General features: G+C 43.5%; 1 protein-coding gene across 1 annotated transcript; it reads left to right on the forward strand.

Moving 5' to 3' along the window:
- The first annotated feature begins 1,823 nt into the window (after positions 1-1,823).
- LONRF2 (LON peptidase N-terminal domain and ring finger 2) lies at positions 1,824-34,091 on the forward strand. The gene is given in 14 exon segments (XM_060117450.1): positions 1,824-2,060; positions 2,063-2,504; positions 10,528-10,646; positions 17,033-17,155; positions 19,289-19,450; positions 19,964-20,165; positions 21,386-21,485; positions 21,738-21,852; positions 23,055-23,176; positions 24,336-24,494; positions 27,806-27,842; positions 29,628-29,756; positions 30,977-31,126; positions 33,843-34,091. Coding segments are annotated over 14 exon segments (2,292 nt in total). The 3' UTR covers positions 34,038-34,091.
- Positions 34,092-72,089: the final 37,998 nt, after the last annotated feature.

The raw sequence follows: 72,089 nt of genomic DNA on the forward strand, positions 1-72,089 counted from the left end.
AACAATTTTAACTACTCAAAAGCTGCCCTCCACCCCCAGGCAGCTTCCCGGTTGTTGTTGGTGAATTTGCTGGATAAGCAACCTTCAAATCCAAGTGAATTGTTACTACATAAAGAGAGTAGATGAAAACCCAAAGAGTGATGTAAAAGAGAGTTTGGACCCATTCAGTAATGAGGAACAGATCAAAACCTAGTTTGACTACAACCGTTATCAGTCAAAATAGAAAGCTGAGGAGAAAAATCATTCATGGAAAGGTGGGAGGTGGCAGATGGAGGGGGTGGCAGGGGGATTTGCTCTGCCTGTTTCTTTATCATGGGACTAGGAGGCTGGCCAAAGTTGTCTCCGTTTCCGTTTTACGAACTCATCTAAATTTTTCTCACCTCACTTAATGAGGCATTTCCCTTCTTCCAAGCCAGATTTGATGGGAGTATTTTATATTTTCTTTAGCCAGTTTTAGATGTAGAAAAACGTCACAAATTTAGAATGAAGACATTTCGACTTGAAATAATGAACAGTACGGATTTTCGAATACTATAATGCATTTTATTGCATTCAAATACATAGCATGAAACAGATGGCGGAGCACTAGGGAGAGAAGAGCAGGTTATGTGTAGTTTTTAACTCCATCCTTCCAGCAACTTCTCTCTGTATTACTGCACGGTAGGAGACAGTTTTAGAAATTCTATCTCTACTTTCCTATCAAGGACACAATACAATTTTCCATGTCTCAAATCCTTTCCAGTACTTAGTCTGGTATTTCCTCACATGCTGTGTTAGAGTTCTGTCTAAATTAGAGCACTAAAATATCTCCTAACATCTAGAGTTCCGTTAAGAGAAGCTTACTCGTGAGATCCGATCAGCGCCCACTTCAGGCTTCCGGGTCATTTAACACAATTTCCTAAGTCAAAGCTAGGGTTACAGTGATGTGCTGGGTAACGTTCCCTCAGTTCTGTCTCTTTCTCTTTCTCCAGTTATATTAAAAAATAATTGGCATACATCATTATATAGGTTTAAGGCATACAGCATGATGGTTTGATTTACATATATTGTTGAAATGTTTACAATAGGTTCAGCTACATTCCATCTCTTCATATAGATGCAAGAAAGAAAGGAAAAAAAGAAAGAACAAATTTTCTCCCTGGATGAGAACTCTTAGGATTTGCTCTCTTAACAACTTTCCCGTATATGGTACAGCAGTGTTAGCTATAGCCATCATGCTGCACCTTACATCCCTGGTACTTATTTATCAATTCTCTTTTTAACTACAACGCAGGTGGGCTTGGCCAGGCCTTGGAGCCAGGCTGGCACTCGGTGCGGGGAGAAGGGGGCACGGCGGGCCGAAGACATCTGCTCCAGGCGCGGGGGCGGCAGCGGACGGCCGAGGAGCTGCGCGGGGAGGGCAGAGAACGCGCGGGACGAGAGCGCGTGGAGACGAGCGCGCACGCAGACGCGCGCGCGGAGCCGCCCGGGGCGAGGAGGGAGAGGGTTTGCTGAGACGCCGAACGTGGAGGGGTAGACGCCTTCCCGCCTGCTGCCCGGCTGCCTAAGCCAGGGGAACTAGGAGGGCGTTCCCCGCGGGCCGGGGCTCGGCCGCGCCCACCGTGCCCGCCTCGCCCCTGGCCGCCCACGCCGCGTGGGAGACGCGGCCCCACCCTGCGTCCGCCCCCGGCGGTGGTCGCGCGGCCCGCCGCGCACCGCCCACCCATAGGCGCGCGTGGCTCTCGGCGAAGGCGGCGCCCGCGCTAAAGTCGCCCGGCCCGGGCAGTGAGCATCCTCCCTTCTCCGTTCTTCCCTCCGGCCCTAGTCGCCACAGCCCCGCGGTGATGAGCCCCGAGCTGGTCCCGCCGCCGCCCCCCTGTCGCGGCTGCGACTGCGGGGAGCCGCTCGCCCAGCGGGTGGAGAAGGGCGACGAGGCCTTCCGCGCGGGCGAGTACGAGACGGCGGCCGAGCTCTTCCGCTCCGCCCTGGCCGGCCTGGCGCGGCCCGACCGCGGCCTATGCCTGCGGCTGGGGGACGCGCTGGCCCGCGCCGGCCGCCTCCCCGAGGCCCTGGGCGCGTTTCGCGGCGCGGCGCCGCGCGGCTCGGGGAGTTGAGGCCCGACGAGCTGGGGGAGCTGGCGAGCGACCTGGCGTGCGTCCCAGGCCCGTGCGAGCGGCGGCCGCCAGTGGGGAAGCGGGACCGCGTCCCCGGGGAGGCGCCGAGCGGATGGCCGTCGGCCTCGATGCCCGCGGCACCTCGGGACCTGCTGGACTGACCGCGCTGCCAGCGGCTGCTGCACAAGCCGGTGACGCTGCCGTGCGGGCTCACGGTGTGCAGGCGCTGCGCTGAGCCGGGGCCGGGCCGGCCGCCGGTGCGCCGCGTCAACGTGGTGCTGAGCGGCCTGCTGGAGAAGTGCTTCCCGGCCGAGTGCCGGGCGCGCAGGCTGGCGGGCCAGGTGCGGAGCCTGCAGCGCCAGCAGCAGCCCGAGGCCGCGCTGCTCAGGTGCCACCAGGCCCTGGACCTCGGTAAGCGGGCGCGGGGGCTGGGCCGCCTACACGCTTGTCTCTTGAGGGGCAGGGCCGGTACGCGAGAGCTGGGTTCGGCCGGCGGGGCTCTTTTGCTGTCTGGAGGCGGTGAGGCGAAGAGTAGGGGCCAGTTGCACCTGCGGGCTGTCTTTTCCAGGACCTCCGTGGCCTTCCTGAGCCGCCCTGTGAGGCCAGCACTGCTTTTCACCCTATCCCAGCCGTATAGGAGTGAGGGGAGGGCCAAGGGTTTTCATTCGTCTTGCAGGGAAATGCAAATAGCTAACACCCTCGTGTGTTACAAGAAGGTAACACTCCCGAGCTGTCACAAGGAGATAGCCTTGTGATGGGGCAGGGTTTGCTTTGGGGATTCAGCTGGTGCATCCAGGAAGGATGCTCTTGCACGCCACTGTTTGGCTCTGACCTTCCTTCTCTCTGAAAGGCCGTTAGATGTCGTAATGGTGTGATTAGCTTTTTAGATGGTTATATACTAACTAGTAGTCTGGTTTATTTTATTTTATCTTTTAAACTAGCGTCTGTGACCAGCACCAGCTGCTTCCCGCCCAGCCACCACCTGTTAAGAATATATAAGTTAAAGGAAGCCCAAACTTCGGTCCTGGTCATTGCGTTTGACTCTGAATGAGTATGCTCTCTTGACAGTTGTTTGGGGTGGAGAATGTGTGGATGGAGGGTGATATTGACAGTTGTTTGGGGTGGAGAATGTGTGGATGGAGGGTGATTTGTTTTCTGAATTCGCTGGTTTTGAAACAGGGTTGTGTGTGCATGACTTAAATCTGTAGTCAAGAAGACTTGGTTTAATGTTTTGTTACTAAGAGTCTTCTTGTGTGCTCTAGTCAATATGCATTTTATTGTAAACTAGGGTTAAGGTTTTCTCTTTTAGAAGGCACACCTGTATCCAAATTGGGAGATTCTCTGCTGGAATAGAGCAGTTAAATTGCTTTATGTAACAAATAATCGGTACCATATTTGAAACCAACATATCCGTACTTCAACAGGCTGTGTATTTTTTAGTTTTCAGTTATTTATGTATCAGTATATATGGTGTAGAGCCACACTATTCGGTAGAAATATTGTGTAAGCCACATATGTTACTTTACGTTTTCTGTTAACCCATTTAAAAAAGGTGAAAAGTAGTAGGTGAAATTCATTTAAAAAATTTTTAATCCTATACCTTCAAAAGGTTATTTCAACATATCTTTAATGTAAAAAAATCCAGCTTTTACTTTCTCAGTAAATCTTCGAAATTCATTGTGTATTTTACATTTTCTACCCACCCCGATTTGGATACTAAATTTTCAACAGAAGTACTTCCTCTATGTTTAGATTTCTTAAAATTTAGAGTTGAAAAAGTGGATTCTCATGTTGGTGTCGTTCCAAATTAACTTAAAAGTTATCCTCTAACTGAAGAGTATCCGTTTTAAAAAGTTCTATTAATTAAAATAAAAAATAACTCAGTTCCTTTGTTGCACTAGACTCTCTCTTGTTTTCACTAGCCACATGTGTCCAACGGCTACTGTTGTAGACAGCACAAGTACAGAACCTTAAAAAACAATTGCTGGAAATGTAACAGATCACAATACCAACTCTTGGAGAAGACTTAGAAAATGAGAACTATTGTATGCTGCTGATGGGTCTGCATAGTTACACCCCGGTAGGTTGTTTGGCAGTATCTGAAAATGTTAATTATGATCTTTGGCCAAGCAGCTTCAATGAGGTACAAGCATATGTGCACTGAAAAAATGTATACAAGGGTGTACAAGAGCGTATATACATCATTAGATATAGCCCTAAAGTGGAACTCATGTCCAAAAAGAACAGAATGAATAAGTAAATATATTGTGATGTCTTTATGGAATACTACATAGAAAGAAAGTAAGCCAACTTCAGTATGGGAGGGACTTGAGTGGTGGTGGTAATGTTCTGTTCCTTGACCTAGAAGATGGATGCACAGGTGTGTTCACTTTGTGACAATTCATTGTATTTTCCATTTATATATTAGACCTCAGTTTAAAAGTTTTAAAAACATGGATTATTGCAGTCAATTCATCATGAGAACTTTTTTCAGTATATTCAGTATCCATTTTCCACTCAAAAAGAAAGCCAAGTTCCCCTAGTTTAAAAATTTATAGAAAAAATTTAACTTAATAATAAATTAGCTCCCAAGAGAGGTTTTGTTATAGTAAAAAGGTTAAAAATATTTGGATTTGGAAATGCCTGTGTTTAGACCCAGGTTGACCCTTAGTTATTTTGTGACCCTAGCCACGGGTGGTAATCATTAATGCTGTTCCCCAAATATTTGTGTCTTTATACCCTCTCCAAACAAGTACGATTGCATTCCTTGCCTGCTTGTGGTTGGGTAGGGCCATGTGACTAATTTTGGCCAATAAGTTGCGAGTGGAATTCAACAGAAATAAGCATGTGAATAGATAACTGTCTATTAAAAAGAACCAAATGGGTATTCTAGACCTGGAAAATACGGTATCTGAAGTTGAGAATTAGATGGATTCGAAAACAGGCTGGACACATCAGAAATCAGGATGGGAACACTCAGGAACAAGTCAATAGACAATATCCAAGCTGAATCACAGAGGAAAAAAACAGAGCATAAGAGAAATGGGGGACACAGAGAAAAGTTCTAAAATCTGTGGAATACGAGCCCCTGAAGAGGAGAGAGGGAGAAGGGGCAAGTGAAATATTTAAAGGAAAAATGGCTGAGAATTTTCTAGATCTGATGGGAAACTTTAAGTCACTGAACCAAGAGGCTCAGTAAGCCCAACAGGATAAACACAAGCATTCACTTCACACAACAAACAAAACGTATCTAAGTATCTTACAGTCCAGTTACTGAAAATCAAACATAAGGAGGCATTTAAAAGCACTTAGAGAAGGCAGGATGTATTTCCTTGAAAGGAGCCAGAATAAGACTGATAGCTGACTTTTCAACAAAATTATTAAAACTAGAAGATAATGGAGTAACATCTTGAAAGTGATGAAAGGGGGAAAAAAAACCTACCTGGCATTCTTTACCCGGATGAAAAATATCTGTCAGAAATGAAGGCAAAATTAAGATGCTTTAATCCAGGTAAATAATAGGAAGGAGTTTTATTGCCATCACAGTTGTGTGAAGTACTGAGGGGAATTCTTCAGGTTAAAGGAAAATGGTGTGGATGGTAGCATGGAACTAAAGGAAGGAATGAAGATCACTAGACAGAGTAAATACATGAATAAATACAAGAGAATATTGATTATTTCAAACTCCCTCTCCTCGGGACTTCCTGTTCTCTGACACATAACAATATTGAAATTAGGCCAATTAAGAACCCTACAATGGCCTCTAAGTGTTCAAGTGAAAGGAAGAGTCATGCATCTCATTTTAAATCAGAAGCTAGAAATATTTAAGCTTAATGAGTAAAGCATGTTGAAAGCTGAGACAGGGCAAAAGCTTGGCCTCTGTGCCAAACACCTAGCCAAGCTGTGAATGCAAAGGAAAAGTTCTTGAAGGATATTAAAAGAGCTACTTCAATGAACACATGAATGATAAAAAAAAAGTGAAACAGCCTTATTGGCTGATATGCAGAGTGTTATAGTGGTCTGGATAGAACACACCAGCCACAACATTGCCTAAAGCCAAAGCCTAATCCAGAGCAAGGCCCTAACTCTCTTTAGTTCTACGAAGACTGAGAGGTAAGGAAGCTGCAGAAGAAAACTCTGAAGCTAGCAGAGTTTGGTTCATGAAGTTTAAGGAAAGAAGCTGTCTCCAAAACATAAAAGTGCAAGGTGAAGTGTTGATGTAGAAGCTGCAGCAAGTTATCCAGAAGGTCTAGCCAAGATCATTAATGAAGGTGGCTACACTAAACAACAGATTTTCAATGTAGACGAAGTACCCTTCTATTAGAAGGAGATGCCATTTAGGACTTTCATAGCTAGAGAGGAGAAGTCAATGCCTGTCTTCAAAGCTTTAAAGGACTGGCTGCCTTTCTTGTTAAGGGCTAATGCAGCTGGTGATTTTAAGTTGAATCCAGTGCTCCTTTACCATTTTGAAAATCCTAGGGCCCTTAAGAATTATGCTACATTTACTCTGCCTGTGGTCTATAAGTGAAACAACAAACTCTGGATGACAACACATCTGTTTACAACATGGTTTACTGAATATTTTAAGCCCACTCTGGGTACCTGCTGCTCAGAAAAAAGATTCCTTTCAAAATATTACTGCTCATTGACAATGCACCTGATCACCCAAGAGCTCTGATGGAGATGTACAAAGAGATTAATGTTGTTTTCATGCCAGCTAACACAATACCCATTCTGCAGCCCAAGGATCAAGGAGTAATTTCAACTTTCAAGTCTTACTATTGAAGAAATACATTTCGTAAGGCTATAGCTGCCAGATAAAGTGACTCCTCTGATGGATCTGGGCAAAGGAAATTGAAAATCTTCTGGAAAGGACTCACGATTCTAGGTGCTGTTAAGAACATTCGTGATTCATGAGAAGAGGTACAAATGTCAACATTCACAGGAGTTTGGAAGAAATTGACTCCAACCCTCATGGATGACTTTGAGGGGTTCAAGACTTCATGGAGGAAGTAATTGCAGATGTGGTGGAAACAGCAAGAGAACTAGAATTAGAAGTGGAACCAGAAGATGTGACTGAATTGCGGCCATCTCAGGATAAAACTAGTAGATGAGTTGCTTCTTAAGGATGAGCAAAGAAGGTGATTTCTTGGGCTTCCCTGGTGGCGCAGTGGTTGAGTGTCCGCCTGCCGATGCAGGGGACGTGGGTTCGTGCCCCAGTCTGGGAAGATCCCACATGCCGCAGAGCGGCTGGGCCCGTGAGCCATGGCTGCTGAGCCTGTGCGTCCGGAGCCTGTGCTCCACAACGGGAGAGGCCACAACAGTGAGAGGCCTGCGTACTGCAAAACAAAGAAAAAAAAAAGAAAAAGAAGGTGATTTCTTGATATGGAGTCTACTCCTGGTGAAGATGCTGTGAAGATTGTTGAAACGGTAACAAAGGTCTTAGACTATTATGTAAACTTAGTTTATGAAGCAGCAGCAGGGTTTGAGAAGACTGATGCCAGTTTTGAAAGACATTCTGCTGTGGGTAAAATGCTGTCAAACAGCACTGCATGCTACTGAGAAATTGTTTATGAAAGGAGGAGTCAATCATTGTGGCATACTTCATTGTTGTTTTATTTTAAGAAATTGCCACAAACACCTCAACTTTCAGCAGCCACCACCCTCATCAGCCAGCAGCCATCAACATCAAGGCCAGACCCTCCACTAGCAAAAAGATGATGGCTTTCTTAAGGCTCAGTTGATGGTTAGCATGTTTTTTAACAGTAAAGTATTTTTTTTTCTGTAAAAGCAGCCTTTAGAATCTGAGGAGTGGAGGCTTAAACGCATTAGAAAAAGATTAAAAATAAATGTAAATGAAATGTGATTTTCACTCAGGAAACTCAACATCAATTGAGCTAACACAAAGTATAAGCAAAAAATAGTGGAAAAACAGAAAAATTAGTGAAACAGGAAAAATTGAGCTGGTTAACAAGCTGGTTAACAAGTGAGAAGCTGGTTTATTATAAAACTGGTAAAACAGACACGTTTGGCAAGTGCGATGAAGACAAATGCAAAGCACAAGTAGCCTCAGGAATGAAGAAAAGTATAACTGCAGATATAAATACAACAGATCTTCAAATCGATACGAAAAGAACAATTTTAAGGAAACTATAAATTATCAGAATTGATCCAGGAAGAAGTAAAATACTGATATTTTCAATTTCTGATATTTCAATTTCTGAAAATCCCTGATATTTTCAATTTCAATAAAAGAAATTGAACTTGGATTTTCTTCTGAACAGAGGCACTACAGTCAAGCAAGTTCTAACAAGCTTTCAAGGAAGATTAACTCCCATCTTATTTTATCGATAGCTCATAAAAAAATTTGGAAAAGATTTCCATCTCATTTTGTAGGGTTAGTGTATAATCTTGTTACTGTAATCAGGTAAAGCTTGCACTTATAGGCTGGTCTGACATATGTACATAGATGCGCAAACCTTAATTAAACTTGTTAGTAATATTTTGAATCCAGCAGTGTAATAAGAGTTAAGGTCAGGAAGGAAGACTTATCCAAGGAATGTAGGATAATTCAACATTAGACAAAATCTTTCAACGTGGTTCACTGTAATAACAGGAGATATAGTACATGTAATAGATGCTGAAAGAGCATTCTATGAAATATAATGCCCGCTTGTTTTAATGCCTTCGTAGGTATGTTTCCCAAGCTCAAACTGTACTTCCAACAGTGGTTTTGTTTTGTTTTGTTTGTTTTAGATTTCCAAAAGTCTCCAAAGAAGATTTCCGTATTTCACAATGCATCCAACCATGCAATTGAGGCGCTTTCATCTCATATTCAGTTGAAAATGATTAATCTGCAGTTATATTTAGTGTATATTGACATACTAAAGGGGCACATACCATGAGAAGAATCTAATAGAATTCTATACACACTTTCCAGGCAGTGAAATGCTCAATTTAAAATTATATGCGTGTGGATTGACATCCGTATTCCATAGTACCTGCGTGCCTTTTCAAAGGTGAATATGTAAAATCTCATTACAGATCAATAGGTGAACGTTTTCAATCCATTTTGATGACAGGGAACACTAACTTTGAACCTGAATTGAGGAAAATGTTGTCTTCTCTAAGAGAATTCCATTTTTCTAATTAGTAGACCTCTAGTACAAAAAAAAGAACTAAATTACTATATTTTGCAGTTTGCCAATAAAAAAGGTGTAAAAATTTGTTTTCTCTCTTGTTATACAAATACCTGCATAATGCCCTCAAGTTGACCTCTTTCCCTGCAAAGCCTAAAATATTTAATGTCTGGCCTTTTACAGAAAAAGTTGTTAATCTCTGCTCTAGCCAGTCAGTGTCTTTTTTAAAAATTCAGCTTTTTTTGTTTGGCTCCTCCATTCCTGCTGTTACTTTTCCCTTTTCCCACTTTTTTCCTTGTCATAACTTCTCTATATTATACATTTGTAGCAATAACATAATTCATACCTGCTCCCCATGCCTTGCCTGCACCTTTGACCAGTTAACTCTGTAAACAAAGAGGAGATGTGTTAGCCTTTGGAAAGTACCAAGTGGTTACTTTGAGAAAAAGGTCAAGATCAAGGATTTGGAGCAGGCCAAAAATGCATCTTAAGTGGAGAGATGAGAACACATTTTAGGCGCCCAGAATTTTATCGATGAACTAAAATGCACACTTCAGCCCTATTTCAAAGACCCTACAGTGAGTATGGGTAGAATGAACTCTGTCCAGCGGCCTAAAAACATGGCCATGATGGTTCTGCTTTCTTGAGCTCTGGCTTTGTCACGTCTCCATGGTACCCTGCCTAATCAACAGCTTCATACACTGTCATCACTTCATAGTGAGAGTGCTGTTAGCTTCTCTGTAAGCTGTACTTAGGTCCTTAGTAGCATATGAGTACTGTAACTCTCAAGATCTCTTCCGTCTGAAGAATATAGGGAAAAGGAAGATTTGTTTTCCCTTCTTTTCCCACTTACCTGAACATATTATGGGTACGAATCTGCATCCACTCAGTTGCATAGAAAAACAAATTATGTTTTACTTTTCTGTTTTTAAGCGTGAATTTCCTTGTGTACTTTCAAGAAAATTATTCTAAATCTTTTCTTTTTAAATACCTAGTTATAACATTAAGATGATTCAGCATCTACTCAGTAGAGATTATGTTGTAGCTAGTGTGTGTGTGTAGCAGTCTGTTTTTCCTGGTGCATTTTGAAATCTTACTCATTCTCTTTCTGATTTCCTGAGAAAAGCTATGTAAAATATACTTATCAAACTACTAAACTCTACATATGATTAGAGGAGGTGTTATTTATTTTACCTTTATGTTTGTTTTCTAATTTAATATTTTTAATTACTTAAAAGATCATTTTTTTAAAAATGCAGTCGGTTTTATTTATTTCCATTCCTCATGCCTTTCAGCTCCTGGTGATAATTTGTTATTGCTGCTGCGAGCAGAGTTGTATTTATCCATGAAGAACTATGAACAGGCTCTGCAGGATGCCAGTGCCGTTTGTCAGAATGAACCTCTCCTGCCTAAGGTATTTGTTTGTATAGGTTGGCTTTGGAGATAATAAATGTAAATTTATGGGATTTTTAAAAATTCTATTGAAGTATAGTTGATTTACAGCATTGTGGTAATTTCTGCCATCCAGCAAAGTGATTCAGTTATACGTATATACATTCTTTTTCATTTTCTTTTCCATTATGGTTTGTCACAGGATATTGAACATAGTTACCTGTGTATGGGATTTTCTGAAGAATGAAGTAAGATCATTGTAATTAGTACCTACAGACAGAGTACATTTCCCTCAAATTGTAGATAGTCTAGCCCATTTTATTGTAGATAGTCATAATAAACCAATTCAGTTTAAAAGACCAAGTTTCCAACTGGATCTGGATAGGAAACACTAATTTAGATTACTATTAGTAGATGATTACCTGAATAATATGCCTTAGGCACTGAACAAATATATAAACAAACTGATAGAATTTTATGAATTGGTGAATAAAGAGGAAATGTTTAAAATTACAGTTTAAGTAGGAAGATACTATATTATTATTATAATCATAATAATAGTGATTAGCAGTTGGGCCCTAATATGCATGGTGCATATAAATGGTGTTAGTAAAAGGGTGAATGTTTTGTATGTATTTATTTTGTAATAATTTTAATCTCTGTGTCTTGGTTGGAAAGGTCTAATATTACTTCCTTTAGTGACACGAAATAAGGTTTGCTAACCTAATAACAGTAGCTTAAGTTGTCCTTGAGGAAGATTAAGGAGCCAAAGAATAAAAGTTGTAACTTTTTTCATGAATTTTTGAATTTTAAACCCCTTAAGAGATTTTAAAGTTTTAAAGAACTTGTGATGAGATTAATGCCTATAGCATTCTCTATTATCTAATAAAAATATTTTTTCTCCTGCTGTATTGCTTTTTAATCATCTTTGTTTTAGAAACACTGAAGAAACATTAACCCAGGTTAATAGATAGTATGGATGTAGCTTGCTCTTCCTTTCTTCCTTCCATCCATCCATTCATCCAACCAGTCATCCTTTAAAACAAAATGTTTTCATATTAGATTGAGTATTAAGATGGGTGTGGGGCTGAGTCCAAGAATGGGAAGCCAGTGTTTGTTGGACCAAGCCCGGAAATTTATTTTGTTGCTTGTTTGCTTCACTAAATACATTTCCTACTCGTATTTCTGATACTTTTTCTCTAATCCCTGATCTTTTATTCTTCTGAGGTAATTTCTATCAGTAGTGATTGAGCCTTAAGGACTGTGAATTATAAGTCTAGTATTTCTGATTGACAGTAGACCTACGTTGCCCTTTGAAACTAGATTCTTCTCCACAGTATTGATCTTTGTGCTAACAACCAGGCAGTGTGTCTCTGACAAAAGACAGACTTAATTACTACAAAGTTACGTGTCAGGGAGGCAGCAAATGTATCTCTAGCCTTTGGGATTTTGGTTTTATTTTCAGGGTTTATTGTAAATCTGTGAATCTCAGTTCTTGATATATGTCTAGTGAAGAAGAGCTCCAGCAGAAGTGCAACCTTGATAATCACTTTAAGATAGTAAAGGACAAAAGTTTATTTCCAGGTTACCATTGCAACTAAAGGAAGTGCCATTGGAAGGTGAATTCACAGGACCGAAGGGAGGATGAAGTTGGCCAACTGTGGTTAAGATGAGATGGAAGCTTCAGTTGGGGCTGGTGCAGCAGGTGTTTTACCCAAGCAAAACCATCCTTTCAAGCAAGCAGCCATGGCTGATATCGAGTCCAAGCTTTTGGTGCAAATAGAGATGGGCCAGTACTAGCAAATGATTTGCCCATATTCAGAAATATAACCCAGCAAATGATAAGTTGATGCAGCTGAATCCAGGAAAGTTAACTGCCTACTAAAACAAAACCTGGTAATCCTCAGAAGAATACAACAAAATGCAGAGTTGATACAACATGTTATGTAAAATGTCTAGTGTTAACCAAAAATACTAGACATGCAAAGAAAGAGGAATTGTTGACTTTTACTCAGGATAAAAGATAGTCAATAAAAACTGTCTTCCTGTGGGCCCAGGAGTTGCATTTAGCAGAAAAAGACTTCAAAGCAGCTATTATAAGTAAGTTTAGAGAATTAAATGAAATTATGTCCAAAGAATTGAAGGAAAGTGTGGTGTCTTGGAATTAATAGACAATCCCAAGGGGGAAATAGAAACTATAAAAAATGGAAATACTAGAGCTGAAAAATACAAATGCTGAAATAAAAGATTGCTATATAAGCTCAATAGCACATTACACACGGCAAAAGAATATGTGAAATTGAGAATAGAGTAATAGAAATTACACAATCCAAAGAACAGAAACACAAAAGTTTAAAGAAAAATGAATCTTAGAAACATATGGCACAATATATGTATAATTGGAATCCCAGAAGGAGAAGCTAGAAAATGGCAGAAAAAATTTTGAAGAAATAAGGGCTGAAAGCTTTCCAAATTTAATAGAAAATATTCATTTCAGATCTGAGAAGCTTAATGACCCCAAAGCAAAATAAATACACTCCCTGACACATCATAATGACTGCCACTCAGTAATCCAAAGATAAAAAGAAATTCTTGAAAGCACCAAGAGAAAAATGACATGAAGTGAGAAAAATGACATACAGGAAAATAATAAGATTATTAATGACATATCATCAGAAACTGTGGAAGCCAGTTAACATTGGAATAGCATATTCAAAGTGCCAAAAGAAGAAACCTTTCAACCAAAGGTCTATATCCAGTAAAAATATATCTTTAAAATGAAGCTGAAGTAAAGACATTTTTAGGAAACATGTCTTTGTTGCCAGCAGATGTGTACTACAAGAAATGCTAAAGGAATTTTTCAAGTCTGAAGGAAAATAGTAAATTGTAACTCAAATATAAAGGAAGTGATGAAGTGTACCACAAATAGACCAAAGCAAGAACCAACTAACTACATGGTGTCTACCTACAGGAATCAATTTTAAATGCAAAGATACGACTTAAAAGTCTGTAGAAATATACCCTCAGAGGGATTTCACCCCATGGGGAAAGGAGAACAGGAGGACCTCAGCAATCCTTGTCACCACCATGGACCTCTGCAGCCTTTGCTTCCAAGGACGTTTACAGTCTTCACCAATCCTGAAGCCAGATGATGGAGCTGCCCAGGGTCCTTCCCCAGGGTCTCCTTCCCAGTGCTGGAGCTCTCACTGTGGTGAGACCTGCTTTCAGGAACCCAGGTTGCTGCTGTGCCCCACTCACGAGGATTACGGTGCCACAGGGCCTCACCACCTGTGGGAATCAGAGCTGCCTCTGTGCTGTGCCCTTACCCCTGGGGCCTAAGTGAGTTAGGGACTATGCATCTGCTACTCTGCCATCATGGGACCATGAAGCTGTTGCTCTGTGCCCCACTCCCTGGGTCCTCTGTTGGGACTTTGACTCTCTGTCACCAGACTGTGCAGCTATTGCTCTGTGCTCCATCCCTTCCTCCTCAATTGGGACACCTCTGTGCCCTGTTATCCCTGGGCTTTGCTGCTGCTGCATCTTGCCCCCTCTTGACCCCCTTAAATACAAATCACTGCAGGGAGACCCAGACCCCGGTTCCATGGGTGATGTGCACACACTTGCACCTCAGATACTGACTCCATCATCACAGCAAGTGAGCCTGTGTCCCAGGCCACAGGGGCCATGGTAGTTCTGCCTGCCACTGAGCTTGTGACTCCTGCTCTGTTGCTGCTCTGAATGCAAGTGCCTCAGGCCTGGTACCACAGAGGGATCCCCTCATCTGGAACATCCCCCCACACATAGAAAAGAAGAAGAGGAGGACCCCAGCGGCCCTAGCTGCCACTGCCATTGCAGATACCCATGGGATGCTGGCAGTCTCGGCTGCTGAGTGTCCCCACGGTCTTTGCCAGTGTTGAACTCAGCTGGCAGATCTGCATGGAGATGGTGCCAATGCACCCCTACCCAGTTGGTACCCTCACAGCCAACTTTAGCTGCAAGTGAGTTTAGATGATCCACTGAAGCAAGGTCATGCAGATGGAAAATCAATAAGGAAATAATGGACTTGAACTTGAATAAGGAATAATGGACTACTGGATCAAATGAGTCAGACATATACAGAATATTCCATCAAACAGCAGCAAAATATATGTTTTCAAGGGCACACAACATTCTCCACGATAGATCATATGCTAGGTCACAAAGCAAGTCTTAATAATTTTAAGATGATTGGAATTTTATCCAGTATCTTTTCCAGACACAATGGTATGAAACTAGAAATACATAATAGGAGGAAAGCTAGAAAAGTCACAAATACATAGGAATTAAACAACAGGCTTGTGAACAACCACTGAGTCAAAGAAGAAATCAAAAGGGAAATAAAAAAATATCCAGAGACAAACCAGAGTGGAAGCACAGCATACCAAAATGTATGGGATGCAGCAAAAGCAGTTCTAACAAGGAAGTTTTAGCAATAAACTTTTACATTAGAAAAAAGTAAGATCTAAAATAAACAATCTCAGGGACTTCCTTGGTGGCGCAGTGGTTAAGAATCCACCTGCAAATGCAGGGGACACGGGTTCGAGCCCTTGTCCGGGAAGATCCCACATGCCACAGAGCAACTAAACCCATGTGCCACGACTACTGACCCTGCACTCTAGAGCCTGAGAGCCACAACTACTGAGCCTGCTTGCCACAACTACTGAAACCCTCATGCCTAGAGCCCATGCTCCTCAACAAGAGAAGCCACTGCAATGAAGAGTAGCCCCCGCTCACTCAACTAGAGAAAGCCTGCATGCAGCAATGAAGACCCAACACAGCCCAAAATAAATAAATATAAATAAAGATACTAATGCTTAAAAAAAAAAAAAAAACAACAACCTTAAATCTCAAGAACCTAAAGAACAAACTAAGCAGAAGGAAGTAATAAAGATTAGAGCAGGAATAAATGAAATTGAGATGAGAAAGACAACATAAAAGATGAACAAAACTAAGATTTGGTTTCTTGAAAAGTTAAAATTGACAAACCCTTAGCTAGACTAGGGAAAAAAGAGATGACTCAAATAAATAAAATTATGAGTAAAAGAGAAGATATTTGATACCACAAAAATACAAAGGTTCAAAGTGACTACTTTGAACATTTATAAACCAACAAATTAGATAATTTTTAAGAAATAGGTAAATTCCTAGAAACATACAGCCTACCAAGCCTTGAATCAAGAAGTAATTAGAAAACCTGGACAGACCAATAACAATCAAGGGGATTGAACCAGTAATGAAAAATCTCCCAGAACAGAAAATCCCAGAAACCAGGTGGCTTCACTGATGAATTCTATCAATCATTTAAAGAAGAATTAATGCCAATCCTTACCAAACTCTTCCAAAAATTGAGGAGGATGGAACACTTCCAAGGTCGTTTTATGAGGTTAGCATTACCCTGATACTGAAGCTAGACAAGGCCACTGCAAGAGAAGAAAAGTATAGGCCAGTGATCTCTAATGAACGTAGATGCACAAATTCTCAGCAGAATACCAGCAAACCAAATTAAAGAGCACCCTGAAAGATCACTACACCATGATCAAGTGGGGTTTATCCGTAGGATGCAAGGATGGTTCAACCTATGCAAATCAGTCAGTGTGATGCCCCACATTAACAGAATGGAGGATAAAAATTATATGGTCACCTTAATAGATGCAGAAAAGGCATCTGACAAAATTCAGCCCCCTTTTATGATATAAACTCTCAACAAATTAAGTATAGAAGGAATGAACCTCAGCATAATAAAGGCTATAATGACAAGCTCACAGCCAAAATCATGTTCAGTGGTGAAAAGTTAAGAGCCTTTTCTCTGTGGTCAGGAGCAAGACAAGTATGCCTTCTCTTTTCTTAAATTAATTTATTTTTATTTTTGGCTGCATTGGGTCTTCATTGCCACATTGCATCCATAAAGCAAAACCAAAATGCTGTTGGAAAATATTGACCCATATTGCATTTTGTTCATTTTTGTTGTGGGACTTTGTATATTACACTTTGTGTTAGTTACGTCTGTCCTGTCTCTGTGCTCCCACAAGACTATATGCTCCTTGAAGACAGGAACATGGTAGTGACCTGTGATGACTGGGTGAGTGAAGGGTGGTAGACAGTTCTCTCTTAGCATGTCCCTTGGAACCACTTTGGGCTCACGTTCCAGGTATGGACTCCTGTGTTCTGATCGTGTGTGGCATTTCTGGGACATTCAGGTTTGCCCAGTTTCGAAGGCAGTAGAGCTAGAGCCATCCTCAGTGGGCTTGTGTTTATTCTACTTAATGTGCAAATAAAACAGTTCCAGTGATCTTTTTAATTTCAGGGTTGTCTGTACACCAGTATATCATCACACTGTTTTTTCAAATGTATATCTTTGGATGAATCCAGGGACATCACGTGAAAGCTCTGGCTCTTTCTGGACTGGGAAGAAGTAAGGAAGTGTTGAAGGAGTTTCTCTACTGCCTTGCTTTAAACCCTGAATGTAACTCAGTGAAGAAAGAAGTGCAGAAGGTGTGATTTCCTTTCAATGACTTTCTTCTTGAAGTCTTATTTTCAGCCTTTGTGTCCATGCTGAGTCGCCGCTACATGTACAATGAACAGGAAATGTAGTTCTGAATATTCACGACAGTGTGATTTAAAACACGCAGTGATAATGATGAGTTCATGCATTTGATAATGCAGCATGTTCATGAGACAGTGTATACATACCTCAATTCTGCTGAAATAATGACACGTATTAGTGAGGCAGGGTAGATGTGTGCAGCTGGGGAGGCGAAGGGATTTACCCTAGAGTTTGTAATTCAAGGACTGTAGTTTGTGCACAAGCCCTGTAAGAGACATCATGATATATGCAAAAGATATCAATTCAGCTACATAGGTTGACTTAAAATTTTCAACAAAGCTTCACCAACATGGAGCAGAAACACCTGCTCTTTTATGCAAATCTTTAACCCAGTCTTATTGGGGGTCATCGAGTCACACTTGATGTAGGGACCTGCCCAATAAAAAAGCCTGTATGGTACACAGTCTTAGCATTTCCGATGACAAGGCGTCCTTGTTTTTACATCAACGTTTCCATATTTTAACACTGTTTATTTTCAACTTGTACGGTATACTTACCCTGTAATTTCCACTCTACAGTTGAGTTTTAGTCTCTGGAGCAAGAGAAAAGTTTTTCCTCCTTCATTTAAACCGCCTTAGATATTAGAGAAGAGCTGCCATCTTTGCCTTAACTAGTTCTTTGAACCTAACATCCTCTCCCCATAGAACAGGGTTGTCAGGTTTCCTCCTCTGGCTGCCTTGCTGTATACCCCGAACTTTAGCCCCTACATCCAGTGGCTGCAGGTGGTGAACTTTTATCTTCCCTGTGTTCACTGGGAGTTTATTTTTAGCCTACCATCACACTGTTGGCTTCTGTTAGAACTGTAATTAGCCAGAATAGCGAGATTTTTTTTTTTAAATGAGAACTTTCTAGCAATATTTTTATCCTTGTGTAGTTGACTGGTCTTTGTTAATCCTGTTAAATTGTCACTCATTGGTTTTGATCACTGTTTCAACTTGTCAAAATAATATTGAATCTGGAGCTGGCTATTTTTAACGATTCCTGCCTGCTCTCTCACCTGCAACTTTCACAAGAATCGTAAAACATATGTTACCCCAACTGATCCTTACAACAGCATCGTGAGAAGTTCAACCCGAGCTCAGAGAGATTAAGCAGATTCAGGAAGGTCCCAGGACCAGGATTTAGGTCTTGTGGATTCTTGCCTGTCTGGTGCTTTTGCATGCAGACATGATGTTTTCCCTCCAGCGTTTTACGGGTGCTAGGTATCTTCTGTCACAGAGGACGCCAAACAGTGCCAGCCTCCTGATGCCCGTGAGATATGGTTCCCTCCCTGGCAGCCTCCTGCAGCTCTGCTGACCCCTCAGGGCCAGTGCTGAGGACACTGACGTCCCTGCTGGGATGCTGATCCTCATGCCCCAGAGGTCGTGGGTTCTGGTGCACTCAGCTGTCACCTGCAGCGCACTGGGTGCATTCTTTGTTGAGGTTTCAGGGAATCCTCTATGCCTCTCTTAAGCCCTTGGATTCAGCTGAGTCCATGAGTTTCTGCAGGACCATCGAGGGACTGGCCGGCACTTCCCACCACCGCCAAAAGCTGCTGAACCAGAACTGTGTCCCTTCACCTTCTCTTCCTTTAAAGTTCTTACTAGTTGACTCTTCTGGTTCTCTTGTAAATTAAGCAGCCCTCTAGAACTGTCTTAATCCTGTGAGTCATCACAGCTTGGGTTCAGTCTGGGACCCCCTGCAACCGATACACCCCACATTTCTCTCTTATCCCTGAGACATTTAGGGGAGATTTTCTGTAGCAGATGTGTAAGGACCAAACTGAAAGAAACTGTAATGCTCATATTTTGTAATTGGTAAGAGTAAGATGGACAGGAACTGGGGGCTAAAATGCTTAAGATGTTGCCTGTGGTTTCAGAAACACTTGAATTTTAAAACATTGGCAGTTGGAATAGGGTAATTATTCTTGTCAATGTTTTAGGCCTGTTTGGCCTCAGAGTTTCCTCTGAGTCTTTCAGGTATATGATGTATTTTTCAAAAGTGTCTCAAAATATATTTTTTTCTTCTTGGCAATTTTACAGGTAACGTGTGAGGTGTTTTTCCCTGCTTCAGAAAACGTGCCTCAGAATTTAACATCTTCCATCCAAAGCAGAATGTTGAACACAAGATTAACGGCTCAGTGTCAGAACCACATAAGCAGCCAGGCTCCTGTGGAGGGAGGTGGCAGTGCAGGGAGTTCTAAGGTGGGAGGTGCACATGTTTGTCAATATTACCTTGATTAAGCTTTATGTGATTTTGAACATTTACAAGTTACTCAGACGGTTGCATTACGTTAGCTACAAGTACTTCTTAAGACCAGTTCTGGCTTCTCAACCTGAGAATTGACACTTCTAAAGGAATTTGATGGAAGTAATGAAAATCACTGAAGATTGAAAGAAACTTATAGAACATCTCCAAACAACCCACAACATCAGGAGACTTGATATTATTTTGTCTTGGAGAAAAGAGAGCAGAGGGATGGTTTGAATATATGAAGATTGGTGTTCAGTTGATCCGTTTCAGAAAGAAATTATCCTTATATTTTACCGTGAAAAGTGTAAAGTTCATCTTAGAAGTTAATAGATAAAACCAATTATGAGGGAAGAGTATATGCTCTCTTTTTCCAGAGATTTCTAAGGAAGGCTACTGCATGATTTTTTTTTCTCTGATGCTATGATTTCTTTAAAATTCAGGATTCTTTTTTCCTACTTAACCAGAATCCATCTGAGAAACAGGATGTGGTTAGAAATACCAATTCTTCAGTGTTATATTTTATACTGGGCCTACACTGTGAAGAGGATAAGGAAGTGTTAGAAAGTTTTCTTCCAGCGGCGCTGAGCGCTGGTTTAAAGAGACAGTTTCCGAATGATTTGGAGGATGCGCACGATGTGAACGCCCCTGGAAAAATTCCCAAGAAAGGTCAGTAAGGCTATTTTGTCAATGACTGTGTGACCCTAGAGTGATAGAATGTTGGGTGATACTCAGTATACTTTAGAAAAATATTATATAGGTGGTTTAAAATTAATGAAATGGGGCCTCCCTGGTGGCGCAGTGGTTGAGAGTCCGCCTGCCGATGCAGGGGATACGGGTTCGTGCCCCGGTCTGGGAGGATCCCATATGCCGCGGAGCGGCTGGGCCCGTGAGCCATGGCCGCTGGGCCTGCGCGTCCGGAGCCTGTGCTCCGCGGCGGGAGAGGCCACAACAGTGAGAGGCCCACATAACGCAAAAAGGAAAAAAAAAAAAAAAAAAAAAAAAATTAATGAAATGGGCATATCACCTTCAAGATTGTAGGACAGTTTAAATGTTTACCCCTACAGGACTTCATAGTCAAAAATAGCAGAGAAAATTTAGGTATAACTTTCACTTTTATTCATGCTTTACAGATAAATTATGGCTGTATACAGTCAGCCCTCAGTATCCGCAGATTCAACCAACCACGGATCAAAAATATTCAGAAAAAAAAAATTCCAGAAAGTGCCAAAAGCAAAACTTCCTTTTGCCCTGTGTAGGAATGATTTATTAATACATAGCATTTACATATATTATTATAAATATTATAAGTAACCTAGAGATGATTTAATGTACAGGCACACCTCATTTTATTGTGCTTTGCAGATTTTTTTTTTTTAACAAATTGAAGGTTTGTGGCAAACCTGTGTTGTCAGAAGGTAGCACATTTGGCGATAAATTATTTTCAATTAACACATGTACATTTTTTTAGACATAATGCTGTTGCACACTTAATGGACTACAGTATAGCATAAACATAACTTTTACATATGCTGAGAAACCAAAAAAAAAATTTGTGTGATGCAGTTTATTGCAATATTCACTTTATTGCAGTGTACTGGAACTGACCCTGCAATATCTCTGGGCGATGCCTGTACGTGGGAAGATGTGCTTAGGGTATATGCAAATACCACACCATTATACGTAAGGGACTCCAGCATCAGGGGTCTTGGTGTCTGTGGGGATCCTGGAGCCAGTCCCCACGGGGATATGGAAGGACAGCTGTACTGCTAATCCCATCCAGCATGGTTTGTTACATTGGTGTAACATACTTTATCCAGAGGAAATACAGTTATCACATGCTCTTACCCAGATGTGCAAGTGTTAATTATAGCATTTAACTTTTTCAGCGGCTGATTCCTCACCCCAAAGGAACGTGAGCTCTAACGTAGGAGAAAGTGCAGAGCTCCTGATAGACGTGGCTGATTTTGAGTGTGCCCTTTGCATGAGGTAGGCTGACATAGAATCTACGCAACTGTGAAGAATTCAGCCTTTCTGAATTTTGTATCCTAAACATAACGGGCTTTTTATTGTTAGAGAAATTACATATATCTCAATAACAATTGATTTATTTTCTAAAAATATGATTAAGGAAGTTACAAATGGAAAATGGATATAAGTGATTTCTAGAATTCTTATAAAAAGGTTATTTGAAAATGTCTTCTGGGCATTTCTTGCTGAAAGCCCAGATGTTTTCTCCAGGTTGCTCTTTGAGCCTGTCACTACGCCCTGTGGACATACGTTTTGCCTAAAATGCCTCGAGCGCTGCCTGGACCATGCCCCACATTGTCCTTTGTGCAAAGAAAAACTCTCAGAAGTAAGTATTTCTTGGGAACTGACAATTCCTAGCACTTTTTTTTTTTTTTTTTTTTTTTTTTGCAGTACGCAGGCCTCTCACTGTTGTGGCCTCTCCCGTTGTGGAGCACAGGCTCCGGATGCGCAGGCTCAGCGGCCATGGCTCACGGGCCCAGCCGCTCCGCAGCATGTGGGATCTTCCTGGACCGGGGCATAAACCCGCGTCCCCTGCATCGGCAGGCGGGCTCTCACCCACTGCGCCACCAGAGAAGACCCCAGCACTTTTTTATTCGGTCTCAGCCTACTTCCCCTTCACATCCAGCTTTAATTCCTCAGTCCGTCAATGCCCTTTCCCAGTCCAGATCAAGTCAACTCTTTGCCTTTTGTGTGCGTCTGTATAAGTAGCATTGCAGTGCCAGAGTAAACCCACAAAAGAGGGAAGATTAAATTTCACTTTAAATTCATAATCTTAAATCTGAGACCCAAAACCTTATTAGTCCTTTTTAAAAAAAAAATAAATTTACTTATTCATTTATTTGTTTTTGGCTGCATATGGTCTTTGTTGCTGAGCACAGGCTTTCTCTAGTTGTGGCGAGCAGGGGCTACTCTTCGTTGTGGTGCGCGGGCTTCTCACTGTGGTGGCTTCTCTTGTTGCGGAGCACGGGCTCTAGGCACACGGGCTTCAGTAGTTGTGGCGCACGGGCTTAGCTGCTCTGCGGCATGTGGGATCTTCCCGGACCAGGGCTCGAACCGATATTGGCAAGCGGATTCTTAGCCATTGCGCCACCAGGGAAGTCCTTATTAGTCAACCTTACTGTGCTTCTCTGGTAGCTTCAGCTTTTCACTCTCCAGAGTAGTTCTTTCATATCTCTCTTCTCTCCCACCACCTGCCACTCACCCTCCCTGACATTATGATACTCATGGAAAGGGTATACGCCAGCAAAATGGGAATTGTCTCTTCCTTCCTCCAAGGGAACCCTTTCTTTTGCGCTTCTCTCATGGGGGTGGGGTGGGGGGGCGTCCGGGGACACCCCTCCCCCTCCCCTCCCCTCCCCCTCCCCTCCCTCTCAGGGCCGACCCCACTGCTCTCACCTCAGTCCCTTTTGTCTTCTGAGCCCACTCCCCTGCCCCCACCTCCTTGTTGACCCTTGACTAGGAAGAAAGCTCTTTGTCCTTAAGAATTAATTACCATGTGGTATTATTTAACTTTTTCTTTTGTTCCAGTTGTTGGCAAGCAGAAATTTTCATATAACTACTCTGGCTGAAGAATTAATATTTCGATATTTGTCAGACGAACTGTCTGACAGAAAGAGAATTTATGATGAAGAAATGACGGAGCTTTCAAAGTAAGTCCCTGTGCTCCAGGTACTTGGTGTTGAGTTCAGGCTAAAGAAGGAAATCCTTGTTAATCTCACAGCTTTATCTCTTTTTTTTCCCCTGCCTTTGGCAGAGAAATTAGCCTCCCAAAAAATTAATTGCAAAGAGTTTATGTGAATTTAATTGAAAAAGTTTGTGAGAAATATTTCAAAAGTGTGTTTTGACAATATTATATGGTTGCTTTTTGTATCTAAATAAGCAATGCTGAATTTTTCAGAATTGAAAAGGCACAGGACATAGAAACAGAAGGGAAAAAGGGATTACCACTGAAAATAGGCTTGACAGTTATTTTTTCTCTTTTAAAGTGATTAAAGTGTTGTGTTGTAGTGACCTGTAGTATTGAGACCTTATCATTCTTCTACTCTTTTTTTATTTAGAACTCATTCCCTTTGACGGCTTTCATCAGAATTGTTTTATTTACTTTTCTTGAGATGTAATTGACATCTCACATTGTATTAGTTTCAGGTGTACAACATAATGAGTTGATATTTGTGTATATTGTGAAATGATCGCCACAATAAGTCTAGTTAACATGTCTCCAGACATAGTTACAAAAATTTTTTTCTTGTGATGAGAGCTTTTGAAGATCTACTCTCTTAGCAACTTTTAAATATGCAGCTCAGTGTTATTAACGACGGTCACCATGCTGCACCTTACATCCCTAGGACTTATTTATTTCATGACTGGAACCTTGTGCTGTTTGACCCCCTTCACCCATTTCACCTGCCCCCTCCTGTGGTAACCCTGTCTGTTCTCTGTGTCTATGAGCTTGGTTTTGTTTATTTTTAGATTTCACATATAAATGAGGCCCTACGGTGGTATTTGTCTTTCTCTGTCTGACTTATTTCACTTAGCACAGTGTCCTCAAGGTCATCAGAATGTTTTTATAGTGATCATAAACATGGTCTCAGATTAAATAAGAGGGCTTGGCAGGGAACCTGGGTCAGCTGAGAAATTTCTCAAGCTGTGGCCCTTGGCTTTCTTTTCCCACCTAAGCCTGGGGCAAACCTGAGGGCTTTGTAACTGAGAGGGCTGAGGTTGGCTAGCTTTTGCTGTTTCACAGTGACTCACACTCCCTTCTGTTTCTCACAGCTCCACCTCTAAGTTAACATTTCCCTCACCCCGCAGTCTGACCAGGGATGTGCCCATCTTTGTGTGTGCCATGGCCTTCCCCACCGTGCCCTGTCCACTCCACGTCTTTGAGCCCCACTATCGGCTCATGATAAGAAGATGCATGGAAACTGGCACCAAATGGTTTGGCATGTGTTTATCTGCAGAGCACGCAGGGTAAGAATGACCAGTGTTCAAAGAAAGGGTTCTAATTAAATGTATCATCTGTCATTTTTCTTGAAGCAAAACAGCTTAAGGTGATGTGGAAAACCTCTAGTGTCTCCTGTTACATAACAAAGTATAAGTTCAGGGCCATCCATGATGTGGTCCCACCCTTCGTTTCTAGCCTCGTCTCCTGTTCCTTCCTTTGGAACATCATACCTACTAGTCCATTGCCACAGCATTCGCCCTTCTCTAAAAAAAGTTCATGTTTTCGTGCCTCCATGCTCCCCTCTGTCTGTAATTCTCTTCTAGCTCGGCATCATAGAAACAAATCTGGTCCAACGTTTTAGGTCTAAAAAAATTATTACATCCTCCACAAAACCTTTATCCACACAGCCAGAAAACTTTCAGTCTTATAAAAACCCATGGTGCTTGTTTTTTTATCTCTTTTTGTTTCGTATCATTTTTCTAGGGAAGATGTTCCAAATCAGCAGGCAGCTCCCCTCCAAAGACTGCTCTGGGACCCCGGGTCCTGCCCACGTCCCGGCTTCCTGATCCTCTAGGGCTTTGTCGTTACTGCATGGTCCTGATGAGGTCATTACATCCAAGTTCTAGCTGGTGGAAGAGGCCCTGGTGCTTGTAGGGGATCCTGGAGAAAAGGGACCCATATCAGTCACAGCTGCTCACACCTCCAGCAGAGGAGGCTGGGAAATGTAGTCCATCCAGGTGCCCAGGAGTTAGGGGAGAATGGATGTTTAGGGCTATCTGCTAGTTTCCACCATATATACCTAGGAACATACCTTTCTCAAGATGTATGTAGAACATTTATGGAGAAAATTCTACAACTTTATTGAAAGATATTCAAGAATGGACAGAGATACTGTGTTCATGGGTACATAGACTCAGTGTCATAAAGAGATGTTCTTTTTACCCCAGTTGGTCTATAAATCCAAAGTAGATCCGGTCAGCATCACGAGAGGATTTTTCATGGAATTGCTCAAGCTGATGTTAGAATCATTATGTTAAAGACCAAGACCATGATAGTTTTGAAAAAACCAGCTGAGCAAGATGGGAGAACATGCCTGCAATAAACTTACAAGTCCAAGTAAGTAGACCATTGAAACAGACTATAGAGATAAGCAGATCCACTCATATTTGGACTCCAAATTTATATGTAATTTTGTGAGAAAAGGCAAAACTCCTCAGTAAAAGGTACTCAGACAATTAGTGGGTAGTCCAGATGGGAAAAAAAATATTTTCTCTGCCTTATACTATACACAAAAAGTAACACATTTACATTCCCAATGTGAGATGTGAAAAACAAAATATTAAAACATTTAAGAGAGAATATTGGGGACTATCTTTACAATTGGGAACAGGGAGAGATTCTTTTCTTACACAAGATGCTGAGAGCGTTAGCGTAGAGAAAGAAATGAATAAATTTGAATTATTAAGATTTGATTCATCACAATCAGCATAAGCAAAGTGAAAAAACAGTTTCATAGGTTCCACTTCCACTGGGAATATGGAACATTCAGAAGAGATTTACTACAGATAAGCTACTGAACCTAAGTTTCCTGAACCCGTCAAAGTGCAGGTTGCTGAGGGTAACGAAGGAGAGACAGGTCCTCCAGGGAGAGAGCAGACAGGAGCCCTGGCTCACCCACGGCCAAGCCCAGGAGAGGGGGAGAATTCAGCTGATGTTTTGGACAAATTTCTAATGGCCTCATGTGGACAAACATGAGAACCTTGATCCCCTGGATGCTGCAGAGTTGGCAGCCAAGTTCCTGGCCACAGACCAGGCGAGATATTTATCGCAGGAACAGGTTTTGTGGCTGAGACCGACTTTGGAGGAGCTGACGTGAGCTGGGGCACCGAGGCCTCCTTTGAAGGGGCTCTTCAGGGGGCTCCATGCGCACTGCAGCTGTGGGGTCTGATAAGACAGACCCTTAGGAAGGAGGGCACTTTATTGGCGATCCAGGCAGAGGTGTTATAACTCTACGCAGGTGTGTAACTTGGGAGTCCTCCCTCAGCATTAGTTCGGAGGTGTGTAGTGCAGTTGTTTATTCACTTTAGCATCAAATACCCTTGGGTTCAGATCTCAGCTCTGAATCTTTCTGTGGCCCTAGATCAGTTTAATTTTTCTGAGCCTCCATGTTTCTGTGAGGCTTGGATGAATACGTATGATAAATTGCTCTGTGTAATGCTTGACACATCGTAGGCACGGTCGATACCATCAGGACGTGGAGGGCAGTTAGAACCGTGACTGTGGGTAGGGTCACACGGGAGAGCTTTGGAGTGAGCATACAGTTTCCCGGGCAGCCCCAGTGTGTTGGGGACACGTGGAGGATGCATGTGGTGAAGGGAGGGACTGGTCAGGGAGGGCAAGAGTGCTGGGTCAGCGACAGGTCAGCTGGGGCATGCCAGCGTCATGTGTGACTCCACTGGGCTCGTGTCAGTAGAACGGCGGGGTCTTGAGGTGTGATGGGGAGACAGGGAGATGAAGACAGTGCTTTTTTTAAAATTAATTATTTTTGGCTGCGTTGGGTCTTCGTTGCTGTGCGCGGGCTTTCTCTAGTTGTAGTGAGCAGGACCCACTCTTCGTTGCAGTGCGTGGGCTTCTCATTGCAGTGGCTTCTCCTGTGGAGCGTGGGCTCTCGGCACACGGGCTTCAGTAGTTGTGGTACGTGGGCTCAGTAGTTGTGGCACAGGGCTTCAGTAGTTGTGGCACACGGGCTTCAGTAGTTGTGGCACGTGGGCTCAGTAGTTGTGGCTCATGGGCTCTAGAGCACAGGCTCAGTAGTTGTGGTGCCCAGGCTTAGTTGCTCCACGGCATGTGGGATCTTCCCGGACCAGGGCCTGAACCCATGCTCCCTGCATTGGCAGGTGGATTCTCAACTACTGTGCCACCAGGGAAGTCCCGAAGACGGTGCTTGTAGATGCTTTTTCTGCGGCAGTTTGTTGGGGAGGGAAACAGCATGGGGGAGGGGAGCAGAGTCTGAGGGGCGGGGGGTGGGGACAGTGCTCTAGTGCCCTGGCCAAGGGGGCTGGGTTTCAGGTCCACCTGTCCCCACTCCACTGGTTAGAAGGGCTGAGGCACAAGTACCCCGTCCCCACCGGCCCTTCTCTCGCCATGTCGCACATCAGTGTGTTTCTCATCGGCTGCTGGTCTCTTGGAGGAAATAACCTTGCTGCTCCGGCGTGGAGATGCTCCTTGTTTCGTTTGGCTTTTTATTCCTTTAAGACCCAAGATTGCATCTAGGGAGAACTGAAGATCCTCCTGCAGTTTTAAAGTCAGGGTTGTTTCTCCCGCCTGTCCCGCCCAGGATCTCAGAGTACGGCTGCATGCTGGAGATCAAGGACGTCAGGGGCCTCCCTGGTGGCGCAAGTGGTTGAGAGTCCGCCTGCCGATGCAGGGGATACGGGTTCGTGCCCCGGTCTGGGAGGATCCCATATGCCGCGGAGCGGCTGGGCCCGTGAGCCATGGCCGCTGAGCCTGCGCGTCCGGAGCCTGCGCGTCCGGAGCCTGTGCTCCGCGACGGGGGAGGCCACAACAGTGAGAGGCCCGCATACCGCAAAAAGGAAAAAAAAAAAAAAAACTGTCCCCTTTCCCTAATGCCAGCATCAGGGAGGAGAACCAGTACTAGAGTATTAAATTCAGAGACATCCCCAAACTATGAATTTATAGCTCTTCCTTCACCCATCAGACATTTTAATTACTGGCCTTAATTACATTACTTAAATAACTACATTAATTACAGGTAACAGACTGGAACTCCATCCTCTTCCCCTTAAGACCCTATCAGGTCATAATGACTTGAAGGTAAGAATTCTCTACCACAAGCATCTCCGCTGGGCACATACGGACTTTCCATAAATACTTCTTGAGTGTTGCTGACTAATCAGCTTCATAAAAAGACAAGGTGCCAGGCCTCTGCTACCAATAGCTGGGCAAATCAGATGCCCACACCCACTTCAGTTTGCAGCATGAGGATGTCAAGCAGCCTGGACAAATCTTTATGTACACATTCAATGAGGTAAAGTCGATGAAAAGTGCAATACAGTACACAAAAATACTGCAGTATTATTACTGAGCTAATAAGCAATTTTTTTTTTTTTAAATAGGAAGATGGGAAGAAAAAGGTATTACCAGCTGGCTGTTCTTTCGTGGGGAAAATGAAGACTGATAACCGTAAGTAATACAGACAGACAAGGGCAACTGCAGACAATGGCCAAGTCTTGAAGTAGGCAGAGCGAGAGAGCTCCCCTGTCCAATTCCTTGAAGACAGCTTCACTCTCCTTCTGAGCAAGTGAAAATTATATCCACAACCCCTTCTACCTTCTCCCGATTCCTTTTCTTTCTCTCCTCTCCCTGCTGGAAAGGACTCCCCCATTCCCTTGCTACATGTGGCCAGCCCCAGGGACAAGGGCCCAGGGGTTAACTCTTCACAGGTATTTGGAATTCTGGGCTAGAGCCAGAAACTTGGCACCCAAGCTGCTAACAGGAAATTCTGGATCCCTCCCTGGCCCCAAAGCAGCAGAGCTTGAAATGCAAGAAATTCTCAGCTTACTTCTCACCGCCCACCCCCCACAGGGGATATGTCCACCAACTATAGAGAATGGACTTGATTTTGTAGAAAAGAAAAAACTCTGTAGTTAGGAGAAGACTAGGCAGGGTGTGGGGGGGCAAGGGGTGAAATGGGTGAAGGGGGTCAAAAGGTTCAAACTTCCTGTTATAGAATAAATAAGTCCTGGGGATGTGACTACAGTTAATAAGACTGTATTGCATGTTTGAAAGCTGCAAAGAGAGCAGATCTTAAAAGTTCTCATCCCAAGAAAAAAAAATTGTTAACTCTGTGAGGTGATGGATGTTCACTAGACTCACTGTGGTGACCAGTTCACAATATATACAAATATCGGGCTTCCCTGGTGGCACAGTGATTGAGAGTCCGCCTGCTGATGCAAGGGACACGGGTTCGTGCCCCGGTCTGCGAGGATCCCACATGCCGCAGAGCAGCTGGGCCCGTGAGCCATGGTCGCTGAGCCTGCACGTCCGGAGCCTGTGTCTCCGCAACGGGAGAGGCCACAACAGTGAGAGGCCCGCATACCGCAAAAAAAAAAAAAAAAAAAAAAAAAAAAAAAAACAAGGACGTCAGGACGTTCCCCGACGGCAGCTCCGTCGTGGATGCCATTGGGATTAGCCGCTTCCGGGTTTTGAGCCACCGTCACAGAGACGGCTACAACACGGCCGACATTGAGTATCTGGAAGATGAAAAGGTGAGTGGTCACACCCACGGTGCCAGCTCTGTCCCCTTGACAGCTGCTGTTTCTGGTCATCTGTGGGCACCGGGCCTTGTGGGGAAGAGGGCAGAGTGCAGCGAGGTGAGCTCTGAGGTCTTGGGCCCAGGGAGCTGAGCGAGAAGAAGACCGAGTGCGGTGGCTCTCAGGGTCCCTCTTCTGTGCGGATAACACATCTGCTGAGAGGGTTTATTGACTATCACTGTGGATGATGACTCTTGGGGGTGTATGTATATATTTTAAAATGGTAGCTTAAATAGCTACAACATGAAATAATTTTAGTTTTTTTAAAAGAAAACTCTCCACTACATATGAATATTTGATTTGTATTATATAAATCAAATTGAGAATGGTCATGTGTGCTATAATCTGATTCCTCAGTTTACCTCAATTTTCATAAATGCTGTTGTTTTATAACCAGGAAGGACCTTAGTGCTTTATTCCCATTTTACAGATGAGAAAATTCTCTCCTAAAGTGGCTGAGCAACTGGCCAAAGCTTCCACACAAGAGGCAATGATGAAGCCAGAACAAACCTGGGTCCCCTGGTCCTCAACCCGGAGCTGTTCCTGCTCAGTGTCCCTACCTGGGACTGAGCCTTGCTGGGCGGTGAGAGGGGCCCCGGGCAGCAGGGCACATCCGTCTGAAGCCTAAGGGCCTCCCCCTGGCATCAGGCTCAGGCCGTGAATGCACTGTCGCTGTAACATACCCATTGGAATATAATTTTTAAAATGTTATAACTCTTTGACTTGGTAATTCTACTTCTGAGAAACTATCCTGAGGAAATGACAGCCCCTTCTCTCACACACACACGCAAAACCACTTTTGCGTAAATACTTATATTACTTGTATTATTTTAAAATGTATCTTACGTGAATGGTTGAGTAAATTATGGCACATCTCCGATACAGGATTGTACGTACTCATTAAAAATGATTCATGATAACATCGGGTACATGCTTATATTAAGAGAAACATCTGGATGTTACAGACAGACAGACAGACAGGGTAGATAGAGCTCCACTGTGTAAAAAAAGTGAAGATTTCTATGTTGAGCATATATCGTGTTTATAAAACACTAATGAGTTACTGAAGTGTTAGATGCCAGGAATCCGCTCAGCAGACGTGGCCGCAGTCACTGTGTGATGGACACGCGTGTGATAATGAATTGTTGAAAAGGTTGTCTCTTCTCCTTGATCAGGTGGAAGGTCCAGAGTATGAAGAACTCACCGCACTGCATGATTCAGTTTATCAGCAGTCTGTGTCCTGGTTTGCTTCACTTCAGGATCACATGAAAGAACAGATTTTAAGCCATTTTGGGTTAATGCCCAACAGAGAGCCTGAGCCTCAGGTATACTGTCCTTTTTTCTTTTATCATGCTGTTATTTCCTGCCGTAAGGTGCTAAGGCACATGATGCTGAGGGAAAACTTGGCAGTACCTGCTGTGCTATTTACTCCATTATGGTCGCTTATGAACGAGTTCATTTATCAGCAGCCCAAAGAAGCATCTGGTATAGTAGCATGTGCCTTTTGAAGCAAAGCGGTAAATGCTTTCTGATTAATACTACATGAAGGTAATTTCTCTTCTCTCAGAAATCAGTTTGTTCTGATCGGCTGTCAACTTTTGTACTTCTCCCACCAACATGGGAAGATTTAGTAGTAATTTTAGTATATTGGCAGGAACACTTTATGTTTTGCATGTAAGATTGCCCTACACCCAATGAACAGGCGTTGGATAAATGAAGAGAAAATCCCCAACTCTCGTTAAACGGGAAGCTTTCGTAGCCCTCGATCCCATCGTCGTGGGCTTTCTCCCTGCTCCCGGGACTGCTCTCAGTGACACTGGTTCTTTAAGTGATGAACGGGCTTCAGGTCTGTGAAGCATTTCTAAGTGCACATGACTCCACCTCTCCACATTTGGGTGGCACAGCCAGGTGGGGATGGTGTGCGCTTGTGACTGAGAGTGTATAGTGCGTCCTGCTGTGCCCGCTCACGGGTCCTGGAGAAAGGGGGGCAGGGCCAGGTATCAGCAGGTTTAGGGTCAGATGAAATGTCTTTTGTATCTTTTCTATCCATTTTTATGTTCTTTTTCTGTCTCTTGGGGACTTCTGTCTTTTACCCCCACTTGAGTTCTGTCTTTTCCAAACCCAAGACAGAGCTTTCAGCCTCAACTCACCTCAGAGTTCTTTCTCACCCTCCACTCTGTTATAACCCCTCCTCCTCCTCTGTTCTGTAGCCTGGATTCAGAAAGTAAGGTGATTAGACTAACTTGATAGAGGTATGAATCATTCTTTTTTCTAGGAGTTTTTGCTTATTAACCCAAATTAATCTCTAATTGTAACACATTGCATGATGGGAGTGGCTTAAAAACAACAGAAATTTATTATTGTACAGTTCTGGAGGTCAGAAATCTGACACAGGTCTCACCAGGCTATGACCAAGGTGATGGCAAAACTTTATTCCTTCCAGGAGACTCTAAATTGGATTCCAGGGAATCTAAAATAGATTCCAGGGAATCCATTTCCTGGCCGTTTCTGGCCTCGAAAGGCTGCAGTGTTCCTTGCCTCTCACCTGTTTGTCCGTCTTCCAGGCCAGCAGCTTGCACCTCTGACCCCTCTTCCATAGTCTCATCTGCCCCTGACCACAGCCCAGAACAGCTCCCTGCTGGAAGGACCCTTGCGGTGAGGCTGAGCCCACCGAGGTGGGGGAGTCAGGTCCCTGACCCACTCACACCTGCAGCGTCCCTTCTGCCGTGTAAGCTGCCATAGCCACGGGCTTCAGGACCTGGGGGGTCGACACCTTCAGGAGACCATTAGTCTTCCTCCCACAGAGGATTTTAGGTCCTTTGTGGGAGATCTTTTTATGCCAAGGCCCTTCCCATTAATCATGCTACTCAGTTTCTCCCCACTCTGTAAGATGAGGAGGGGAAGGGAGGGTGTGAATCATACAGAAGGTTGTTTTGTCCAACACTTGTGCCTTCTTCACTTGGAGAGGAGACAGGTGCCTTCTGCACAGTGACATGGGCTGCCCTGTGTACTTTGGCCTCTGTGTTACTCCTGATCTCTCACCCTGAGCTATGGTGAGTCTAGAGCCACCCTCCCTCGTTCCCAGTTTGGATTCTGAAGTCAAAACATTAGAAGCAGGGCACCTTGGATGTCTTGGTTCCAGTACCAGGACTATTGAGAACAACTTTGTGATCAACTTTTGCTTAGAGCTCATTCCAGAAGTGCCTGTTTGGTTATGTGAAATAAAGGCTATCGGGTCGCTTACTAGTTCATATATATGTATATGTATAATTAATAGTAACTATTGGACTTCCCTGGTGGCGCAGTGGTTGAGAGTCCACCTGCCGATGCAGGGGACATGGGTTCGTGCCCTGGTCCGGGAGGATTCCACATGCTGCGGAGCGGCTGGGCCCGTGAGCCATAGCCGCTGAGCCTGCGCGTTCGGAGCCTGTGCTCCGCAACGGGAGAGGCCACAACAGTGAGAGGCCCGCGTACCACAAAAAAAAAAAAAAAAATAGTAACTATTAATAATATATAATTGATAGTAATTTCTTATATATATATTTAACAATAGCTCATATATATAGGTGTTTCATATAGAGGTACATTGGTCACTGTATTATAAGGTTTATCTTACTATAACACTCAAACTTGTTCACATACTGTTTGCTTTATAAACATTGTGCTGTATATAACATATTTAAAACTTAAAGAACAGTAACAGAACATTGGAAAGTAGAGGTAAAAATTATAGTCTCCTTTTCTGGCAGGTCATATGTTCTGAACTAGAGCTTTGAGAGAACAAGGGTGACTAATCCATAGCGTTTCCCTGTGGAAGATGCTTCTCTTGACACATTCTTCCTTTTGTGAATTTCCTCACATTTAAGTGTGTAACATGAAAGTAAGCTTTGTGTTTTGAGGGCTGAGTGAATTGTGCAGTAGACCCCAAAGAGAAGATGGCATTTAATTCTTGCTCACGTGTCTGTGGGTGAACAAAAGACAATTTTGGGGAAACAGGCTTGTATTGTAGGCGCTCATTTTGTGTTTCCCTCTGTTTTGCAGAGTAACCTTCGTGGTCCTGCCTGGTCCTGGTGGGTCCTGGCAGTGCTGCCCTTGGAGCGGAAGGCTCAGCTGGCCATACTCGGCATGACCTCGCTGAAGGAGCGTCTGCTCGCCATTTGGCGAATATTAGCCATCATCACGCGTAAGATGAATAGCCGGCAAGAGCTGGTTAATAGCCGGGAGAGAAAGAATTGATTTTCTCTCTCAGGGTTTCTGGAAGCCCTTGTATTTTTATGAGGAGTTCCAGGCACGGACGAGTAACATCCATCCATCGTGCTTTGTAAGATGCTTGTCGATAGGGTCACAGAATGGAACACTTAGCAAACGTTGACCCCTGCTCAAAAGTTGGAAGTCTGTGCCTGGTGGAATCGGACTCTGTACAAGGTTAGCCTGAAATCTGAATGGATCCCACGGTTGGAAAACAACCTAAGAAAAATCTCTCTGAACCAATGCTTTTGGTGTGTAGTTCACTCACAACAGGGGACAACCCAGATGATTGACAAGGGGTTTAGGTTTTGCAAGAAAGAAGACTCCCTTCCCAGTAGAGTGTCTTGCTCCTCCAGATGGGAGCAGCAGGCTTTGGAGGGAAATCACATTTTGATCTGGAAGCATATTTCTCAGAGTACAGGCTAACCAAACACGTGCTTAGGCTTTGTGTGTCACTGTGAAGTTGTCTGTGAGGTGGAGGAATCAAACGGTTGTCTAGTGGCAGGGCTGAAGTCAGTCCTTACCCAAGGAGTAGCACGGAACCGGTTAGAACCGTGTTTTATGTCCTGCAGTAGTTCACATGTTGTAAATTGCATGTTTTAATTAAATGAATATCAAAATACAAGAAGGGTACCTTGGATATAGCAAAATCTGAAAACAGTATAGTTGATTTGAGGATATGTACTTAAACACACACACACACAAAACAAAGAATGAATAAAGGGAGCTAAAACTGTACATGCATTGGGATGTTCAGAATACAACCAAAGTAGTGCAAAGAACCCCTTGAAAACATAACCCTGTCTCATTAATTCAGTGGATGTGAAGCATTTAGGAAACGTCATCTTTCTACTCAGATTGGCATTAGAAACTAGGCCCATCAGTAAATTTGAGTTCATCCATCCATCCACTAATATATGAAGACATTAAAAAGCTGCTATGAAATGGGTATCTGTCTATTCCAGGAAAGCACATCAGGACAGTATACAAGGAGAGGGAGGCAGGTATGGGATGTAAACATGTAGCAGGTATGGGATGTAAACATGTAGCAAGTTTTTCTCCAACCCCAACCTGAAAATTATATTTGGTTTCTTTTTTAGTAAGTTTTACAGTGATCAGAACAGATGTTATCTATTAAAAAGCAGTGGTGGGGCTTCCCTGGTGGCACAGTGGTTGAGAGTCCGCCTGCCGATGCAGGGGACACGGGTTCGTGCCCCGGTCCGGGAAGATCCCACATGCTGCGGAGCGGCTGGGCCCGTGAGCCATGGCCGCTGAGCCTGCGCGTCCGGAGCCTGTGCTCCGCAACAGGAGAGGCCACAATGGTGAGAGGCCCGCGTACCGTAAAAAAAAAAAAAAAAGCAGTGGTATAAATCCCAACCTCTAGTGCATATTGGTGATGTTAATTGGAAGAACCATTTGAACCTGAGATACCGAATCGTTCTTGCTGGCCTGACAGCTGGTGCATTTAGTTGGCTTCTTGGTCTGTGAGGTGGATGTTCTTAATGAAGAGATGGTGAGAACCAGACTAGAGAATAAATTACAGCTTTAAGTTTTACTTTACTTATTCAAGGTATGTGATGTTTTAGTTTTTTTTTAATATATTTAATGATACTGAATGTTGATTTATCAATCCATCAAGCATTTTAATAGAAAGACTTTATAATTGTATTTGTTTTTACATTGTAGGAGTTTTCAGTAGCTAAAACTCAGTTTCATCATGGGAATGAGCAAACACTATTCTTGTGTAACTTAGAGTCATAAAGAGAAAATTTGAATGTATTTTCCAGTCAGAAAATTTGAATGTATTTTCCAGTGCCTCTCATATTGTGAATCTCAAATCTCATTATGGTATAAAGGCATTTTAGCCAGGTGACTTCTAAAATATTTTATTAATTCCATTCATTGACAATAGTATTCATTACATCCTAACCTGATCATCTAAAAGGAAGCAAAACTGCATCTAGTGTGCCAGAGACCTTTGTTAGAAATGGTTAGTGACAGTGGGTATGCATTGACCATGCTCCGTCTTTCTCTTTTGGAAAAATCTTCTTCTACCTTAAAACCGTATAATTGCTGTTTCCATGTGAGGGTGTCCAAGTAACCACAGTGTGATCATAATTTCTCCGGGAGCCTTCCTGAAATTAAGTTTCTGTGCTCAGAGTGTTAGGGCTTCCCCATAACAATTGGATGCTATTGCTTTCTAAACCTCACTCTTTAAATATCATAACTTGCATAGTTCTTGAATCATTAAGTTATCTCTTCCTGATTCTGTCTGCCCCTTTCTGAGTCACCTCCTCATCCTGAGTGTTCTCGCATGAAAGCCTGTTCAACAGTGATGATGCGGACTAGAGCAACAAAAGTTTTTATTGTTTTTGTTTTCTGACACCAGAGGGAATGGACTGTGATCACTTCGTGCTCTGTCCAGCATCACATGTCCGCATCCTGTAAAACAGGAGAGGTTGGTGCTTCCTGAGCACTTAGATTACATTATTTATCATGAAGTCATTATTTAAATGAAGGAAACAATATCCCAAGTCATATTAGGAAAGAAGCTTCCTTTTAGAAAGTTAAAAAGAAAAGAAAGAAATCCCAGCTCCGGTTTGCTGTAAATCTAGCTAAAGGAGAACAGTCCCCTTTCTCCTCCCCCTTCCTACCTTTTTTCTGTGATAGAGATGTCATTTCTAAGGATTTCTCAGGAAATAATGTAATCTCTCGCTCAAAGTCAGAGCATTCCAGTTTAATTTTACTGAAAGTGTTCTGACCCTAATGCTCTAGTTACATCAGAATAAAAACAGAATCTATTTAGAGTAATAACAGTGTGGGGAGTAATTTTTCTTCTTTAAATTTAGCACTGGAAGTATATATAGTACACTCTGTTAGGTATTTTTCCATTCACTCTCCTAAGTGGCTTGACTCCTAATTCCATCCCTGCCTGTGTCTTTGAAATTCAGCTGACATCCTGACAGGCAGTATTCTGAAAGCCCGAGAGATTTGGGGGGTATCTTGTTCCCTGTGTGTCCCTGTCTTCTGTATTGAAAGGATATTTTTGAAAGTTCCAAATTAAAACAGTTAAAATTTTTCAGGTTTATCCATGCAACCACTATAAGTTCTAACCAATTCACATCCCAAATTTTGGAGTGCGATCTCATTTTTATAACCAAAAAAATGTCTTTTCTTAAACTGCTCCTCCCACCCAAACCAAGAAACCCCGAATGTTTAATAATTTATATCTCAACTCTTAACATACGTCAGGTCTTACCACGGGACTTTCGAATCATCAAGGAACAAATTTATAGATGGTAAAATTGCTGTGACCCATATTATCATTTTGTCATAAAATTATTTGAAAATTGGCAGTTGATACAATCAAAATACTTCATTGCCTGACCTAGCCGTATAGTTATTGGGATCTGTAAGCTGTGTTTAAAAAGTATTCATCTGTTTCTTCTCCCTCCTTTCTTTTTTTATGTTTTCCCCCACCACTTAAATTACTGTTTAAAATTTTGATGCTGTCTTTCAAATAATAAAAAAAAAGAAATATCAAAGATATGAGGAAGCAAGTAGCTCATTAGGAGGAAAATAAATGTGGGTGGTTTCTTTCTGTGTAAAGCACGAGGTTTTATTTTTCAGAAATATGCCCGTGGAGTCAAGTAGGGAGGTCCCTATCTCCCATTTTAACGTGGGTAGCAGTGGCAACTTGCAGAAAGAAGGTCTTTGTCTTTAGCGCCATCCCTACTAAAAGGCCCTGTTCTGATTCTGTAGTTGACCAAAACCTAACTCCCAAGGAAGCTAGATTTGAATGCGTAGGGGGTATCTGTGCCAGCCACACAGGGGAAGAATTGGACCCTGGATGTTACCAAGTATCACCTCCTCTCTACTAGGCCTAGATGCTTAAGTCTAAGCCATTGACTTCAGTCTCCTAGAAGAAGGTCTTTTCACCCTTACAGTTGCTCACGTTAACTTCACCTATCATTTAACCACTGCTAAAACAAATTACCAACATCTGCTGGATCCTATAAAGTAGCTTTTAGTAGTGGATCTTAGGTGTATATTCTAGTAGTGCATATTGAAATATTAGGATATTTCAGCAGCATAAAATAAAGAAGAAATTAAAGTGCCACCATTGTACTTGGCCACGCTGGGAACCGTATCTCTGATTTGTGCCTGGGTCTTAATTTGTAACGGTGACTGAGTAACAATACAGAGAGGTCCATGCCATTGAAAGAAGAGTTTACTGTTATTCACAGTTCTGTTAGAAATGAGAGGCATGGCACTCGGGGCTACTTGGGGAAGCACCCAGCATCCGGAGGCAGAGACAGCAGTGAAGAGAAGGCATGGGGCACTGTATTTTGGCGGGAAAGGGGAAACGGCATGGCTAGTTTGTATAATGTCAGTGGGCTGTGGGCTGCAGGGTGGTCTCTAGTTGTCTGGTACCAGCCCTGGGTGATTCGGGCAGAGGAATATTGCCTCTTGGAGGGCAAGAGCCATCAGAGGAGGTGGCTCAGAGTGTGAGCGCTGGATTGTTGGTTTTTGTATGAAAGTCGTGCTCCCTTGTGAGCCCTTTGCTGTCTCTTAAGTATTGGCTACCCCAGGAGGGGCCATCTCTCCCCTGTCAGGGAGGCCCCCAGGAAGTCAAAATATCATAAAAATATTTTTTAAAAACATAATTAAGGGCTTCACTGGTGGCGCAGTGGTTGAGAGTCTGCCTGCCGATGCAGGGGACACGGGTTCATGCCCCGGTCCGGGAAGATCCCACATGCCGCAGAGCGGCTGGGCCCGTGAGCCATGGCCACTGAGCCTGTGCGTCCGGAGCCTGTGCTCCGCAATGGGAGAGGCCACAACAGTGAGAGGACCACGTACCGGAAAAAAAAAAAAATGATTAATACAATTAGTCCTCTGATGTTTTGACATCATATTAAGGAAACTTGGGGTGATAACAGAGACAATGGAGACATTTACAGAATAGGGCATAAGTTACCTTAAACAGCATAGAATGCATTTTTTATGAGAGTAAAATAAAACACAGAGGAACACTGGTGAAGGCATAAGGAGTCCTTGAGGCCGGCTCATAATTAAGTTTCCCATTTATATGGCATTAGCCAAGATCACAGATCTGGAATTTTTGGGTGGAGGGGTTCTTTAATAATATTTTGGGAGAGTTGTAAAGTGTGTTAAAAGTATTAGTCTGATAATAATATCTTGGTGTATTTCTTGGGTCAAGATGGCAGGTCGAGCAGTTGTGCTATTGGAGGGTATGATCTGGTAATTTAGTAAAGTATATTAGGGATTAGTGGTGTCAACCTTTTTGGAAAAAAAATAAAAGATAATCAGTTCAGCCAGCAAAATTGAGCTTATTCCTAAATAGCAGAGGAATTGCAATTTGGGACAAGCAAACTGTGGTGAACCACAGGCCAGTCTGGAGAGCAAAGGAGGAGAGTGTTCTTTCATAGAGGAAAGGAGGAAGTTGGGAGGAATTTTTTAATTTTATTTTATTCTATTCTATTCTATTTATTTATTTATGGCTGTGCTAGGTCTTAGCGGCATGTGGGATCTTTAACTGTGGCATGCGGACTTCTTAGTTGAGGCATGCGGACTTCTAATTGTGGCATGCAGACTCTTAGTTGCGGCATGTGAACTCTTAGTTGCGGCATGCACGCGGGATCTAGTTCCCCGACCAGGGACCAAACCCGGGCCCCCTGCATTGGGAGTGTGGAGTCTTACCCACTGGACCACGAGGGGAGTCCCAGGAGAGGTTGCTTTGAGCAAAAGTTCATCCGTGGAAAATGAGAGTTTGCAGTGGTGGCACCTTTGCATTGACTGCAAGCAAGGGCAGCTTGCTGTTGCCAGGCCAAGGGGGCAGTATTCCTTCTTCCTGCAGTGCTGTTCAAGTTGTGATCTTGTGGATTCCTAATTCCAATTCTGAGTTAGGGTTCTCTAAAGCATTTTCACAGTGGTATGTGTGTGTAACTGAGGGAAAGGAGTGGTTATGGGGAGAGACACAGGGCAGGAGTTTCTGGTGGAAAGCTGGAGGGCAGTAGTAGGAGAAGGCAGTGGGGAGTGAGCAGTCCTCTCCTAGGGGCTTGAAGGGTTGACTTTGGTAAGACAACAGATGCTTCCTGGGGAAAGTAATAATCGCCATTAATTTTTGGAATGGTGTACAAATTATATTGATAGTAACATCTGCCAGATTTCCCTTTAGGCATGGGAGTGTAGGGGGCTATATGTGTTGGCAGAGAGTGAGGAATATATATACCAGGATTATGGGCTAAGCAGACAGCAAGCTGAGAAACGTAATAGAATGCATAATTTTGAAGGAAGAAAAGCAGAAATGTCTTGTGTTCAATTTGTACCTTAGGAAAGGCAGGCCGTGGGCAGAGGTCTTAGTGTCCAGGGTGTAAAGTTGTCTCCAGTGGCAGACTTGTGGTCTGAGATGTCATCTGAGCAGTGAGATTCTGGGCCAGGGTGATGTCTAGGATGTGGGATTTGATATCAGTTTTAAATGGATACCCAGTTGGGTTGATGTGGGTTTCAGCACTTGATATATTTGGCTGAAACAATGGCTTACTTAAGGAGTTTGCAAACCAGTGAAAGCTCCCAATTCAGTAGTAATAAGATTGACAGTGAGCAGGATGGTGTGCAGCTGTACCTGGCAGAGTTTTTGTTTCTGTTTTTTGGTGGAAGTTTATTTCTGGTTGGGTCCCATATCATATAAGTGGCTGCCTAGCATGTGGGAATGTCTGTGATTAATGGGTCCTATTAAAAAATAAAATTCAACTGAGTAAATTTGAAGACCTAATTGGCTTTATTAAATGATTCATGGATCAGACAGCATCTCCTCTAGCAAGCAGAGTGATACCCTGGGGAGTTATACAAAATGGAAGGCTTTTATAAAAAAAAGAGGGTGGGATGAGGAGTACATTAGCAAAAGAAAAATGCAAGTTCATTGGAGAAAAGTAAGGGTTCAGGGTGATGACAGCTTCTCATTGGCTAACTTGCAGCATTTTCCATTGGCCGGGCTTGTTGCTAGGCAAGGAGAAAATCTCTTCCTGCTGGGGTAGTGGAGATGCAAGGTAACTTCCTGCTTGAGGTAATTGACAATGAGTGGTAGGGTGTGAGAGCTTCCTCTGCAGGCCTCCCCAGCTTCTGATGTTGGTTGACATTTTCTTTATTAATGTTCACATTTTCCCCTTTTTAACAAGATCTTTGTCCAGAAGCATTGCTGATCAAAAGTCAGGTTTTCTGAATTCAGTAGCCTTCATCCCTTGATGCCAGGAAGGACCTTTCCTGAGTGTCATGTCCCATGTTAGATGGACAGTGTGTGGACTGGAAACCACTTCAGGCCCATTTGAGTAACAAGGAAAGGTAGTAGGGAGAACTCTCAGGTGTTTCTTTTCCAAAGGCTGTATTTTGTCAAGGTCATAAGCATTGGAGATCATCTTGAAGTGCTGAGCTATCAACACCTTATTAGTTATGTCATTTTTAGGGACTGCTGCCTTTACTTGTTAAGCCAGGGGTAAGTCAGTTTTCTAGTGCCTGTGGGGAGAGAATCTCCTAGTTTAAAGAATTATTCTAAATGCTTTGCAAAGATGGGTGCTGCTGGTGAGATTTCTTAGTGAGTGGGGACAAATCTGATGTAGATAACCATATGACCATGGAGGTGAAGAAAGGGCTTTATCTTTCCAGGCCATTGTCAGAGTAAGAAGAGAAAGAGGGTCTCATGTTCAGTTAAAGTGTGAAATATTGATCCATATTTTTGGGGCAGAAGAAGTCTACCTTGTTGACCTAAAACATTAAAACAACCAGTTATTTTACCAGCAAAATGGGTTTATCGGGGATCAACAAAGAATTGCAATTTGGGACATGCAGTCTGTGGTGAACCACAGGCAAGTCTGGTGAACAAAGGGGTGGAACATTCTTTTATAGAGGAGAAGGGGGAGTTGGGAGGGGCTGTTATAAACAAAGAATCCACTGGAGGAACCTGGAGTTCAAAATATAATGGTTTTTCATTGGCTCAGTCATGACAGTGTCTCATTAGCTGGGTTATTGCCAAGCAAGGAGAAATGCTTCATTCCTCCTGTTGGGTAGTAAAGTAGTCACCTTCTCCCTGTTGGAGATGCAAGGCATGGCTCTTTCTGTTGGGTGTGCAATTGATATCAAGTGGTAGGACATGAGAGCGCCCCCTTCTGGCATCACTACTCCATTTTAAATGAGGTTTCTGTTTATTAATTTTCACATTTTCCCCTTTTGATCAAGATCTTTCTCTGAAAGCATCACTGATCAAGAGTCAGGTTTTTTTCAGATTTAGTGGCCTTTTGTCCCTCGATGTCAGGAAGGACCTTTCCTGGGTGTTGTGACCCATGTCAGAGGAAAAGTGCACAGATTAGAAACCTATCAAGGTCACATTCAAGTAACAAGGAGGGGTAGGAGGGAGATCTCTTGGGCGTTTCCCATCTAAAATTTGTATCTTAGAATAGTGATCCAAATGTGCCCTCAAAACTGAAAGAATTAAACAAGCTCTTTGGGAAGACATAGTGCAGGAATAAACATGAAGCAATAGCTAATGAACTTTTTGCAAAAATAGCAAAACTTCAAAGACTTTTTTTGTTGTTTTTATCTCAGAAGAACTGTTTGGAACCAAGTGTTTTATCAGTAACACAGCCTGTAGCTTGCAAATTCAGAGACCATGAATTTGAATAAGAAACTAGGCTCAGTTAATAGTCCAGATGAAAGGGAGAGACTGTGAATCCTGAACTTTCTGATGGGGCTGGTCTGGACATCTCGGGAAAGCTGTCTCATCAGATGTCATCTGTTTCAATTCTGGGGAATCTTTACCTTCAAGTCACCAGGTGGTGTGCAGGTCCAGCCAGGGTTTGGTTCTTTTTTTAAATGTATCACATGAATCCAAGAGTCTGTTTTCTGGAGTTTTAGCAGTACCAGGGTTGGTTAGTGGTACCTGATACAGGCGTTCCGAACGAAGTTGAAGAGAGTTTTTCCAGAGGTGTCTTTTTCAGTAGACAAAATCTCCAGGTTGCAAGGTGTTAGCTAAAGGTCCTTCTCTCCCTGGAGCACACTATGAAAAGATTGCTCTATCAGAGCATGGTTGTTTTTTTTTTTTTGAACATCTTTATTGGATATTGGAGTATAATTGCTTTACAATGGTGTGTTAGTTTCTGCTGTATAACAAAGTGAATTAGCTATACATATACATATATCCCCATATCTCTTCCCTCTTGCATCTCCCTCCCTCCCACCCTCCCTATCCCACCCCTCTGGGTGGTCACAAAGCACCGAGCTGATCTCCCTGTGCTATGCGGCTGCTTCCCACTAGCTATCTATTTTACCTTTGGTAGTGTATATATGTCCATGCCACTCTCTCACTTCGTCCCAGCTTACCCTTCCCCCTCCCCATGTCCTCAAGTCCATTCTCTACATCTGCGTCTTTATTCCTGTCCTGCGCCTAGGTTCTTCAGAAACAGTTTTTTTTTCTTGTTTTAGATTTCATATATATGTGTTAGCATACAGTATTGGTTTTTCTCTGACTTCACTCTGTGTGACAGACTGTAGATCCATCCACCTCAATACAAATAACTCAATTTCGTTTCTCTTTATGGCTGAGTAGTATTCCATTGTATAAATGTGCCACATCTTCTTTATCCATTCATCTGTCGATGGACATTTAGGTTGGTTCCGTGACATGGCTATTGTAAACAGTGCTGCATTGAACATTGTGGTGTATGTCTCTTTTTGAATTATGGTTTTCTCAGGGTATATGCCCAGTAGTGGGATTGCTGGGTCATATCGTACTTCTATTTTAGGTTTTTTAAGGAACCTCCATACTGTTCTCCATAGTGGCTGTATCAATATACATTTCCAACAACAGTGCAAGAGGGTTCCCTTTTCTCCACACCCTCTCCAGCATTTATTGTTTGTAGATTTTTGATGATGGCCATTCTGACCGATGTGAGGTGATACCTCATTGTAGTTTTGATTTGCATTTCTCTAATGATTAGTGATGTTGAGCATCCTTTCATGTGTTTGTTGGCAATCTGTATATCTTCTTTGGAGAAATGTCTTATTTAGGTCTTCTGCCCATTTTTGGATTGGGTATTTTTTTTTTATATTGAGCTGCATGAGCTGCTTGTATATTTTGGAGATTAATCCTTTGTCAGTTGCTTCATTTGCAAATATTTTCTCCCATTCTGAGGGTTGTCTTTTCGTCTTGTTTATAGTTTCCTTTGCTGTGCAAAAGCTTTTAAGTTTCATTAGGTCCCACTTGTTTATTTTTGTTTTTATTTCCATTTCTCTAGGAGTTGGGTCAAAAAGGATCTTGCTGTGATTTACGTCATAGAGTGTTCTGCCTATGTTTTCCTCTAAGAGTTTTATAGTGTCTGGCCTTACATTTAGGTCTTTAATCCATTTTGAGTTTATTTTTGTGTATGGTGTTAGGGAGTGTTCTCATTTCTTTCTTTTACATGTAGCTGTCCAGTTTTCCCAGCACCACTTATTGAAGAGGCTGTCTTTTCTCCATTGTATAATCTTGCCTCCTTTATCAAAAATAAGGTGACTGTATGTGCGTTGGTTTATCTCTGGGCTTTCTGTCCTGTTCCATTGATCTATATTTCTGTTTTTGTGCCAGTACCATACTGTCTTGTTACTGTAGCTTTTTAGTATAGTCTGAAGTCAGGGAGCCTGATTCCTCCAGCTCCATTTTTCGTTCTCAAGATTGCTTTGGGTATTCAGGGTCTTTTGTGTTTCCATACAAATAGTGAAATTTTTTGTTCCATTTCTGTGGAAAATGCCATTGGTAGTTTGATAGGGATTGCATTGAATCTGTAGATTGCTTTGATTAGTATAGTCATTTTTACAATGTTGATTCTTCCAATCCAAGAACATAGTATATCTCTCCATCTGTTTGTCTTATCTTTACTTTCTTTCATCAGTGTCTTATAGTTTTCTGCATACAGGGCTTTTGTCTCCTTAGGTGGGTTTATTCCTAGGTGTTTTTTTCTTTTTGTTGCAGTGGTAAAAGGGAGTGTTTCCTTAATTTCTCTTTCAGATTTTTCAGCATTATTATATAGGAATGCAAGAGATTTCTGTGCCTTAATTTTGTATCCTTCTACTTTACCAAATTCACTGATTAGCTCTAGTAGTTGTCCAGTAGCATCTTTAGGATTCTCTGTGTATAATATCATGTCATCTGCACATAGTGACAGCTTTACTTCCTCTTTTCCAATTTGGATTCCTTTTATTTCTTTTTCTTCTCTGATCGCTGTGGCTAAAACTTCCAAAACTATGTTGAATAATGGTGAGAGTGGACAGTCTTGCCTTGTTCCTTATCTGAGAGGAAATGGTTTCAGTTTTTCACATTGAGAACGATGTTGGCTGTGGGTTTGTCATATATGGCCTTATTATCTTGAGGGAGTTTCCTTCTGTGCCTACTTTCTGGAGGGTTTTTATCATAAATGGGTGTTGAATTTTGTCAAAATCTTTTTCTGCATCTATTGAGATGATCATATGGTTTTTCTCCTTCAATTTGTTAATATGCTTTACCACATTGATTGATTTGTGTATATTGAAGATTCCTTGCGTTCCTGGGACAAACCCCACTTGATCATGGTATATGATCCTTTTAATGTGCTGTTGGATTCTGTTTGCTCGTATTTTGTTGAGGATTTTTGCATCTATGTTCATTAGTGATATTGGCTTGTAGTTTTCTTTCTTTGTGACATCTTTGTCTGGTTTTGGTATCAGGGTGATGGTGGCCTCGTAGAATGAGTTTGGGAGTGTTTCTCCCTCTACTGTATTTTGGAAGAGTTTGAGAGGGATAGGTGTTAGCTCTTCTCTAAATGCTTGATAGAATTCGCCTGTGAAGCCATCTGGTCCTGGGCTTTTGTTTGTTGGAAGATTTTTAATCACAGTCTCAATTTCAGTGCTTGTGATTGGTCTTTTTATATTTTCTGTTTCTTCCCGGTTCAGTCTTAGAAGGTTGTGCCTTTCTAAGAATTTGTGTATTTTTTCCAAGTTGTCCATTTTATTGGCATATAGTTGCTTGTAGTAATCTCTCATGATGCTTTGTATTTCTGCAGTGTCCGTTGTTACTTCTTCTTTTTCATTTCTGATTCTGTGGATTTGAGTCTTCACCCTTTTTTTCCTGATGAGTCTGGCTAATAGTTTATCTATTTTTTTAATCTTCTCAAAGAACCAGCTTTTAGTTTTATTGATCTTTGCTCTCTTTTCCTTCATTTCTTTTTCATTTATTTATGATCTGATCTTTATGATTTCTTTCCTTCTGCTAACTTCAGGGTATTTTGTTCTTCTTTCTCTAATTGCTTTAGGTGTAAGGTTAGGTTGTTTATTTCAGATGTTTCTTGTTTCTTGAGGTAGGATTGTATTGCTATAAACTTCCCTCTTAGAACTGCTTTTGCTGCATCCCATAGGTTTTGGGTTGTCATGTGTTCATTGTCATTTGTTTTTAGGTAGTTTTAAAATTTCCTCTTTGATTTCTTCAGTGGTCTCTTGGTTATTTAGTAGTGTATTGTTTAGCCTCTATGTGTTTGTATATTTTGCAGTTTTTTTTCCTGTAATTGATATCTAGTCTCATAGCCTTGTGGTTGGAAAAGATACTTGACATGATTTTAATTTTCTTAAATTTACCAAGGCTTGATTTGTGACCCAGGATGTGATCTATCCTGGACAATGTTCCATGAGCACTTGAGAAGAAAGTGTATTCTGTTGTTTTTGGATGGAATGTCCTATAAATATCAATTAAGTCCATCTTGTCTAATGTGTCATTTAAAGCTTGTGTTTCCTTATTTATTTTTATTTTAGATGATCTGTCCATTGGTGAAAGTGGGGTGTTAAAGTCTCCTACTATTATTGTGTTACCATCGATTTCCCCTTTTATGACTGTTAGCATTTGCGTTATGTATTGAGGTGCTCCTATCTTGGTTGCATATATATTTACAATTGTTATATCTTCTTCTTGGATTGGTCCCTTGATCATTATGTAGTGTCCTTCTTTGTCTCTTGTAATAGTCTTTATTTTAAGTCTATTTTATCTGATATGAGCATTACTACTCCAGCTTTCTTTTGATTTCCATTTGCATGGAATATCTTTTTCCATCCCCTCACTTTCAGTCTGTATGTGTCCCTAGGTCTGAAGTGAGTCACTTGTAGACAGCATATATATGGGTCTTGTTTTTGTATCCATTCAGCCAGTTTATGCCTTAAACTACATTTAAGGTAATTATCGATATGTATGTTCCTTTTACCATTTTCTTAATTGTTTTGGGTTTGTTGTTGTAGGTTGTTTCCTTCCCTTATGTTTCCTGCCTAGAGAAGTTCCTTTAACATTTGTTGTAAAGTTGGTTTGGTGGTGCTGAATTCTCTTAGCTTTTGCTTGTCTGTAAAGGTTTTAATTTCTCCATCGAATCTGAATGAGATCTTTGCTGGGTAGAGTAATCTTGGTTGTAGGTTCTTCCCTTTCATCACTTTAAATATGTCCTGCCACTCCCCTCTGGCTTGCAGAGTTTCTGGTGAAAGATCAGCTGTTAACCGTGTGGGGATTCTCTTGTACGTTATTTGTTGATTTTCCCTTATTCCTTTATTTTATTTTATTTTATTTTTTTGTGGTACGTGGGCCTCTCACTGTTGTGGCCTCTCCCGTCACGGAGCACAGGCTCCGGATGCGCAAGCCCAGCGGCCATGGCTCCTGGGCCTAGCCACTCCACGACATGTGGGATCTTCCTGGACCGGGGCACGAACCCATGTCCCCTGCATCGGCAGGCGGACTCTCAACCATTGCGCCACCAGGGAAGCCCCACTTACTACTTTTAATATTGTTTCTTTGTATTTAGTTTTTGATAGTTTGATTAATATGTGTCTTGTTTCTCCTTAGATTTATCTTGTATGGGTCTCTCTGGGCTTCCTGGACTTGATTGACTATTTCCATTCCCATATTAGGGAAGTTTTCAACTATAATCTCTTCAAATATTTTCTCAGTCCCTTTCTTTTTCTCTTCTTCTGGGTCCCCTATAATTCGAATGTTGGTGCATTTCATGTTGTCCCAGAGGTCTCTGAGACTGTCCTCAGTTCTTTTCATTCTCTTTTCTTTATTCTGCTCTGTGGTAGTTATTTCCACTGTTATATCTTCCAGGTCACTTATCCGTTCTTCTGCCTCAGTTATTCTGCTATTGATTCCTTCTGGAGAATATTTAATTTCATTTATTGTGTTGTTCATCATTGCTTGTTTGCTCTTTAGTTCTTCTAGGTCCTTGTTAAACGTTTCTTGTATTTTCTCTCTTCTATTTCCAAGATTTTGGATCATCTTTACTATCATTACTCTGAATTCTTTTTCAGGTAGACTGCCTATTTCCTCTTCATTTGTTTGGTCTGTTGGGTTTTTGCCTTGCTCCTTCATCTGCTGTGTGTTTCTCTGTCTTCTCATTTTGCTTAACTTACTGTGTTTGGGGTCTCCTTTTCACAGGCTGCAGGCTCGTGGTTCCCATTGTTTTTGGTGTCTGCCCCCAGTGGCTAAGGTTGGTTCAGTGGGTTGTGTAGGCTTCCTGGTGGAGGGGACTGGTGCCTGTGTTCCGGTGGGTGAGGCTGGATCTTGTCTTTCTGGTGGGCAGGACCGCATCCGGTGGTGTGTTTTGGGGTGTCTGTGGACTTATTATCATTTTAGGCAGCCTCTCTGCTAATGGGTGGGATTGTGTTCCTGTCTTGCTAGTTGTTTGGCATAGGGTGTCCAGCACTGGAGCTTGCTGGTTGTTGAGTGGAGCTGGGTCTTAGTGTTGAGATGGAGATCTCTGGGAGAGCTTTCACCATTTGATATTCCATGGAGCCAGGAGGTCTCTGGTGGACCAGTGTTCTGAACTTGGCTCTCCCACCTCAGAGGCACAGGTCTGACACCCAGCTGGAGCACCAAGACCCTGTCAGCCACATGGCTTAGGTCAGGACAGAACGCTAACTTCTCATAATTTGCCAAGTTTCTATGTCACCTACTTTGTTTACGGCACTGAGAAATTTTGGAAAGCACAAACTCCTGCCCCCAGTCATTTAGGAATGGCCCAGTTTCAGCATTCCTGCCAGCATGATTATTTTTAATAGAAGAAATTAGGCCTTTACAGTATTGACATATATCTCCTTTTAACAGCTGTGGATCAGAAGAGGCAGGGGCCAGTACATTGGGTGACTATCTCAAAGGGTGAGAGTTTATGAGTTGCCAAGGGGATGGATCTGAGATTCAGAAGGACCAAAGGCAATGCTTTTGGCCAAGGTATTTGGACGGTTTCTAGAAATTTTGCCAAATGAGTTTTAATAGTGCTGTTAGCACTTTCAACTAACCCTGAGGATTGAGAATGGTGAGCCCAGTGAAAATTTTGTAAAACTGGCCGGACAGCACAGACTTGTTGTAGCACTTGACCTGTAAAATGAGTTCCTTCTATAATGAAGCTCGAGAGGGGGTCCCCAGGAAGGGATAACCTTTTATAACAAAGTTTTAACCATAGAAGCAGTTGTATATCTACAAGGGAAAGCTTCACTCCGGTGAGAAAACATACAGACCATGATTAAAACATTTATATCTATGAGATGGGGGAAGCTGTATGAAATCCATTTGACAAACTGTGAATGGTCCATCAGGCAATTCAAAATGTCCAGGAGCAATGTGAACACGTTTCCCTGGATTGTAGTTTGGACAGGTGGGACAAACAAGGTTGGTACATCTTGTAGCTTTATTATTTTCCCACCAATGTTAGTTCATGAGTGCTTTGTCACTGGACCAGTGGTTTAATGCATGTGCAGTGGCAAGGAATGCTTATCGGCTATAGATAAAAATGTTTGTGGTTTTGCTGTGACTAACGAGTGAGAGTGTATAATTCAGCCTGTTGGGCCAAAGTAGCCGAAGGTAAAGGTGCTATCTCAATGACGTCAAGAGAAGTTGTAATAGCAAATACAGCATGATATTCAACATGTTCATCTTTTAAATAGGAGCCATCAGTAAACCATGAAAAACCTACGCTGGTCAGAGGAGTCTCCGCTAAGTTAATATGGAGAGTCAAAAGGTGGTCTGTCAGTGTTAAACAGTCATGAGGAGTTTCATCAGTGAAGAGGGAAGAAAAACAGGACTGAGGTTATCACACCATGAAAGAGTTATGTGGGGAGCAGTTAGCAGAAGGATTTCATAGGTGTAATGAGAATTCAGGAGGGCTTCACTGCATGGGTACAGCGATGGTTAAAGGGGATCCCATGATTCTTTCTTTGGTGGCCTTAACCAGAAGGGCAGTGGCAGGAATGGCTCTGAGGAAAAGGGAATATCCCAGTGCCGTAAGCTACAGCTGTTGGTTGTAATACCCTATGGGTTGATGACGGTCCCCATGTTTTGGGGTGAGTACTTCAAGGCTGTTCTCTTCCTTCTCACCTACAAAGAGGGAACAGGAAGCTGATGTTGAGGATGTCCAAGGGTAGGTGGTCTCATTAAACTTTTCTTAAAGACTTCAAAGCTATGTCATGTTGATCTACTCTAATGGTGAGATCAGATTTGCTGCTTTTTAATAAAGCATATAGAGGCTGGGCCACAAGAGAGAAATTTGAAATCCAGTTTTGATGGTAGCCAGCTAGCTCAAGAATACCTTGTAATTGGTACAGAGTTTTAGCCTTTGGGAAGTTCAGGATGCCCTGACGCCTACCTGGATACAAATGTAGTCCTTGTTCTGAGATTGGGTGCCCAAAATATTGAACTTGAGTTTGGGCAGACTGCAATTTTTCTTTGGAGACTTTATGTCCCTTAAGCCAAAAGTTTCCACAGGTGGATGCTCTCTCCTATGAAGAGGTTTGAGAAGGAGAACATAGAAACAAATCATCTACACAGTTGACCCTTGAACAGCATGGGTTTGAAGTGCCCGAGTCCATTTATATGTGGATTTTTTTTTTTTCAGTAAATACGCACTACAGTACTACATAACCTGCAGGTGGTTGGATCCATTGATGTGGAACCATGGATATGAAGCGCTGACTGTAAAGTTATACTCAGATTTTCAGCTGCATGGGGGGTCGGCATCCCTAGCCCCCACGTTATTCAAGGGTCAACTGTATATTGTAACAGAGTAGAGCCTGCAGAAGACTTGATTTCACCCAAATCAGGTTTCAAGGTTTGTGAAAAGTAAGAAAGACTTTGTGTGAAACCCTGGAGCATTACTGTTCACGTGTATTATTGTCCTTTCTAGGCGAAGGCAAAAAGATATTGGCTAGTTTTCTCAACTGAAATACCAAAGTACACACTGTATAATTCAGTTACAGTGAAAAAGTTTGCTTCCAGTGGAAATGGACGTCAGTTGTGTGTGAGGGTTCAGAAAAACAGGGTTCAAGGGATAACAGTGTATTGCTTCGAGGACCTGGATAAACCTCTCTCCTTGGCCCTTGGGTTTTCTCACAGGCAAAATAGTGTTATAGGGATCAATGCAAAGGATAATGAGGCCCTGAGCTTTGTAATCTTCTATTCTGGGCTTTATACTTTGAAAGGCTTTTTTACGTACAGGGTATTGACCAATTCCCTAGGGAAACGTTCTGCAGGATCTGTCTGAATCTTAATGGGAGGTACACTGTGGATTTTGTCAATATGAGTTGGAGATTTTCCCTATAAGTGAGGTGGTAGCTGATTCAGATGATCAGTCTTCAGAATCAGCTTCAGTGCCATCAGAGACAGCAAATAAAAGATGCCTAAGGGTCATTTAATTCACCTGATTGGCTATTTTGATTTCAACTGTGTCAAGTTCTACAATTATTTTCCCCTTTTGGGAGAAAAAAATTTCAGGATGATCCTTTTCTAAGAAGTCTAGCCTTAATAGATGAATAGGGCAAGGAGCTAAGGCGAAAAGCATGAGTGTCTCTCAAAGAGCCTAAACAAAAGGGGCTAGGTTCAGAGACAGGACCCTGTTGATGTTAGAGATCCCCACTATTTCAAGTCCAGGGACTGAAACTTTAGTTCGTTCATAGAGTGGGGAAGCCAATAGAGAAAATTTAGGAACCCAAGGTCTGCAATAACCAGCCAAACCTAGGAATTCACCAAGCTGTTGCTTAGTAGTGGGTCTAGGAAATCCTGTGTGAGCCGAATTCTTTTTGGAGATAGCGGAATCCTTCGGCGCTTAGATGGTGACCTAGGTAATGAACAGTGTCTGGAGATAATTGTAAGTTTTCCTTAGAGACTTCGTGTCCTTTTCAGCTCACTGTTGGAGCAAATACAAGGAGTCTTTTGTGGATGCCTCTTGGGTAGCTGAGCACAGCAGGGGATCTTCTATGTACTGTGAAAGGGTTGATTTCCCAGAAACTATAGGGCGCTTATGTCTTGGTGGAGCATTTGGGAGAAATAAGAAAGGGCCCCAGTGAGTCCTTGAGGGGTGAGTGTCCAGGTATATTGCTGATTGTTCCAAGTAAGGGCAGGTGGATATTGGCTTTTGGGGTCTAAGGGATGTTGAAGAAAGCTGAACAGAGGTCTACGGCAGTGAAGCATTTCAAATCAGGTGGAACCTGTGGCAGAGTGTTTTGGTTTCAGGACAACTGGAAAAGGGGTTACCTGCAGTTGACCTTTGAACTTCATGGTCTGAACTGCGTGGGTTCACTTTTGTGTGGATTTTCTTTCAGTAAATAGTACTGCAGTGCTACACGCTCCAAGATTGGTTGCATCTGGGGAAGTGGAACCACGGATGCGGAGGGTGGACTGTGAAGTTATATGCAGATTTCAACTGCACAGGGGTTGGCACCCCTAATGCCCATGTTGTTCAAGGGTCACCTGTATCTTACTAGTAGCTCTCAGGGCATGGACAAATCGCCATCCCCGTCCACTAAGGTTCCAGACCAGTAAGAGGGGCGTGTTGCAGGTCTGGTGCAGGGAATGGTTAGCTCCTGCCTGCTTAAGTCTTCTGCTTTGGCTGTGCGGCCTTGTATGGTCTCAGGCTTCAATGGATATTGAGGTAACCTAGGGAGAGGTTTAGCTACATCTATCTGAACCTTTATATTAGGTTCTACACTTTTTGTTCTTCCAATGTGAGTACTACAAGCAGCCCACAAATGTTTGGGTATGTCAGTTAAATTAGGGGACTTTTGTTGAACTTTCTCTGTCTCAGAAACACTACAAGGAACATAAAAGATCAGGTTCAGGTTGGTCAGGAAATTCTAAGGTGAGTTTTCCACTGGAAGTGAAACATATTAGACCTTCTGATTTGGAAAGGAGATTTCCAACTGATAGGATGACGGGGGCTGGGTCACATAGCACAAAGGAAGTTTCTTCAGTAAAAGGTCCCAGAGTCATTTGTACCAGTTGAGATGAAAATGCTCTGAACTTTATTAGATACACCCACTATGGGCACCTTCTTTTTACTCCGAGGAATTTGTTGTCCTGTGAGGGTGGGATTTAAAGTAGAAAATGCAGCTCTGGTATCAACTAAAATTTGGCACGTTTTCCCATTAATTTTAATTTTAGTTTCCCCTTGGCGGTTTACGGGAACTACTGGTACTAGTTTGAGAGCAGTCTGTTTTTTCAGTGTCCCAGTTGATTACAGCTGTGACACCAGTCTTCGGACCAACATTTTTCAAAAATCGAACCCTTAGGGGACTGCAGTGCAGGTGTTGTTTTGCATCTCTGGCCCTGGAGCTGTTGTATCCGTAAGGCTGTTAGTTCGGTGGATTTCTGTTTGCAGTGTTACTCAAGGGTCCTTTCAAAATGCTCAGCTGTAGTCACGAGTTTAGACAGGCCTGTGGCCTCCCATCCTATTTCCTGCCTTCTTGTCAGTCCATTAATCTCATGAGATAATCCATTTACAAAGAGGGCACCTAGAGCAGGCTGTCTGGGTTATTTATTGTATGGAACCCTGAATGCCAGAAAAGGAGAGCTTCCAGATGGGCTATAAAGTCTGCCACAGATTTATCTTTCCTTTGTTTGCATGACTGGATAATAGACAAAATCAGTGCCGGCAGGGAAATTCTAGGAATGGCTTGTTAATGGGCAGTTGCTGTTTTGTGAGCCCTTTCTGGTTAAGGATCTCGAATATCATTCTTGGGGTTTTGCCATTTTGTTTCTTTTTTTTTTTTTTTTTGCTGTGCTGGGTCTTTGTTGTGGTGTGTGGGCTCTTGTTGAGGCGTGCAGGCTCTTCGTTGTGGTGTGTGGGCTTCTCTAGTTGTGGCACACGGGCTCTCTAGTTGTGGCATGCGGGCTCAGTAGTTGTGGCGCATGGGCTCAGTAGTTGTGGTGCGTGGGCTTTAGTTGTGTGTGGGCTCAGTAGTTGTGGCTCACGGGCTCAGTAGTTGTGGCACATGGGCTCTCTAGTTGCAGTGTGTGGGTTTTCTAGTTGTGGCACACGGGCTCAGTAGTTGTGGTGTGTGGGGTCAGTAGTTGTAGTGTGTGGGCTCTCTAGTTGTGACTGCAGGCTCTCTAGTTGTGGGGCACAGGCTCAGTAGTTGTGGAGCATGGGCTTAGTTGCCCCACAGCATGTGGGGTCTTAGTTCCCCAACTAGGGATCAAATCCACGTCCCCTGCATTGGAAGGAGGATTCTTAACCACTGGACCACCAGGGATGTCCCGCTGTTTTGTTTCTTGCCTCCATTTTGGGGGCTACCTCAGGTCCTACCACACATGTACAAACTGATAAAGATCTGGCAGTCCAAGGTCACAGGCCCAGACAGTGACTCTAAATTCTTCAAAAAAGCTTTTGGGGTTCCTCTATAAAGCTTTTGGGGTTCCTATAAAGAAAATTCTTTATAGTTCTTTGTTCAGTCTTAGACCAAGGGATGAAGGACACCTGAGGGTTCATCTGCAACCTTCGGTAGTTTTATTTTAAATGGCAATTGTTTGGTAGTCTCTCTGTAGTGAAAAGGTATCTTAGACAGAAAGCTAGTAAAATGTGAGTACTCAGGTGAAAAAGGACGGGGGGCAGTAAGAGTCACATCATTCGTGACGTCCATCCTAGCATGTTTTGTGTTAGCTACCTTTTTTGTCTTTAATTTTTCCTTAGCCTTTTATTTCTGGCTGCGTCGGGTCTTCGTTATGGCATGTGGGATCTTCATTGCACCATGTGGGATCTTTCACTGAGGCACATGGGCTTCTCTCTAGTTGTGGCATGCGGGTTTTCTCTTCTCTAGTTGTGGCGCGTGGGCTCCAGGGCGCATGGGCTCTGTAGTGTGCAGCACATGGGCTCTTTAGTTGAGGTGTGCGGGCTCAGTTGCCCCATGGCACGTGGGATCCTAGTTTCCCGACCAGGGATTGAACCTATGTCCCCCGCATTGTAGGGCGGATTCTTTACCACTGGACCACCAGGGAAGTCCCCCTTAGCCTTTTGTAATGAGTCTGTTAATGAAGCTATTTTGGAATCTTGAAGTGTTTTGTAATCTTATGCGTAGCAATTAAAATAGGTATCCCGTTCTGTCTGTCCAGTTTGGGACCCTTTGCTCTCCAGTGTATTTCTTTGAACAATCTTGTCTAATTGGAGCATTCCCCATAATGGCCATTGTCATTCTAGGTTGTTTGTAGTAAAATTTTGCCAGCTTATTAGATAATTGCAACTTCCAGGATTATAGTTGTTAAACATAAAATAATCAGGTCGTAGTATACTCAACTCTCTACATATAAAGGATCCCCCCCTCCCTTTTTTTAGCCAGGCCTTTGGGTTTCCTGGAGCCACGCTAATCTGAAAAGCAGGAAAAGGACTGAACTTGCAGGCCCCAAAGAATGGGGACTGTGGACTGATTCCAAACAAACAGGGACCTGTAGCTGCCACCAGCAGTTCCCGATGTGGAATCTGGGGACAGGGCTGAAGGTTTTGTGGTCTGAATGGCTGGGGCCTTGGCCCTGAGCAGAACCATCTGCCAACTCAAGTGGCTGCAGGCAGAATCCTCTACCAGTTCAAGCTGACCCGCCCTGTAAAGGAAAGCCAATTAGATCAGGAGCTTGAATGCAAGAAGAACCGAGTTCAACCAAGAGGAACTTACCAGTGGTCCCCCGAAACAGTGAGATACACAGTAAGCTCAAAGTGTTCATGGATGCCAAGCTTGTGCTTCTAGTTGTCCCCAAATGCTGTCAGAAGCTCACTTCAGTCCCACCACGGCCGCCATCTGTGGTCGGGTGTAAGAGCGCCCTCTGCAGGCCTTCTCAACACCAGTTTTAGTTAAGGTTTCCCTTGTTAATGTCACACCTGGGTGCCAAGTCCCACATCAGGAGCTACACAGATTGGAAACCACTGAGGCCACATTTAAGTAACAGGGGAGGGGAAGAGGAAGAACTGAGGCATTTCCCACCTAAAGTCTCTGTCTTACTAGAGTTGTAAGCTTTGGAGATCACCTTGAAGTGTTGAGTCAGCATCACCTTAGTGGGTGCATCCTTCCTACAGAGGTTTGACAGGCATCAGGTACAAAGCTTAAAAGGGATTATACAGAATAAGACGAGGAGCAGAATAATGACCCCAGGTTATATAACAGTGCTAAACTAGGAGCCCACACCTGAAGGTAACCAGCTAAAGAGATAAAAGGACCATGGATTGTCAGGTGAAATTTGTCTTAGCCCAAGTGCTTGTTCTCTGATTTGATGTCATTGGGTTTCTACTGCTCCAGAGGAATTTACCTGTGTGCAGCAGGTGGTGTTTGCTGTCCCACACACGCCTTATTGTTCGACAAGTAGGTAACAAGGGCTATGTGATTGACAAAACTACTTTAACCAATGAGTGAAGTGATCATTGTTGAGTTGCTATTGCATTAGCAGTGAAATCGACAAATTTTCCCAATTCCAGAGAGAGATTTCTAATGATTTGTTCATAGACGTGAAAGCCCGCAAAGGGATAAGTGCCCTTTGATGGAGGCAAATCCAGCATCATGTAGACCTCCTGGGATTTCCTGCTTAAGGTGGCGGTGATGAAGTTTTAATTGGGAAGATTAATGGGAGGCTTCTCATTTATTGTGATGCTCATGACGAGACTTAGAAATTCTAGTAAACATCGGCCTCCAGTCCACCAACTGTCTGAATACCCATGGGCCCCTTTAAGGCTTATTTGCCACAGACAAAGATTTAGAACCTGGTGGTGTACACAAGACCCCTGCTAGAGTTTGATTATTACTAGTGCCATTAATTGGGGGTATTTGGTTGGCCCTTTCTAGCCAAGGGTCAGTGGTGTTTGGGGAACAGTTAGGGAGAAACTGTCCTGTCCTGTGGACTTTGTTCTGGAAGGCCCTACAGAGGGGGATTGTTTTGCTATGGCAAGCAGACCTAAGGTAGTAGTGAGAACAGGGAACTATAAGTGGTATAGATACCATTAATTGCATTGAATGTTACGGCAGAGGAGGGGTCAAGCAAGGTACAAACCTGGCTGTAGAGGTTCGATTTGGTAAGAAATACCCAAAGGGCTGTGGGTATAGTTAATGGTCGCATTGGAGATGAAGGAAAAGTTTGCTGTGGGGAAGACTAAAGGGTCATTGCCATCATGGGCAGATTTGGGTTTCTGATGATAGACGCACAGGCAGAAAGTTTTCCTCCTTTTGCTAGGGGTTGGATAATGGGAATGAGGGCGTTGTTTCTCCGGGATAGAGAAGGAAACAACAAGGTGAGAAAAGGCAGAAAGGAGAGAATATATAGGCCTGATCCTACTGTCTTGGGAAAGCTGTCTGCTTTAGCTGTTGTGTGCTTCAGTCCTTAGAAGTCTTTAATTTGAGGTCACCAGTTGGTGTGCAGGTGCAGTCAGGGGTGGGGGCTCTCTGTAGATGAGACACATTGATCCAGGAGTCAACTTCTCGGAGTTTGGAGGCAGAAGTATTGGTCGGTAACGCTTGATAAAGGCCTTTCCAGTTTGGTTAAAGGCTTTTTGGAGATCCCTTTTCCAATAAACAAAATCCCCAGGTTGCAGGGTGTTTGAGGTCTTCATCTCCTGGGAGCACTGTGAAATGATTGCTCTACTAGAGCATGATTTCTTTCAAGGGGTTTAATTAGACCTTGCTACACAGATGTATATCTCCTTTTATTAACTGCAAGTCTAAAGAGGCAGAGGCTAGATGCATGGGGTGCTCAGTTATTATCTCAGAGGGTGAGAGTTTGAGTTCCAGAGGGGCTGGATCTGAGATTTAGGAGGAGCAATAGCAATACTTTTGGCCAAGATACTTGAAGGAAGAGTTTCCACAAATATTGCCACTTGAGTTTTGATGGTGCCACTGGTTCATCTGATTAGTCCTGAAGACTGAGGATGATAAGTGAAAGTGCTGTAGAACTGGCCAGACAGCACAGACTTGCCATGATATTTGACCAGTAAAATGGGTTCCCTAGTCACTGTGGAACTCAAGTGGGGTTCCCTAGGGTAGGGGTGAGTGTTCCCAATAAGATTTTAGCTACTGAAGAGGCAGTAGCTTGTCTAAAGGGAAAAGGTTCAATCCAGTGGAAAAACATAAAAATCGTCACCAAGACACATTTGTATCATGAAGTAAGGGTATCTGAATGAAGTCCATTTGTCAAACCCCGAATGGCCCAATAGGCAATTTAAAGTGCCCAGAAGCAGTGAGGACAGGTTTCCCTGGATTGTATTTTGTGCAGGAGGGGCAGGCAAAGTGGGCACTTCGTGCAGCCTTGTTAATATTTCCCCACCAGTATTGATTCATAAACGCCATCATTTTATCTCTAGACCAGTGGTTTAATGCATGTACAGTGATCAGTGGTGGGAATTTTAGAATTTCTGGTGGGACCAGGTTTTTATTTGGTCCAAACCAGAGGTTTTTCTTCTTATCGTACCAACAGTCATTTGACTGCCAGTAATGTTTTTTCCTTCTCTGGTCCTGATTGTTGGGTGTCTCTTGTCAATTTCTCCAGACTGTCATCAGGAAATGAGTTCCCTTGGACTGTGACAGAGGTTTGACTTTTGGACTCTTTGGAGACAGCATTTGTGTGTGTGTGTGTGTGTGTGTGTGTGTGTGTGTGTGTGTGTGTGTGTGTGTGTGTGTGTGTGTGTGTGTGTGTGTGTGTGTGTGTGTGTGTGTGTGTGTGTGTGTGGAAATGTCAGCAAGGTGATTTCCTTTAGCTTCCAGAGTCAAGCTTAGAATGCCTGAGGACCTTAATAATAGCCAAAGCAGAAGATAAGAGTATGGCATCTAATAATTCCTGAACGTAAGGGCCTTCTTAAATTTTATCTCTGCTGGAAGTAAGGAAGCCATGTTGTCTCCATAACATTCCGAAATCGTGAGCCCCTCCAAAGTTATATCTACTATTGGAATAAACTTTGAAAGTTTTGCCCTTGGCTAGGATACAGGCCCCTGTGAGTGTGTATGGTTTGGCTTGTTTGGCCAAAGCAGCCAAAGGCAAAGGTGCTGCTTCAGTTACTTCAAAAGGAGTTGATGTTGCATATCTTGCACAATATCTACCATTTTGATCTTTCCAGTGAGAACTATCAGTGAACCATGAAAAGTCAACATTATCCAAAAGAGTTTTTTGGGTTTTTTTTTTTGCGGTACGCGGGCCTCTCACTGCTGTGGCCTCTCCCGTTGCAGAGCACAGGCTCCGGCTGCACAGGCTTAGCGGCCATGGCTCATGGGCCCAGCCACTCCGCGGCATGTGGGATCTTCCCAGACCGGGGCACGAACCCATGGCCCCTGCATCAGCAGGCGGACTCTCAACCACTGCACCACCAGGGAAGCCCCAAAAGAGTTTTCTATAAGTCATCATGGGGGGTGAGAAGGTGATCTGTCAATACTAAGCAATCATGAGGGTTTTTTCAGTAGAGGTGGGGAGGAAAGAAGCAGGGTTAAAGTTATTACAGCAAGTAAGAGTGATATATAAGGGACAGTTAACAGGAGAATTTCCTAGGAAGTGAGATGGTGTACTGAAAGATATTGAGTATGATGAGAGTTAAGAGCTTTGACAGCACGTGGCCCAAAATGGTTAAGGGCGATCTCATGACTGTTTCCTCAGGGGCCTTTGCAAGAAGGGCTGCAGCAGGTATAGCCCTGAGGCAGGGGAGGGGAGGTGTCCTCCCAGGCTATGGGATCTAGTTGTTGGCTGTAATATCCTGTGGGTTTGTGGTGATCCCCGTGCTTTTGGGTGAGTACCCCAAGGACATTCCCTTCTTTTTCATACAAAAAGGAAGAAAGGGAGTTGATCATTGGGATGTCCAAGGGCAGGGGGGTTTATTAAACTTTAAGATTTGAAAAGTCATGCCATCTGAATCTTCCCAGAAGATAGGGTTAGGTTTAGTAGTTTTTAACACGGCATATAAAGGTTGGGCCATAAGGGAAAAGTTTGGGATCCAGTTGTGACAGCAGCTTGCCAATCCAGGAAAACCTTGCAGTTGGAGTTTGGTTTTGAGCCTTAGGACGTTCAGGGTGCCATAAAGCCTGTCTGGATCTAAATGCAGTCCTTGTTCTGAGATTAAATGTCCTAAATTTTGAACTTGTGTGAACAAATTGTAGTTTTTCCTTAGAGACTTTGTCACTTTTAGGCTAGGAGTTCAGCCAATAGTTGCTATGTCTTCTTGTGAGGAGACTTGTGAAGAGGAGCAGAGAGATAAGTCATCCACATGTTGTATTAAAGTGAAGCCTCCAGGGAACTTGATATCATCTAGATCAGCCTTTAAAGTTTGTGAGAAATCAGAAGGACTTTCAGTGAAACTCTGGGACATTACTATCCAGGTGTACTGCTGTCCCTCCCAAGTAAAGGTGAAAAGATATTGACTAACTTTTTTCTTTTAATTTATTTTTGGCTGCGTTGGGTCTTTGTTGCTGCACGTGGGCTTTCTCTAGTTGTGGCGAGCGGTGGGGGGCTACTCTTTGTTGCGGTGCATGGGCTTCTCACTGCGGTGGCTTCTCTTGTTGCGGAGCATGGGCTCTAGGCGCGCGGGCTTCAGTAGTTGTGGCATGTGGCCTCAGTAGTTGTGGCTCGTGGGCTCTAGAGTGCAGGCTCAGGAGTTGTGGCGCAAGGCTTAGTTGCTCTGTGGCATGTGGGATCTTCCTGGACCAGGGCTCGAACCCATGTCCCCTGCATTGGCAGGCGGATTCTTAACCACTGCACCACCAGGGAAGCCTCTCTTTTTCCTTGTCTCGCTCCAGCAGCACGGGGTTCTTTTAGGGTTTCTCCCATTGCACCATGACCGTACATTTCTTTTGAATTACCTTATCTTGATATAACATGAAAGACTATACATAAGGAAACTGTTGCCATTTTTCTTCCTTTTTTGCAAGATAAGTCTAACTGCAAGATGGCATTGTAGTTCAGAGATCCGTTCTCAGGCCACTGCTCCCCCAGTTCTAGAGAGTATTGCAGACAGGTAGTGTTACAAAACAATATCGTCTTTTTCCTTTTCATAGGCTCATAACTGAAAGTGCCCCAGTTTTGGAGAATGCATCTCAACGGGCTGCATTTCCCATTTTAGGGGCTTTTTCCATCTGGCCACAGTGAACAGAGGCTCTCTAAGAACCCCGACTGTGTGGCGTTTGCAGGAACTGTGCGTCCCTGGTGCCTGAGTTCAGGCAAATATCGGCTTGAAACAAGGTGACTGCTTCACCATGAAAATGAAGGCCTGAAAAGATGTTGTTCCTTTAAAAGGGGGCCCCTGTGAAGCCCTTACACGTCATGAGCAGATGCTCCAATACCCCTGTAAATTTCTTAGTCACTTGGGAACATCCCAAAGGATCAGAGGGAATGGTGCCTCTTTTCTTGGAATCAGAAAACCCTCATGAGGTGAATTCGTAGAGGGAGTTTTGTTACCGGATGCAATGAGTTCGTCACATGGGGCGCATAGCCAGTGAACACATCAAGTGTTTTGTTTTGTTTTGTTTTGTGGTACGCGGGCCTCTCACTGTTGTGGCCTCTCCCGTTGCAGAGTACAGGCTCCGGACGCGCAGCCTCAGCAGCTATGGCTCACGGGCCCAGCTGCTCCGCGGCATGTGGGATCTTCCCGGACCGGGGCACGAACCCGTGTCCCCTGCATCGGCAGGCGGACTCTCAACCACTGGGCCACCAGGGAAGCCCCACATCAAGTGTTTTTGATTAAAGCAGAAGCAGTTAATTACTTGTGACAAGTCAGGAGACAGGGAGATAGCTCTCAAAGTGCTGACTCGCCAAAGAGCGGGACCAGGGGAGTTTCCAGTCTGGGCATCATGCATATTCATGAAAGGGTAGGCGTGATCATTGTAATGAGGCAAAGGTTACTCTAGGTTGCCAAAAACTGAGCAAGTAGGTGGTTGGTTGTTTTTTGGTTGTTTGTTTGCACTGTGGTATCTTGTTGACTGGAATGCACTGTAACCTTTGTGGAACGTCTGGTGCCTGGAACTTTCTGCAACTTAATGGTTAGTTTCTACAAAACAAAACACACTTTGGTTTAACCCCATCCTTTCCCTACTGCTTCCTCACTAACAGTTTGTCATGATCACTGAGAAACTCAGTCCCCAAATGGCCAATTCAGTTTAAACAAGTAATAGACGATAATACACATCACTCACTCATATTCACAGACCTGACTTTCAGACGAATTTGCTCTGAGTCAGATTCGAGACCAAATTTAAGCTAACAGTTTCCAGGAGTTTCTAGACCACATTGAAGTTTCCAAGTATCAAGAGCATCTCTGAGAATGATTCTTTCACTTCCTTTCTCTCCTGCCAGTGGGGTCTCCCCCTAATACCAGGGCCCTCCAACAAGGGTCAATACCAGCACACTCTCACTGTTACCGAATTAAGTCGTATGGACCCCTGCTCGGGCCCTAGGCCAATCGAGGCCCTCTGCCTTGGCGGGGAAGGTTCTTTTTCCATTTGGGTTCGTGCAGCCAAAAATGAAACCCAACGTGAGGTTGAAGCAGCACAAGCTTTATTCAATGGCCAGAGAATGGAGAAGCGGGAACTTAGTTCACGAATCAACTTCTCACTTTAACGGTGAGTGGGGTTTGCTTTTGAGGAAGGGCGGTCGGGGAGAAGTGAGACCAGTGCTGGGGAGCATAGTTTTCTAGGAAAGAGGCAGAGCTCTCCTGGAAACGGGGTGCCACCCCTTTATTGTTCTTTTTTGGTCTGTGACTTCTGGTCTTGGCCACCTGTAGGTGTGTCATTTAGTACACTAATGTATCAATAGTAAAATCAGCATAAAATGAGACTTAGGGTCTGTTGGAGGTCAGATTCGTTGCCATCTTGGTTTCAGCTGGTTCTATCTGGTTTTGTTTCTCTCTTCCTATAGCTTCCTTTGTTTGTGCCCAGACCCTGTGACTTAAAGATACGTTAGTTCCTGCTCAAGGGAGGGGTTAGTGGGTTTTGAGCAAGGATCTAATGGCAACTCTGCTAACATAATGAGGCGAGAAAACAGGTTTCAAACCCCTGTACTGAGACACTCCGAAGAGATCTTGTTCCCGGGCCTTTCTTTCTGCAGAAGTGAACCAGCAATGTGCCAAAGGTTGTGGACGCTGTGCCAGGGCAGAGGTTCTGAGGATGCGTCTTCTAGGCAAAGTCGCCTAGGCAAGCTGCTGAGACAGGTTGTCTGGACCCCACTCCCAATGCAGGGCCAGGAAGCCATGAGCAATTGTCCAGACAGGATTTAGGGTCCCATCTGGGGTGCCAAAATTTGTACCCGAGTAAGTGGGCTCCTTGCCCGCTGCACAACAGAAAGACCAGATACTGAGGGAACAGTCTTTTGCAGAGAGCAGGCTTTACTGCAGGGCATCCAAGCAAGGAGACAGGAGGCAAAGGTCAGATCTGTCTCCTTGACCAGGTTTTGAGTGGGGTATCTATTGTGGACGTAGAGAGTGAGAGGGGGAGGGGCTCGGAAAATGGTGGGCAGGAAGTAAGGTGTAAGTGTCGGGAGTTCTCTACACGGGCACGACTGTGCTTCATGCCTGTTCATGGGTCACGTGTGCAGTTTGGGGGGGGGGGGTCCATATGTTACCTGTGGTGAAGTTTCAGCCAGTGACATCTAGCGTTCAGCGTCGGTCATTCTAGTTCCTCAGTGCGCCTGCTCGCCCGGGCGACGCTCAGTTGAAGGGTTCCTTAGCAAGTTGTTTCCATTCCTGCAGTTTCCCTGGTACTCTGCCGGACAAGCCTGGGGGGCTCAGTACATCATTCTGTTTCCATTTTATGGACCTTGTAAGATACAGGGTGTGGTTTCAGTGCCATCACTGAATAATGTGGTACTGGTGCTTCAGTATTGAATATTGTCATAAATTGTATAAGAATTCTTCCATCATCTTGAGCCCTGGAATTGTGCATAAGAAATTGTTTTCCACGTCTGGTTGTGTTCTATTCCTCTGGAAATTCAATTCCATGCCACGAAGTTGGGTTTGGAAGTCGATGTCTGTTTTGAATTCTGTTTACTTACCTCGGTAATGAGTTTTGTTCTGACAGGCCCTCTCTATCACGCATGTCATGGGAGTTCTTCTAAGGACCTGCAGTAGTGTTGCCCTTGGTTCTTCTTCTTTGTGTCATTTTAACTTATTCAGGGTTTTCCTTACTTCCCCTCAACACCGACGTTGTGCTGGTGTTTTCCTGTCCCACCTTGAATGATTGTAGTGTTTTCTGAATGCTGAGGAGTTGTACAGACATTGCAGATTTTCCTCTCTTCACAGCGCTGGTACCTTTTACTCCCATCTCTGTTCAAGGAATGGAAACGACAGCAAAGATGTTGACAATGTAGCCTTGGCTTTTCTTTTTGTGAGTATACTATTTCTGTCATATGCTGCTGAGAAATAAATATGTCATATTACTAAGCAATAGAAGAAGGTTTTTTTTTTTCCACCTTTTATAGCTGTTTGACCAATGGTCATTGGTTTACTGGTAGGGGGAAGCCTTACTAATGTCTTAGGGGTTTGACATCTGGGTTCAGCCGGGCTGGATCAGCCCGTCGATAGGTACCAGCCAAGGGTGTGGTGGTCCATGCCAATTGGCAGGTAAGTCTGGGAGTCACCTCTTCAAATAGCGGCGGATGCTTCTTGTGGGTCTACCGTGATTGTATCTCTGTAGCATGTCGGTTCAAGGGAAACATTATCCATTAACTCCTGGGACGGGATTGTTGTAGGGAGGTTAATTAGAGGCCTGGTATCCGCCCCCATGTCGGCTATTACACCCAAACCCTTGGTAGTAGGAGAGCCACACCTGTTCTCACTCCTCCCAAACATGTGAGATGCTGTATAAAGTGTTCATGTCAATACGTTTGCTGCCAATTTTACGTAGTACTTTGACCAAGCTCCTTCTTTCAAGCTCCACCGGTACGGAATGACCCAGCCACATCCACCCACATGCCCGGTGACTTACTAACTTATTAACTCATGTATCATGAGATCCCAGCCTCAGCTTGTTGTCCTCTGTGCATTTCTCTAGCTGTAGGACTGGGCCTTGGTCCCACTCTTCTGCAAGACTCGAGTCCTGACCCCATGTGCTGTTACCAGCTAGGCTACCAGGGCAAGAAGGGTTATTATTGGCAATACAGCAACACACATTATTGGACCAATAAAACACAAGAGTATTTTTTTTTTTTTTTTTTTTTTTGCTGTACGCGGGCCTCTCACTGCTGTGGCCTCTCCCGTTGCGGAACACAGGCTCCGGACACACAGGCTCCGCGGCCATGGCTCGCGGGCCCAGCCGCTCCGCGGCATGTGGGATCTTCCGGGATCGGGGCACGAACCCTAGTCCCCTGCATCGGCAGGCGGACTCTCAACCACTGCGCCACCAGGGAAGCCCAAGAGTATTTTTATGTATTAATCCTGTAAACCAAAAGTATAAAGAAATGTTACTGGCTGTTTGAACCCAAGGACGTTTCCTTATTAATAAGCCTGGATGTTTTTTGACAGGGCCAAATATCAAGGACCATTTGCTGGAGACCAGTTGTCTCAATGGATGTTTTGGACAGGACCAAGTATCCACTAATCATATAATTTGTGATATAAACTTTTAGTATGGAAATTTTGGATTTCCAGTTGGATCAAGTTGTGCACCTTTGTTTTTAGTGTAGTTACATGTGTATATGTATTGGTGACCTTCAGAATAAAATAGTCAGTGATTTTTATCAGCAAAAATGGGTTTATTCAGTAGTTGATTTCTGGTAGGAGATGCAGTGTGCATCTTTCCCTGTTGGGGCCTGTGATTGATGGTTCTTTCTCCTTGATGGTTCTTCTTTTGAGGTCTGTAATTGACAGTGCTTCCTGTAGTTGACGTTGGAGTAGTACTGCATGAGCATCCCTTCTGGCCTCCCGACTCCATTTTAGTGAGGTTTTACTTTTTAAATTTTCACTAAATATATTTTTATTATATTTGCATTAAAATTATATGTATATATGTACACACACATATATACACACACATATAGATAGATCTATTTAGTTACCTTTTATTTTCTCCCCTGTGTCTACAAGGATTTTTTTTTCTTTAAAAAATTTTTTTCTGTTTCAACCTTTTAGTCTCCTGAAGATGAGGTTTTTAGTTTCTGTCTGATTGGAGAGAGAGCAGGGTGCCTTAGGCAGAAGCCTCTCCCTAGGATGGCCGCTGACTGTAGCATCATCTATCCCCTTTACCCCTTCTGCTTATAAATTTTTTCAGAATGGCTTATATCTCTGGGCTGCTAAAACTTTTCCTTATTTTTTCCTTCTTTGCCCCTTGTCTGTCCATGACGCTTTATTTCCTTTTCTTTTCTCCTTTGGTGTTAGCCTGGTCAGCTCCTGGTGGTCTTGAGTGGTCTCCTTCCTAGGGTGTCCCAGTCAGCCTCACAGGGCGTGGTCTTGATCCAGGAAAGCAGTGGTGACAGCATCCTGCTTTGGGAGGACGCTCGCAGCATGTTCATAGGTAGCGACACTCACAATGCCCAGACACATCGGCCAGGAGATTTACCTTCCCCTACGAGCTGAGAAACTTGCTTGGGCCTTGGGGGACTGGGGACAAAGAACTGCTTCTCCTTATCCTTTTCTTTCCTTCTTTCTTTTTTTATATTGAGTTATAGTTTACATAGAACACTGGACATTGAGCTGCCGGTCTCCACGGAAGGGGTCTCTTACATCCCGCGAGGTCAGGGACAAGTCGCAACAGCAGCAAGCCAGGCATCAGCAAAGAGGTTTGCCCTTGAAGCAACACTGAAGCCTTTAGGTGCCACAGTTTACTTCAGGAGGCCACCCGTCACTGTGTCACCCTTTAGCACACGGGGAACCAACACCTGGACCCTCTGCCAGGGACACCCTCTGAAAGGGCAGGCCAGTAGGGCCCGCCACTCACAGGACGGCGGCGAGGGTGACTCAGCTGGGCTGTTGGCACGGTTGATCAGGCTCAGATTCCAGCACAGACTGTCAGAGGAGGTCATTCCTCACTCCATTTTGGGAGGTGGCTCTGCCTTGTTAGCCAGTTACCCTGGTCGCCCTCAGGGTCACCAGCCCGGAGACTAGGCTTTCGGGGTGGAGAATCAAACAGGACGCATAGATCTTATTACATAATCCAGAAGGTGCCAGCGAGGGGTTACAATTAACATCGTCCTGGGCTACAGCACCTAAGAGTTAAGTGAGGACCACACAAGACTGCCCCCACTTCAGACACCAGCCACACCGCACTTGGGACGGACTGTCTACAAACTGGGGGGTTCTCATTACCTCCTCAGGTTCAGCGATATGCTAGAAGAACTCAGGGAACTCAGGAAAGCTCTCTACTTAGGGTCAGAGTCTACGCTACAGGATATGAAATGGGACCAGTCGGAAGAAGAGACCCACAGGGCCAAGGCTGGGAGGGGCCCCAACGCAGACTTGCTCTGGAGGAGGCTCAAGTTTGAGAACCACTGCTCTGGCCGGCTGAAACCCCTGCAGCGGGCTCTAAGGGCCAAGAAATGCAGCTTGTTTACTTTCTAAATCAAACAGACCAACAGAATACCCCAGGACAGAGTAATGAGAATATGTTTCTGTGCTGAGTGGACAGGAGGTAAAAAGCTGCGTACAATCTAGGTTTTCCCACTTCTGCCCCAAGCACAGCGTATTGACTGTCTTGTCCCAAAGCCTCACATGTGGAGAATTAAAATAATTTTGGTGGAGAAAAAAAAAAAACAGAGTAAGTGAGGACCACAGAGGGTAGCAGGCCTTTGAGGTCTACTTATAATTCAGGCTGGAAAACCATGGCGGCCTATGGCAGACACAGCCTGAGTTGTGGCCATGGAGGTGCCAACAGCCAACTGGGCCTTCAGAGGCAGCGTGGGCTATTTGGTGAATCTATTTAGCAAGTCAAGAGCAGTCGGGGACATGCCCCTCTGTCGAGCGCAGTCACCCCGCTTGCTCTACCAATTGTGTTAAAATATACCCACAGGATTTTAATTTATGGAGGTGACTGAGTGACAGGGAGAGGCCGATGCCATGCCACCCTGGGCCGCAGGGAGAAACACCAGACCCAGTCAGGAGGCTGGAGTGAGGGGAGAGCGTGGGACAGACCCTCTATTGTAAAGGCAGGGGATGCAGCGAAGGACTGGCTAGTTTGGATAATGTCGGTGGGCTCTGGGCTGCAGGGTGGTCTCTAGTTGTCTGGTACCGGCTCTGGATGATTCGGGCAGAGGAATATTGCCTCTTGGAGGGCAAGGGCCATCAGAGGAGGTGCTCAGGGTGTGGGCTCTGGATTGGTTGGTTTTCATGTGAAAGTCATGCTCCCTGGTGGCCCCTTTGCTGTCTCTGAGAACTGGCTGCTACCCCAGGAGGGGCCGTCTCTCCCCAGTCTGGGTGGTCCCCACGATGTCAAAATGTCACAAAATATGAAAAAACACCATTAAGCAAGCTCATTTTAGCATTCTGGCTACAGCCTCTGTAAGAGGTTTGTACTCTGGAAATAAGTAGGTGTTTTCTGCGGGGGGTGGACCTGCGGGCACCCTGCACTCTGTGGCTGCAGACCCATTGCTGCAGTCAGGCAGCAAAGGCACAGCTCTGCAGAGCAGGGGGCTCCCAGGCATGTGACAGTCCCCAGGTAGAAAGATTGAGCCTAATCACAGTAGAAAACACTGAGGAAGTTTGCCTGGGACGTCAGGCTAAGTTGGCCTTCAGGACAAAAAGGGAGTTTGCAATTTGGATTATCTCTAACTTTTTACTTCCAGGGATCATTTTAAAACCTGGCATTGGGACCTTTGTTATTTAATATACTCTTCTAATTTGAATGGTTTGGTCAAGTTTTTCGCTGGCGTATATTCTCTCCCATACTGCTTACTCACCCCTCCACCCCATGCACACGATTGTCCACGGAACTCTGGAAAAAAAACAGGTCAGAGAGTTCTATTTGTATATTGCTCTTACATGCTTGTAGAGGGTGGTGTCATTATAGCATCTTAATTTTATAGTTGTGAAATGATTTTACTAGTTAAGAATTTGATGTGTATTTTTTTCTATTTAATTAGAAGGGCAGGTGTGGACATAATGGAGATAAAAATCATGCTTTTTCCTATTTAGAGATAGGCAATGTGTCATCACATTCATAGAAGGTAGTTGATTCCTCTGGCCTTCCTTTTATTTCCTAAGTTCAAGTCAGGATTAAAGGTGTAATAACAAGATTTGGCATTTCTTGTTGCTTAAGTGAGGCCCAGACTTCAATGTTGTGATGTTTACTTCGTGTATTCTTGTACCGTTTGCTTTCTTTCCTTGGAATTGTATATCTAACGTTTGGTATTTGGAGTAAATATAAGTGATGTAAATGGTCTTTAATAAATAATTGTGTGCAAGTAATAGGGTAGAATGACTGGAAATTAGATCCAATCATTGTGTAGAATATTGTATTAATTTTCTGTGGCTGCTCTCCAACCAGTTACTGCAAACTTGGTGGTGTTAAACAATAGAGATTTACTATTTTGAAGTTCTTGGGGTTAGAAGTCCAAGATCAAGGTGTCAGCAGGGCTGTGCTTTCTCCAAAGGCCCTATGGAAGAGTTCTTACCTGCCTCTTCTAGCTCCTGGTGGTAGCCAGCAGTCCTTGGCTTGTGGCAGCATAATTCCATCTTTGTCATCATGTGACTGCCTTCACTGCGTGTATCTGTGTGTCCAAATCTCCCTCTTCTTATATAAGGGCACCAATCGTTGGATTTAGGGCCAACCCTAATCCGGCGTGACCTCATCTTAACTTGATTACATCTGCGAAGACCCAGTTTCCCGAGAAGGTCACATTCACAGGTTCTGGTTGGACATGAACTTTGGAGGAACACTATGCAACCCAGTACAGATGTGGAATTATTCCACCTTAATTCAGGAGTAGAAAAATAAGGGAAGTCAGCGGCTTTGCCTTAAAAACAAAAATTACTTCTTAAAATCAGTTCTGTCCAAGGCAGATAAGATTTTATAGGAGCTGAAGCTTGTATAGTGGATTTTTTTAAGGGGTGGGGGTAATGCTTCTTAAGAAAAGGAATGTAAAATTCCAAATACAGAGTTAGGTATGAAAATGCATATTTATTTAGAATTTTTAAAGAAGTAAATTAAAAGTTTTAAAGTTGGCATACCACACTCATCACAGAATACTGAAAGCTATTTTTATTAACTGTCTGACACCTTTATGATACTTTTCCTTCCTTTTTTTTTTTTTTTGGTTGCATATGCTTCAATCGCCTCCTCCTATGACAGTTTTGTACTGTATTAGTTTCTTAAGAGATAACGATATTTAAATTCTGTCTCTTGCATGGTTGTTGAAAAAAATTGTAATTTAGAAGTTTCAGTTTCACAAGTTGTTATTGGTAATGTCATTTAAATCGTTAGGATTGTTGTCTAAATTTGGGAAAGCCTAAACTGAGATTCTTTTATATATGAGCTGTAAAATTCAGGCATTTTTCAAGATATCTCACATAGTGGTGACTAATCTTAAATCCTTCATCACTGTCCAGTAGAATTTTCTGTGATGATGCAAATGTTGTATATTGGAGCTAATGTGGCAGCCGCTAACCACAGGTGGTTATTGAGCACTTAAAGTGTGATGAGTGTGGCTAGGAAACGGAATTTTCTATTTAATTCCATTTTAACCCTTGGCTTTTCACCCAGAAATCTGCCCACTCCCAGCCCTGGGGCCAACCTCAGTGCCCTCTTGTGGGCCCCCTTCCAGGCCCAGTGACTGTGTCAGCAGACTAGAGCCTGAGCCAGTGAATTTGGTGAAACCATCTATAAGGATGTGGAGGTATGAAAAAATCTGTCTCCCTCACTCACCTGCGTGTGCTCAGAATGACTGTTGAATCAATGTGTTTAAGAAGGGAAAGGCGTATCATTCTGGAACAGACTCCTTTTTATGTTCTGTTAAAAAAGAGGTCCCATGTGTCAGTCAGGATAGACCACGATGCTACAGTAACAAGCACACCCCCAAATCTCTTGGTTTTCAGGTGGTAAAGGTTTATTTTTTTACTTACATGACATATCTATGAATGGTGGGCACCAGGGATGCGTGGCCCAGATGCCCGTCAGTGCGGGACTGGTGGCCTTCTGCTGGGAGAGTGTTTTGCTGTCAGCCCCTTCAGGCAACACCTCATACCAAGTCTCCCAGAGAAACTCACATTCAGTGGTTGATCAAAGTGATAGCATAAAGGGTGCAGCCATCTCAGCCCCACATAGGACAACTCCGAAGGGTCCTTTTAGCTCCTGAGCGCCCTGTGAGCCCAGCAGAGGCTGCTGTCGCACCTGCAGTCTGGCTGAACTTCCCCCTTTGCGCATTTCCCCTTCCTGCCTGAGGTGTGAATCTCACAGGTGTTATTTCTAAGGGCACGCTCTAATAAATATCCTGCAGGATGAACTCTTAGAATCTGCTTCCCTAGAGCCAACCTGCAGTGGTTTAATACCAGTGGGCCGAGAAATCAAGTGATAAAGTGGGGTTTTGGAGCTGGATTACTCACCACTTTCTGGCAGTAACTTCCCCATCACTGGCCAGAGGGGCTCTTGCATGAAGTCACCATCTAATGGTTAAAACTTGCAGTGGTGGTGAACTGGCATGGTGTACTAGCAGAAGGAAATGCACTAGTTCATGCAGTGTGTCAGGCCTTTGAGAAATGCGTGTAAATAGTTATAAGGACAGTGGAATTGGGTAGCTATTGCTAAGACTGTTCGATGCTCTAGAAAAAGATAAAAAGCTATGAACAATTTATCACCAATCAAAAGCCC

This window comes from Mesoplodon densirostris, chromosome 14 (assembly GCF_025265405.1).
Source record: "Mesoplodon densirostris isolate mMesDen1 chromosome 14, mMesDen1 primary haplotype, whole genome shotgun sequence".
Lineage (NCBI taxonomy): Eukaryota > Metazoa > Chordata > Mammalia > Artiodactyla > Ziphiidae > Mesoplodon > Mesoplodon densirostris.